Below are 72089 nucleotides of genomic sequence, written 5' to 3'. Positions count from 1 at the left end.
CAGAGACAAATGGCAGGGGAAGGGGGATTAGAGAACTACCAAAGGACTTGTATGCATGCATATTAGCATAAACAATGAACAGAGATACTGGGGCAGTCGGGGCTTGCCCAGGGTGGGAATGGCTGGTAGGGGGGTCAATCATGGAAAAAGGAGCCATATGTAAAGCTTTAGACAATAAATAAAGAAAAGAGTCTTTAGGGCTTCATTCAGTCAAAACATTCAGTGAAAATACAATTTATTTTTCAGATTGGTCTGGAAGAATAAAATATCTCTTTCTCATGTCATTGCCATACTCCCTGCTTTTTCAATCTACTAATTCTGTAAACATTTTCTCATCTCGCCATCCAGATGATTGCAATGAACAAAAAATTTCAAAATGTTGTGTCAACTCTTGCCACACTGGGTGGTCTGAAGAAATATTCACCAGCAAAGATTTGCCATCAAAAGGCTGACATAAAAGCCCCCTGTTGATATGTACTTCCTAGATCAGTGATGGCGAACCTATGACACACATGTCAGAGGTAACACGCGAACTCATTTTTTTGGTTGATTTTTCTTTGTTAAATGGCATTTAAATATATAAAATAAATATCAAAAATATAAGTCTTTGTTTTAGTATGGTTGCAAATATCAAAAAATTTCTGTATGTGACGGCACCAGAATTAAGTTAGGGTTTTTCAAAATGCTGACACGCCGAGCTCAAAAGGTTCACCATCACTGTCCTAGATCTTCCATTTACAGGGGTTGGTAAAAGTAGGTTTACAGTTGATCGTATAAAAATAATGCAATTAATAAATAGTAACACAAGAATAAACTCTGTGTTTTTGTACTCACAATTGAAAACGTATTTTTGCCTACGTCTGAATGTTTTGGGATATGTTCTTATTTGCCTTAACTGATATCACAGACTTGTGCAGCTGTTAGGTTAAATAATTGTCCCTGATTGTTTTCTAGAAATGTTCTGAGTTGAAGGCTTTTCCAGAAGGGTAAGCTCTGAATCAGGTCAAATAACGACAGGCCCTGTGAATAGGTCTTTTCTAGGAACCTTGCAGACAGGTCATATAGTGACAGTTCTCAGGGGTGGGACTTTTTGAGGAGCTACAAAACCCATGTGGCCCTCCAGTGCCTATAAGATTCTAATAGTTATGAGGCTACTACTGTCTTTCCAGGCTATTGTGGAGCTATGGATAGGTGGAAATAAGACAAGTTTAAAAGCCACAGACTTTAAAACAGAAACCAAGATGGCGGCATAGGTAAACACAGGAGTTTGCTGCCTCGAACAACCACTTCAAAAATACAACTAAAAGACAGAACGGACATCGCCCAGAACCATAGGAAGGCTGGCTGAGGGGAAATTCTTCAACTAGAAGGAAAGAGAACAGCATACCGAGACTCAGAGGAGGCACAGTGTGGAAAATACAAAGGTGCGGAGGTGCGCGCAGAGCGGGCTGGCTGCTAAGGGCGCAGTTGTCTGTTTCAATCAGGAGGGAGTCTCAGATTCTGAGCTCCAGTTCGGGGTGAGTCTCTAGGGACCCAGACTCAAACGGGAGAAGCGGGACTGTCTGGCATCGGTCGGGGGCAGCTTTCTCTCCGAGGTTTGCAGCGGTTGCTGGGACTCTGAGAGGCCGAGCCTCTGGGGACGGGACTGAGAGCAGAGATAACTGCTCCCTCCACCAGCCCTGTTGATCCTGTGCGACCTGCCCCGCCCAAGCCCTGCGCAGAGCCATTTGCCAGGTAGCCTCAGGCAAAGGCTAGATTAGCACATCCCCAGAGGACAGAAGTTTTCCCACTGCAGACACAGCTGATTCTCACAGCCAGTTGGCCTGTAGGTCAAATCCCCCTAGTATTAACTACAACAATCAAGGCTTAACTACAACAAGACTGTGCACAAAGACCACTAGGGCATGCACCAAGAAAGCATAAAAAATGTGGAGACAAAGAAACAGGACAAAATTGTCAATGGAGGATATTGAGTTCAGAACCACACTTTTAAGGTCTCTCAAGAACTATCTAGAAGCCGCCGATAAACTTATTGAGATCTACAAGAAATCTAATGAGACCCTCGATGTTGTGATAAAGAACCAATTAGAAATTAAGCATACACTGACTGAAATAAAGAATATTATACAGACTCCCAACAGCAGACCAGAGGAGTGCAGGAATCAAGACAAAGATTTGAAATGCGAAGAAGCAAAAAACACCCAACCAGAAAAGCAAAATGAAAAAAGAATCCGAAAATACAAAGGTAGTGTAAGGAGCCTCTGGGACAGCTTCAAGCGTACCAACATCAGAATTATAGGGGTGCCAGAAGATGAGAGAGACCAAGATATTGAAAACCTATTTGAAGAAATAATGACAGAAAACTTCCCCCACCTGGTGAAAGAAATAGACTTACAGGTCCAGGAAGTGCAGAGAACCCCAAACAAAAGGAATCCAAAGAGGACCACACCAAGATACATCATAATTAAAATGCCAAGAGCAAAAGACAAAGAGAGAATCTTAAAAGCAGCAAAAGAAAGAAACTCAGTTACCTACAAGGGAATACCCATATGACTGTCAGCTGATTTCTCAACAGAAACTTTGCAGGCCAGAAGGGAGTGGCAATAAATATTCAAAGTGATGAATACCAAGAACCTACAACCAAGATTACTTTATCCAGCAAAGCTATCATTCAGAATTGAAGGTCAGATAAAGACCTCACAGATAAGGAAAAGCTAAAGGAGTTCATCACCACCAAACCAGTATTATATGAAATGCTGAAAGGTATCCTTTAAGAAGAGGAAGAAGAAGAAAAAGATAAAGATACAAATTATGAACAACAAATATGCATCTATCAACAAGTGAATCTAATAATCAAGTGAATAAATAATCTGATGAACCGAATGAACTGTTGATTATAATAGAATCAGGGACATAGAAAGGGAATGGACTGACTATTCTTGGGGGGGAAAGGGGTGTGGGAGATGCGGGAAGAGACTGGACAAAAATCGTGCACCTATGCATGAGGACAGTGAGGGGGTAAGGGCAGAGGGTGGGGTGGGAACTGGGTGGAGGGGAGCTATGGGGGGGGGGAAAGAAGAACAAATGTAATAATCTGAACAATAAAGATTTAATAAAATAAAATTTAAAAAGCCACAGACTTTGATGGTCCTACTGAGATTCAGCAGTTTTTCTTGAATAAATACTCCTAAAATTGTTTTAAGCCTTTAATTAATATCCAGGGTTCTAGAAAAGTTGATTTTTTAAATATTTTTGCCACCAGCTTCATTGCTTTTATTAATAAGCAGATTTACAGAGGTCCTTACACTATCATTCTTAGCATCTCTACTTCTACTACATGACTTTAATAAATACCTCTTCTTAGATTAAAGTATTTTCTTGTATTCTTAGTTTGCTAAAAATTTTATCATGAAATTATGTGGAATTTTATCACATGATTTATCTGCATATATTGAAATGGTCATATTGTTTTTCTCCTTTAATTTGTTTATGTAGTGAATTACATTGTTTGGCTTTTTAATGCTAAAGCAATCTTATAATCTTGGGATACAACCTACTTTGTCATGATGATTCATCCTACCTATATTTATACTAGAGGCCCGGTGCATGAAATTCGTGTACAGGGGTTGTCCCTCAGCCCAGCCTGCACCCTCTTCAATCTGGGACCACCCCCCCCATGGGATTGGGCCTAAACGGGCAGTCGGACATCCCTCTCATAATCTAGGACTGCTGGCTCCCAACCAACCGCTCGCCTGACTGCCTGCCTGATTGCCCCTAACCACTTCTTCCTGCCAGCCTGATCACCCCCTAACCACTCTCCTGCCAGCCTGGTCGATGCCTAACTTCTCCCCTGCCAGCCCGATTGCCCCCAACTGCCCTCCCCTGCAGACCTGCCCCCCCCAACTGCCCTCCCCTGCAGGCCTGGTCACCCCTAACTGCCATCTCTTGCAGGCCTCGTCACCCCCAACTGCCCTCCCCTACAGGCCTGGTCACCCCTAAGTGTCCTCCCCTGTTGGCCTGATTGCCCCCAACTGCCTTGCCCTGCTGACCTGTTCACCTCCAACTACTCTCCCCTGCAGACCTGATTGTCCTCAACTTCCCTCCCTTTCAGGCCTGGTCCCTCTCAACTGCCCTCCCCTGCTGGCCATCATGTGGCAACCATCTTGTGTGTTGGAGTGATGGTCAATTTGCATATTACCTCTTTATTAGATAGGATATTGCTGAATTATATTTGCTAATATTTAGTTAGGGTTTTTGCATCTATTATAATGAAAGAATCTTTTGTTTTCCCTTTATCTTATTTTTTTTCCTTTATCTTAATGTATTATAATTACACTGGCCTCATGAAAAATGTCAGGAATGCTCATTCATTTTCTGTTTTCTAGAAGACTTTGTGCAAAATTTGATGTTTTTTTTCTTGCTTGAATATTTAGTAGAAATTGCCAGTGAAACCATCTGGGGCTGGCATTTCCTTTATGGGAATAATACTGTTTAGTGATTGAATTTCTTGGTTTCTAACTATCAAGTGAGTTTGGTATGTTATATTTGCCAGGAATACGTCCATTTTATCTATATTTTCTAATTTGTTGACAAATAATTCATAATAATTTCTTATATTTCTTTAATATATGAGGCATCTTTAGTGACATATTTTTCATTGCTGATGATGGATATTTCACAGGACAGATATAAAAAGACATATGATTTTTTCTCTTTTTGTAAAAAAAGTTATTATGATAACTAATTTATTCTAAATACATCTTACTTTTAAAATTCTTGTTACTGCCCTAACCAGTTTGGCTCAGTGGACAGAGCCAGCCTGCAGACTGAAGGGTCCCAGGTTTGATTCTGGTCAAGGGCATGTACCTTGGTTGTGGGCACATCCCCAGTGCGTGGTTTACAGTAGGCAGCTGATCGATGTTTCTCTCTTATCGATATTTCTAACTCTCTATCCCTCTCCCTTCCTCTCTTTAAAAAATCAATAAAATATTTAAAAAATAATAAAATAAAATTCTTGATACTCCTATTCTAAAAATAAAATTTTTGAAGTTACTGGAATTCAGTGCTTCTTCCCAATGAGATATCAGATGGCAAATTCTAAGTAAATTATCACTAGTAGTATAAGATTTCTTTAAAAAATAATTTTAAATTCATATTTTGTCAATCTTTATTTTTCATGCCATCTTCCCAGTCTTCTTTGTAACCTCCCATTCCTCTCTATAAACCCTATATTCTATCATAGTTCTCTGATCACCATCCCATAAACACATAACACTTCTTTTAACCTCTGATCTTTGCTTTGTCATTCCCTCTACCTGTAAGGCTTTTCCTCAACTACCTCCATCTGTCAGAGTCCTAACCATTCTCACATAGGCAACTACTCCTGAGATGAGAGAATTTCACTGTCCTTCCTACACTCCCTTTATCCTCCCCCAAAGGAATAGCTGATATAGTATTCTCTGACATGACTTTAGCAAGGCAGACCTACACAGGGAGGTAGAATTGGAAAGATCAAAATGAATACAACATGGAGATTTGGGAGATGTCACCAGTCTGTAATGGAACTACAGAAAAATCCCATCTTACTTAGTTTTTGTGTTCTATTGAGGGTATCTCAAAACAACCTCCCTTTTGGATAGCATTATCTCCCTGTGACACTAACTTAAGAATTTGAAGATACCAGTGATTTGTTTTTCACACTACCTGCACATCTTGCTCTTTTTAGAAAGTTTTGATGTACAAGCAATATCAACATCTGTTTCAAGGATCTCTGCTGGAATTGCAGCTTTACGCAGCCAAATTGCCTATGCTTCCATCAAGGAAATGGCTATTTATTTTATGCAGCCATCTGGGCTCTAACTAGGATGTTGTGTCATTTGTGGTCTTGTTTTCTGGCGTTTTCTCTTAAGGATAAAAGTTTGATGACTTCATAAGCAATTTTCTTATCAATATACACACATTCAAACTCATGAGTAAATGTTCCATAAGTTCTTCACAATGTTACTATGGTAATAAATAGTTGGGTCTGACAGCCTTTCTTCCTTTACCTTCCACAAACTGCTGTTATTTGGATCTACAACATTTACACATTGGTTAAAAACAAGTTAATGAACTCCACAGGGCCCATATTCAGTTGCCTGAGATTTTTTGCAGGACTCAACTTCTTTTGAAAAGAGGCAGGCTATTTGGAGACTCAATATGCTACCAAATGCAATTCTTCCCTACTTCCCTACCTCTTGACAGTCTCCCAAGGGAATGGTTTGTCTGATGACTTTAATAAACATTCTTTATCATCTCAAACATTATAAAATTTTCTGCATCTTTTATGATGGCTTCTCAAGAGGCATATCACAAATGAATTGTGATCTAGAGTGCAATTTCAATGACTGCAAGAGTAGGGTATATTGGGGGTTGGGGTTATCTGAGAAAATGTTGTCCTTTAAAATGCCAGTCCCAGGAGAACCAAGATGGCAGTATAGGCAACCGCCTGTACTCACCGCCTCCAACAAGCACATAAAAATTACAATTAAAATACAGAACAAACATCATCCAGAACCACCAGAAAGCTGGCTGAATGAAAGTCCTACAACTAGAGAAATAAAGAAGAAAGCACACTGAGACTGGTAGGAGGTGTGGAATCGCTGAACAGGTTGACCTGGCACTCACATGCACCACTTTTTTTTTTAACCCAGAGGTAGATTGTCTCTGCAGAGGCCACTTGGAGGAGCATGGGTCCCAGCCCTACACCAGATGCTCAGCCCAGGGTCTCAGAGCTGGGAAAAGATGCAGTCCCTATGGGAAGTAAGAACTATGAGCTGTAAAAACCAGTGCAGATTGGGGCTCAGTGACACAGAGGCTGCTGGTGACCCAGCTACTCCTCTTAAAAGGCCAGTGCATACTAGTAAACTTACAAGCTCCCACCTCCTCTGAGCTCCAGTCCTGGGCAAGGCTCTGGGGGACCCAAACATACAAGGAGGAACTGGACTATTTGGCATCCGGGCAGGAACTCGGGGGCAGCTTTCTCCCAGATGGAGGTGCTCACAGCAGTCATTGTTCCCATGCTGAACCTCCCCAGTCACAGGGCTAACTGGCAGCCATTTCTGTTTGCTCCACCCAATGATTCACTGAGACCCTGTCCCATCCAATTTATAACCCCACCCATGCTGTGTGCAGTGGGTTTTGCATATAAATGACCTGTCCTTGCTCAGGGTAAAACCTGTCAAACAAGCTACAGCTGGGTCAGGGAGCCACCTATCAATAAATGGCCCAACACCTGGCACCAGCACCAATCTGCCTTGCTTCACAGCCGGGCATCATCTGGGCACTTCCAAACCTGATACAAAGAGGAGGAATCTGCATACCTCTCTGTAACTCCTGCTGGATGGCCCCTGACAGTGGCCGACTTTGCACCTCCCTGGAGACCCAAGAGCCAGTGTACCCAGTGGTCAGTGTCAGACCATAACAGATTACAACTCTTCACATCCATAAGTGACAGACTCGAGGCAGTCTCAGTGAACACCAAAGCCCCACTGAAGAAAGTCCTGCTCCATAAAGGTGTCTCCTGCACAGCTCCCACTATAGTTGCAGCTGGTCCCCACAACCAATTAGCCTGGAGGTCAATTCCTCCCAGTGACACCAACAGCAATCAAAGTTCAAATATAACAAGACTGTGCACACAGTCCACAAAGGGGTGCACCTAGAGTGTCCACCTCAAGTGACTGGGGAGGCTGAGCCACTGGGCCCCATAGGACACCTACTACACATGTTCACTCTATCAACTCATGGAGACTTAGAAGCTCTACCCAATACACAGAAACAAACACGGGGAAGCAGCCAAAATGTGGAGACAAATATGTTACAAATGATAGAAATGGAGGAAAGCACACTACTGGATATAGAGTTAAAAACCACAGTTATGAGGTTGCTCAAGAATCTTCTAGACACTTCAAAGGGAGTTAGTGAAACTTTTAAGGATCTTAGTGAGAATGCCAAAAAAGAAAAGAAAAGAAAAGAAAAGGACAAGTCAGAAATTAAGCATACACTCATTGAAATAAAGAATAATATACATAGATTCAACAGTAGAGTAGAGGATCCTGAGAATCAAATCAATGCTTTGAAATATGAGGAAGCAAAAAACACCCAACCAGAAGAGCAAAAATAATCCAAAAATATTAAGATAGTGTAAGGAGCCTCTGGTACAACTTTATGAATACCAACATCCAAATTATGGTGGTGCCAGAAGAAGAGAGAGAGCAAGATATTGAAGACCTATTTGAAAAAATAATGACAGAAAACTTCCCCTACCTGGTGAAAGAAATAGACTTACAATTCCAGGAAGCACAGAGAATCCCAAACAAGAGGAATCCAAAGAGGACTACACCAAGACACATCATAATATATACTTTAAATAATAAAAATCAATCAATAAATAAATAAACCAGAAGAGAAATAAGAAAATATTGCAGCCGAAACCGGTTTGGCTCAGTGGATAGAGCATCGGCCTGCGGGCTGAAGGGTCCCAGGTTCGATTCCGGTCAAGGGCATGTACCTGGGTTGTGGGCATATCCCCAGTAGGAGATGTGCAGGAGGCAGCTGATCAATGTTTCTCTCTCATCGATGTTTCTAACTCTCTATCTCTCTCCCTTCCTCTCTGTAAAAAATCAATAAAATATATTTTAAAAAAAGAAAATATTGCAAACTAATTAAAAAGAGAGACCAAACTGTTGCCATAGGTAGTTAGCTATCCTATCTAATAAAAGAGAAACATAGTAATTAGCCGTAACTCCGTTACCCTTCCCATTGGCTAATCAGCAAGATATGCAAATTAACTGCTAACCAAGATGGCGGCCAGCAGCCAGGCAGCTGACACGAACAGGGAGACTTGCTTGCTCCAGTGATAGAGGAAGCCAGGTTCCCCACCTGCCACTGCCAGCCTCTCAGCTGCTCTCTAAGAAACATTGTTACAAATATAAGCTAAACAAAACCCCAGAAACCTGCTTTCAGTCAGCGGGGATCTCAGAGCTGGAGTCGTAACAAAGTTTCAAATACAGAAAGTAAACAAAGCCCAGAAACCTGCTTTCAGCAGCTGAGGTCTCAGAGCTGGAGCTGAGCCTTAGAGCTAAAGACAGCTCTCAGCTCCAGTGACAGCCATAAAAGGTAAATAAATCCCATAATAAAAAAGAAAAAAGAAATAAAAGAGAGGTTGGGAGCTTCAGTCACCCGCCAGCCTGAAAACAGCCCTCAGCCCCTCACCCAGACTGGCCAGGCACCCCAGTGGGGACCCCCACCCTGAAGGGGGTGTGACCAGCTGCAAACAGCCATCATCCCCTCATCCAGGCTGGCCAGGCACCCAAGCGGGACCCCCACCCTGATCCAGGACACCCTTCAGGGCAAACCAGCCGGCCCCCACCTGTGCACCAGGCCTCTATTCTATATAGTAAAAGGGTAATATACCTCCCAGCACCGGGGTCAGCAGAGCAGCGAGGCCTCACTGCCCCTGTGTCAAGCAGAGCCGCAAGGCCTCCCAACACCGGGATCAGCAGAGCCGCAAGGCCTCCCAACACCAGGATCAGCGGAGCAGCGAGGCCCTCCAGCACTGGGATCAGCGGAGCCGCGAGGCCTCCCGGCCTAGGATCAGTGGAGCCACGAGGCCTCCCAGCACCGGGATCAGTGGAGCCACAAGGCCTCCCAAACCCGGGATCAGCTGAGCAGCGAGGCCTCACTGCCCTGGTGTCAAGCAGAGCCACGAGGTCTCCCAGCACTGGGATCAGCGGAGCCACAAGGCCTCCTGGCCCCTGGAGCAGCATGACAGGGGGAAGAGCCCAAACCCCCTGATCGCCCTGCGGCTCTGTGTGTGACAGGGGCGGGGCCACAACCTCCCTATCTGCCCTGCTCTGTTCGTGACAGGGGAAGGCACCCCAACCCCCTGATCGGCCCTGCTCTGTGCCTGATAGGGGGGAGCTCCCTAACCCCCTGATCGACCCTGCTCTGTGTGTGACAGGGTGCGGCGCTCCAACCTCCCCATGGGCCCTGCTCTGTGACGGGATGGAGCCGCAACCTCCCCGTCGGCCCTGCCTTGAGTGTGACAGGAGGGAGTGTCCCAACCCCCCAATCAGCCCTACCCTGAGCGTGACTTAGGGTGGCATTGCAACTTCCTGATCTGCCCTGCTCTGTGGATGGCAGGTGGGATCTTCCCAACCCCCTGATCTGCCCTGCTCTGTGGGTGACAGGGGGGAGCTCCCCAACCCCTTGATTGGCTCTGCTCTGTATGTGACAGGGGTGGTGCCACAACCCCCTGATCTGCCCTGCTCTGTGCATGACAGGGGGTGGCGCCACAACCTCCCCATCAACCTTGCCTTGAGTGTGACAGGGGGCGGCACCCCAACCCCCCAATCGGCCCTACCCTGAGCGTGACTGAGGGTGGCATCGCAACCTCCTGATCCACCCTGCTCTGTGCATGACAGGGGGCGGCGCCCCAACTCCCCAATCGGCCCTGCTCTGTGCCCGACCAGGGGCTATGGGGCAGGCACTTAGGGATTGGGCCTGCCCTCTGCCACCCGGGAGCGGGCCTAAACCAGCAGGTCATTATCTCTTGAGGGGTCCCAGACTGTGAGAGGGCACAAGTGGGGCTGAGGGATAGCCCCCCCCCGGCCAGTGCACAAATTTTTGTGCACCGGGCCTCTAGTTTATTAATAAATTAAGGGAGCAAAGAGAATCAGACATTAAGCCTAATAAACTAGGGAGCTGAATCAGATATTAAGCCTGATTTACTAGGAAGCTATAACATTCATAGCCTCTCAGGGCACCATCTCATTCTTCGCCCTTGGGACTTAATCCCTGAGCAATCCCAGGAAGAATATCCTCAGGGAACAATCTGCCCAGTACCAGGATTATCAGGGAAAGATGAGGGGGGTGGGAAACTCCTCTTCTGGGCACAAGTCCAGTAGAAGCCAAGATGGCCCAAGAATAGATCCTTCCACTATGAGGCATGCTCAGTTGGAGCTAACATGGTGACCATTAAGGAAAAGAATCTAGCTTAGCTTGGGAAAAAGAATCAGCTTGGATAAGGGACACAGAACCCTAGAAGGTGTAGGAAATGGATTGGTTAGGGGGAGGGCACAGCACAAGCCTATGAAGGATTGGGCAAGAGATTGGTTAGTTTAAAAGCCAACAGCTCTTTCCCAAGCCCAATGTAATATAATCAAAGCTTAACCCTCTTGGTAGCACATGCTCGCCCTGTTTATTTGCATGTTCTCAGCCTTGTGGGACTGGCAGCCACAGCATACCCAAGCACAGCTCCCACTGGGGCTCCTATAACAGTCATGAGGGCCCAAGCATAAGCAATGCAGGGCTAGCAGGAGCCCAGCAGGGAATAGAGACTAGGCTAGCTAGACAGGAACATAGACTGAGCTAGACTAGCTTTGGCATACACTGAACTTAACTACACCCTGCCGGTGTTAGGCCAATGGCATAGAATTTCTAGGCCCTGGCCTTTCTTCTGGGCTTGGTGAAGACAAGGCTGGATTTCTTCCATCATAAAATGGAGCTGAGCCATCTGATCATGGATGAAACATCATGCACCTGGGGGCAGTTATTTATTTCTACCCTAATAAATCTTATAAGTATACCTGATCCTCCCCCCAAAAATGCCAAGGGCAAAAGACAAAGAGAGAATGATAAAAGCAACAAGATAAAAGCAGTTAGTTATTTACAAGAGAGTGCCCATACAACTGTCAACTGCTTTCTCAACAGAAACTATACAGGCCAGAAGGGAGTGGCAAGAAATATTCAAAATGATGAATAGCAAGAACCTACAACCAAGATTACTCTACCCAGCAGAACTATCATTTAGAACTGAAGGTCAGATAAAGAGCTTCACAGATAATAAAAAGCTAAAGGAGTTCATCATCATCAAACCAGTATTATATGAAATGCTGAAGGGTATTATTTAAGAAGAGGAAGAAGAAGAAAAATATAAAGATAAAAATACGAACAACAAAGTGGCAACAAATACATATCTATCAACAATTGAATCTAAAAATCAAACAAATAAAAAATCTGATGAACAGAATAAACTGGTGAATAGAATAGAATCAGGGATATGGAAATGGAACAAACTGATGATTCTCAGAGAGGGAGTGTTAGCGGGGCAGGAAGAGATTAGACAAAGACCTTATATGCATGTATGCATTGCCTACGGAAACAGACAATAGGGTGGCGAGGGCCTGGACTGGGGTGGGAACCAGTTGGAGGGGACCTTTGGGGGGTGGGAGAGGTACATCTGTAATAATCTCAACAATCCTATATAATAAAAGGCTAATATGGAAATAGACCGAATGGTGGAACAACCGGAACAACCAAACAACCAAACAACCAGTTGCTATGATGTGCACTGACCACCAGAGGGCATGTGTGGAACATGGCAGGCATTGGCCATGGCAGGATGGTGGAGCAGGTGAGTGGGGGCGCCAGACCAAGGCAGGGCGCTGGTAGCTATCATCCGGGTGAGTCTCTGGTGGTTACTGAAAATTCTTTGCTCCCACTCGCCACTGTCCCACCTGGCGCATGCACCTGCTGCTGGCGCTGGCCCCACTCGCACCCACTGCCAGTACCAGCCCCACTCACACTTGCATCCAGTGCTGGAACTTCCGCTCCTACTCTCTGCTGGCGCCTGGCGCCGGTCCTGATCACTTGGCGCCGTCAGCAGGTGTGAGCATTGGCTGCCAGCCCCAATCGCCCCTCAGAGCTTCTCCACCTCCCCCTGCACCTGAGGGGTGATCGGGCAGCAGCCACCACTCGCACCCAGTGATGGCACCAGCCCCACTCGCACCCGTTGCTGGTGCCAGCCCCAATCACTCTGTGCTGTCAGCTGGTGCGAGTGGGGCTGGCACCGTCAGCGCGTGGGAGCGGTGGCAGCAGTGGGAGCGAGGCTGCCAGCAGGAGGGGCCAGGTGGGGGCGTGGAGGATGGGCCAAGACCCACCCTTATGCCCACCAAAGCCTCGTGGCTCACAGTTCCTTTTAAGGTGCACAAATTTGTGCACTGGGCCCCTAATCAAGATTATAAAATAAAATAAAATGCTAGTCCCACCTTTTTGCAGAAAATTTACTCAGAATTATGACTTTTATAAAGTATTTCAAGTATTCTTACTTGAAAAGAAAAGACAAAATACTCCCACTTACAACAAACACATTATTTCTTATCTTCCTGGCAATTTCACCTTTATTGGACCCATAAAATAGGAAAAACATCTAAAGACTTGTAAGCAGCCCAAATAAATGTTGCCAAGTTCACATTCCAAAGCATATAGACTTTATTCATAGAAGAGTACTTCACACACACTCTATTTACTCTTAACATTACACACAATTATATTTGGTTTTCTAGCCCATTGCAGATTAGAATCAGCCAGTTAGAATGGAAAGGGGAGCCGCTAAGGGAGGGTTAGAAATGCTATCAATAGAAGACACAAAACTGAAAATTCACAGCAGTTCTAGGGCATTTAAAATTTGGCAAAAAACTTTTTACAACTCCATACACATGAGAGCACACTGTATTACAACCCAGTGCAATCATCGATGTTCAGAATGATAACTTGGAGTCATCAAGGGAGACAGAGTGTGTAATATATTTTAGAAACATTTCCATCCAAAATGATTAACATTTTAAAGGGTAAGGTTCAGCAATACAGAATGGTTTACTGAAACCTGGATTACTGAAGTCACCTCCTACCCTAGCTTCTGCGTCCAATCTTCCTACCCAACTCACAACTACCCACCTCCATCAAGTGATTTTTCATATATATATATATATATATATAAAGCCAGTGACTGGAATGCTGTAACGACCAGAATGACCGGTCCCTATGACGCCCACTACGGCCAGCAAACCACCTGATCAGGGGGTGGGGCTGGCCGGCCAACCTCCTGCAGCCCCTCCCCCAACCCGGCCCTGACCCAGATCAGCCCCCCCCCATCAGGGGCAGGGCTGGTTGGCCAACTGCCCACAGCCCCTCCCTCCAGCTGGCTCCACCCCTGATCAGCCCCCGCCACATCGCCACATCAATCGGGGTGGAGATGGCTGGCCAACCACCCATGGACCCTTGCCCCAGCTGCTGGCTCATGATTGGCCCCCCCACCCAATTAGGGTGCAGGGCCAGCCAGCCCACCACCCACAGCCCTTCCCCACCGCCAGCCCCACTCCCGTACAGCCCCCACCCCCACGATCGGCCTACAGTCCCTTCCCCAGCTATTTATGCCCCTGATTGGCACCCCCACTCCAATCAGGGGCAAGGCCAGTGGCTATCACCAGTGGCTCCTCCCACTTGATGGCTCCACCCCCGATCAGCCCCCACCCCCACCAATCAGGGGCGGGGCTGGCTGGCCAACATCCCATGGCCCCTTCCTGGCTGCTGACTCCCAATGGGCCCCACCTACCCTATTAGGGGAGGGGCCCACTGACCAGTTGCCCGCAGCCCCTCCCCAGCAGCCTGTCCCTGATGGGCCCCTATCAGGGTAGGCCCGCTAGCCAACTTCCCTCCATCTCCTCCTCTCAACAAGCCCAGACCCGATCCACCCCAATTGGAGCCAGGCTGGCTGGACCCCAGCCATGCACGAATTCGTGAACTGGGCCCCTACTGTTACTATAAGATTAATTTTCTTAAAGCAATATCTCTGATCAAATTAATTCCACATTCAGGAATCATCAGTGTTTCTCCCACACCAATAAAACAAAATACTCAACTTATTATTTAAAGACTTTCTACACTATAGCCTCAATCTATCTTTCTAACTTTATCTACTACCATTCTTCTGCTATTACCAGCAGTTCTCAAAATGTGGTCTCTAGACCAGCAGCATCAGCATCACCTGGGAACTTCTTCAAAATGCACATTATTGGACCCCACCACAAACTACTAAATCAAAAACTCCAGAAGTGGGGCACAGAAATGTAGGTTATTGCTTTTAAATATTTTATTGATTTTTAAACAGATATGAAGGGAGAGGAAAGGAGAGAAAAAAATCAATGTGAGAGTCAAACATTGATTGTCTGCCTCCTGCATGCTCCCTACTGGGGATCAAGCCTGCAACTTCGGCATGAGATGATGCCAGACCAACTGAGCCACTCCAGCCAGGGCAGAAATCTGGGTTTTAATAAGCCTTACAGGTGGTCCAGATATACCTCAAGTTTGAGAACCACCAATATAGCAATCTGAACTGGCCATTACATAATTATATTTTACCTTTCCTGCATCTGTGGTTTGCTCATGACATTCCCTTTGTCTGAAATTGCTTTTGCTTCTCCTCCCTTATTAAAAAAAATAAAAAGCCTACATATTCTTGAAAAAATACCTCCAATGATATATCCTTTAGGGTGTATCTTATATTCCACCCAATGATGCTGGGGTCCAACCCCAGCGGGTCCAGGGGTCCCCAAAGGTGTGGACGGAGTCGACGAAGAAGGAATGACATGGAGACAGTGTTCAGTTGATCAGCAGCCTAGCCAGGATCTCCAGCCAGGATCTCCAGCCAAGTTCTGGTCTGGATCTCCAGCGAAGTTCTGTGTCCATGTTCTCTTGCTAGGTTCTCCAGGTTCTCCAGCCAGGTTCTGTAGCCATGTTCCCTCACTAGGTTCTCCAGCCAGGTTCTGTCCAGGTTCTCCAGCCAGGTTCAGTCACCAGGTTCTAGTCAGGTTCTCTTGCCAATTTCTGTAGTCAGGTTCAGTCCAGGATCTTTTGCCATGTTCTCTCGCTAGGTTCTGTCTCTAGGTTCTGAGGCCAGTTTCTGTCCAGGATCTTTTGCCATGTTCTCTCCAGCGAAGTTCTTCTGTCTCTAGAGAACGTTCTGTGTAGGTTCTGTGCCTAGGTTCTGTCTCTCTAGTTCTGTCTTCTTAGTTCTGTCTCTTGCTGTCTTCTTACATCTGTATTTATACCAATTGATTCAATCCTATCAATCTCTATTACAAAGGTTAGGGCGTTTCTTATCTCCATTCCAGGGAGTAAAGACTATGTAGCTTAAGCATGATTGTTCATAGTTAAAGTGATTAATTACCCTCCTGGCACTTAGTTAAGAGGTTTTATTCCCTCCCTAACTTCAGGGGAAAATCCCTACCTGGGGAAACAACCTTTCTCAGAGAGGAGACCTTGGTTACAACACATAGTGCCAAGAAGGTGAGCAAACATTTTAAGAACAGTATACCATATATGCCAGGTCCCTTGAAACAGCAAGCATGGACCAGCTCCCGGCACAATCAGATACAAATTCTTTCTCCTTAGAAAACCTCACAAAAATTGACTTGCAATCCATACATTCTTTTTTGTTTTGTTTTGTTTTTGTTTTTGTTAATCCTCACCCAAGGATATTTTTCCATTGATTTTTAGAGAGATTGGAAGAGAAAGGAAGAGACAGAGAGAAACATTGATGTGAGAGAGACACATAGATTGGTTGCCTCTTGCACACACCCCAAAGAGGGCCAGGAACCTATAACCAAGGTAGTTACCCTTGACCAGAATTGAACTGGGACCCTTCAGTCTGTGAGCTGATGCTCTATCCACTGAGCCAAACCCAGCTAGGCTTCATCCATCCATTCATTTTTTTTTCCATTCAACTAGTATTCACTAAAGTTGGCCATGTGTCAGGCACATGGCACTGAGGATTCAGATGGACAAATAGACAGGAAATTATACCACAGTATCCCACGCCGGTAATGCTAGAGCACATAAAAGGAGCATCTCTCCCAGACATACAGATTTGATTAACACTTCTTATGGAAAGTGTCATCTGAGCTGACTATGAGAAAGATGAGTAGAGATAATCAGCAAGGAGAATTTTTAAAAACAATTAGCAACATGTAATCAAGTCCCGTTTTAAGTATAAAACCATTTATGATATTAAAATATCGAATTTAGTTGAGTGGTGCAAATAAATACTTGCCAGAATGTCAAGGTCACTTTAGGGAGCTTTTCTTCCCTCCAACAGCTGTTGTTAATACAAAGATACTAGGAAATTCAATTATCTCCAAAGTGTGTCAGTCATATATGTGGCATCTTGGAGATTCCCTTTCCTGAAATCCCTGAAGATGATCTCATGTTTGGCCTATTTCTAAATACTTCAGCCAGCTTTCCTGCCTCAAGGCATCATAAGCTATTGCTAGAACCACCATATATTACCACTGCTGTTTTAACCACCTAAAATCCCAACTAGATTCTCACCAACCCCTCTACCAAATGTTACCTCATTAAAAATATCAAAGCTACCCAGAAATGAACCCCTATTCTAATATCACCACCACACAATTGACCTTCATTCACAGAGTTCCTTAAACTTAAAAGGACCTCCTCTTGTCAATTATGCAAATTATAGTCTTTGATTCCTTCAAGGTCAGATGAATTCCCAGGCTGTCAAGGGTCTGAGAACCTTGAGAGCTAGTGTTTAAAGTGACTACTAGCAGTAAGAAAGCTATTTCCCAGTTCACTGGAGTCTCCCTTCAGAGTGAGCTGAAAGTCATGAACATGGGATCTCAAACTGACTAGTCTGCTCAGAAATTCTAAATTCATCCTTCTTGAGGTGACTGTAGACTAGGTCCAGCTGACATGATAATCCACAGGCCAGTGTCTGACATCAGATCTAAATGTTATCCTCTAACCAAATACCCTTGTTTAAAAAAGTTGTGGATGTGAAATAACTTTGCTGAAAGAGCAAGGAGATTACATAGTGCTGAGAAAAGAACATTAAAATCAGAATCAGAAAAAAAAATGGGCTATTGCCCCTTTTCTGTCAAGCCATCAGACTTGTGACCTCTCTGAGCCTCCTCCTCCCCAGCCGCAACTTGAGGAAATCAGGTGTAACTATACTAGTACAACAGTGACAGATACTTCTAGGTGTCTAACCCAACATCCATTCTTCCATTCAGACTTAGTTTAGAACCCCAAGAATGAAGTGCTAAACTAGCTGCAATATAAGCACAGCTAACCGACTTGGAGCTATGCCCAATGTTCAGAGAGCAGCCAGTTGCATGAATGCCCCCTGGATCCCATGGTTTCAATAAATAGCAGTGTATATTGATCCAGAACTACCTCTACTTGGACTATTAAGTCCATAAGGCATAGGAGTCAGGGGCTCACACTAATTCACAATACTATATGCTCTCATTATCTGATGTTTCACTCTGGCCTATTTTTTACTTTACAAATTAGATATTTTTTTATTACTATATACCAGTGATGGCAAACCTATGACACGCATGTCAGAGGTGACACACGAACTCATTTTTTGGTTGATTTTTCTTTGTTAAATGGCATTTAAATATAGAAAATAAATATCAAAAATATAAGTCTTTGTTTTACTATGGTTGCAAATATCAAAAAATTTCTATATGTGACATGGCACCAGAGTTAAGTTAGAGTTTTTCAAAATGCTGACACGCCAAGCTCAAAAGGTTCGCCATCACTGCTATATACTATCAGTGTTGCTTTAGATTTACACCCATGCTTACCAACATTTTATTCACATTCCTTATTGTCTGCCAGGCTTTCTCTCTGGGAACATTTTCCTCCTGTCTGAAGTATAGCCTTAAATTTTTCCATTAGTCTCTGTTTTGTGTGTGTGTGTGTGTGTGTGTGTGTGTGTGTGTGTTGTTGTTGTTGTTGTTGTTGTTTTTTACAATAAACGTCAAATTTGTTTTTCTAAAAATATCTTTAATTATGTCATTTTTGAAAATTATTTTTGTTGTGTATACAACCTAGGTTGATGATTACACTGTGGAGGGCAGGGGGCAGCCAGGTGCTCTGCTCACCAATGTTGCCGGATAGACCCCAGACACTGTCTGTTCAGACAGACAACTGGTCCTCTGAATCCCACCATTTAGGCAGACTGGGCCACTATGACTGGTCTGTGTGCCCCAGGGGCTTTGGGTCCCAGCAGTGGGGCCATGAACAACCGTCCTTGGCTTAGGGACCCTGGAACAGGGCCATTCCTGAAGCCTCCTCCCACGGAAGATCCTGTGGTTCCCTCAAAATAGCAATTTCTCTACTCAAGTGGAGACCCAATAGCTTTTCAAATCAGAAAATAAGGTCACCTTATAAAAATCTGCAAACACATGCTAAGAGTTTTCCTCTACTGCCATCTTGTGGATTCCTTGATGAAAAAATAGGAAAAGGCTACAGGGTGTTTTTTTTTTATCTCTAATTTTTCAAAACCCATATACCATCACCTATATTCACCAACTCTTAAAATCTTGTTACATCCACTCCATCTTACAACATACCCACACCCACACTTCACTTTTTCCAAATCATAGAAAATTAGGTTATTTTCATCATAACACTTCAACATGAAATATTTCAGTATGCATTTCCCAAGAAAAGATCCTGCTATTTAACTGCAACAATAGCACACCTGAAAAAAATCACAATAAATTATATATCTAGTATCCAGTCCATACTAAATTTTTTTCAGTTGTCCCTAAACTGTCATTTATAGATTATGTTTTTCCAATCCAGAATCCACTCAATATTCACTCAAAGCATTTGGCTGTTATCTCTTTAGTGTCCTGAAATCCAGAACAATCCCCCTGCCTTTCTCTGTTCTTCATGACATCAAATAATTGAAAGAGTCCTGGTCAGTTGTCTATCACACTCCACATTGTAGAACTGCCTGTTTCCTTGTGATAAAATTCAGGTCAAACATTTCCAGCAAGAACCTCACATAAATGACACTGGGCTTCCACAGTGTAAAGTAAAACCACTATTGGTGCTGCCAAGCTTGACCACTTGGTTAAGGTGATTACCACTGGACTTTTCCATTGTAAGAGTACATTTGTTCTTTTATTAAAAACAATCTGTGAATAGCCAGACTCATTAAAAAATAGGGACCCAAATAAATAAAATCAGAAATGAAAGAGGTGAAGTAACAACTAACACCATAGAAATACAAAGGATGGTAAGAAAATACTATGAACAACTATATGAGAACAAACTGTTCAACCAGGACAGAATGGAAAAATTCCTAGAAAAATACGATCTTCTAAACCTTAATCAGGAAGAATCAGAAAAGCTGAATAGGTGGGTAACAACGAGTGAAATTGAAGCAGTAATCAAAATAATCCCAGCAAACAAAAGTCATGGACTGGATGGCTTCATAGATGAGTTTTACCAAACATTCAAAGAAGAACTAACACCCATCCTCCTCACTCTATTCCAAAATTTTCAAGAGGAAGGAAAACTTCCAAGCTCCTTTTACAAGGCCAGATTTAGCCTATTTCCAAAACCAGATAAAGACACTACAAAGAAAGAAAATTAAAGGCCAATATCCCTGATTAACATAGATGCTAAAATTATCAACAAAATATTAGCAAATAGGATCCATCAATACATTAAAAAGATCATACACAATAACCAAGTGGGATTTATTCTGGGGATGTAAGGCTGGTACAATATTCACAAATCAATAAGTGTGATACATCACATAAACAAAATGAAGGATAAAAAACACATGATCATATCAATAGATATAGAAAAAGCATTCGACAAAATTTAACACCCATTTTTAATAAACACTCTCAGCAAAGCATGAATAGTGGGATCATATAACAACATAATAAAGACCATATATGACAACCCTACAGCCAACATCATACTCAATGGGCAAAAACTAAAAGTATTTCCCTATAGAACAGGAACAAGATGGGGATGTCCACTTTCCCCACTCTTGCTCAGCATAGCTCTAGAACTCCAAGACACAGTGATCAGACAAGAAGACAAAATAAAAGGCATTAAAATTGGAAAGGAGGAAGTAAAATTGTGATTTTTCACAGGTGACATGTGAAGGCTATATTTATGTTTTGTTGTCTAATGCATTATTTGGCAAGGCACACAGGTGTCAGTCAGCCCAAACTTTGTCTCCCAGCCTTGGTGCTCAACTGAGACAAAGTAAACAGAATACTTGGGAGTATTGTTGGCTTTTCCTGGGAGATTCTAGTCTATGTGACCTATTTTTTTTTTGTTTTTGTTCCTCTATTTTTTAAAACTTTTATTTGGAAATAATTATAAATTCAGAGGAAGTTGCAAAGATAGAACAGAGGGGTCCCTATTATTTTTCATCCAGTTTCCTTCAATGGTAATATCTCATATAGTTACAGTACAATATCAAAACCAAGAAATTGACATTGGTACAATGTGTGCATATAGTTCTATATCATTTTATCACATATGCAGGTTCATTATTACCATTATTGGAATCCAGATACAGCATTATTCCTTTACCACAAAGATCTCCCTAGTGCTATTTAATTATAGTTAGACCTACCCCCACCTCTCTGCATAACCTATTTTTAACTATTTAGGGAATATACTGCCTCAGGTAGAATTTAACTGATTCCAAAGACAGACCTCCATAATTTTCATTACCAAGAAATCTCTGACAACTCATCAAAGCTGTTTTGAGCCTGGGCTCACAGCTGTTTGCTTTATTCCCATAAAAAAATCTGAGATATATCAAATCCTTTTCAAGATTATCAAATATAGGCAGAGATCCAAAATAGTGGCCAACGGGACAGCAGGCTGCAAGATAGTGTGTGACTGGGAGAGTGAAAGGAGAGTGCGTGGAAAGTGTCTGTATGTGTGAGTGAGGGACAGTTATATTTCACAGAACTGTTGGGGACTGGCAGACCAGGCTCCCCTGGCTGGGCAGCCTCTACTACCACTGAAAATCTCTTCCAGAGCAGCCGACTCTGCCACAGAGACCACACCATCTTGAAGGGGAAGAGCAGCTGTGATGGGAAGCCCAGACTTACCTTCACCTAGGGAGACCTCAGATACCTCTTGGGACCCTACAGCCACAACTCCCAGGGACTAGCTGCCTCAGCTGCAAACCCACAGACACCAAGACTCCAGCCTCCCAGACTGTGGGTGCTTAAAAAGTTTGTCTTGAGGAAGACAAGGTGGCGGCCGAATGCGCGGACGGGTCCTGCTTTTTCTCGCAGAGCAGATAAAAGGAACAGCTGAATCAAATAACATACACCTGTAATTGGTGAATTAAACACAGCTGGTGAGGCAATCTGTGGATGGAAAGGCCAGAAATTGCCTGGAGATAGGTGGGATCTGGGTTCTGAGCTTGAGGGAGAAACGCGGGAGGCGGGATCTAGAATTTCAGAGGGAGACTGCTCTCCACCAAATCCGCATTTCTTGAGGTCAGTGTAGCCCTGGAATGTGGAAGGGGGACTCTGGATCTAAGCCCTCAGCTGTGAGAGACTGTGCCCAGAAAGGCTGCTTGAAGTTCCGTACGGGCCACACAGTGCCAGGGGAAGAAAGATGTGAGGCGGCGAGGTTGCTTTGTTGTTTTGACTTCTTTTGTTTTGTTTTGTTTTGTTTTGTTTTGTTTTGTTCAATCTTTAATTTCTTTATTGAATAAGGTATTACATATGTGTCCTCATCCCCCCATTAACCTCCATCCCCCCAACTCATGCTCTCTTCCCCCTTTTGTCTGTGTCCATTGGTTGGGCTTATATGCATGCATACAAGTCCTTTGGTTGCTATCTCCCCCTTACCCCCACCCGCCCCTACTTTCCCTCTAAGGTTTGACAGTCTGATCACTGCTTCTTGACTTCTTTGCTGTTGCTTTCAAAACCCAGTACATAGACTCTTCCAATTAAAAAACACTCACCAAGACTACAGGCGGAAGGTGGTTTTTGTGGAAACTGGAGAGGAGAATAGGGAGAGATGAGCAAGAAACCAGCTCTGGGACAGTCCGTCCCTACAACCCAGTATTGAGTGTGGCAGGGAAAGGAAGAGTCTAAAAACAATGGATTGAGGGGCCATTTGGTCCCGTAAACCAATACAGAAACACCACCACTCAGGGGCTGTGTCAGAAATAGATGCTTGTGTAAATACAACTGAAGTCAGGCAGAGAAATAAAGTGAGCAGAGTGATCCCACCTACTTGAAACCAAGGTTGTGGCTTATGACACAGAGGAAGGGTGGATCACAGGGAACTTCAATGCTGTGCTGACTACCTGACAGGAAACAGATGTGCCAGGCAGAACAGTAGAGAGGGGTCTTAAACTAGCCCCTATGGGTCATTTCAGCTCCGCTGAAGTGAATGACCTTCACTACTTCAGTGTTTTACTTTTTATCTTTTACTTAAGAAAATATTTTTTCTCATTTTATTTTACTTTTTTATTATTATATTTTTATATTTAATTATTATTACTATTATTTTACCTTTTTTAAAGTTTTATTTTATTTCATTTTTTCTTTATTTTTTGGATTAGTGTTCTACATACTATTTTTATTTTTATTTTAGCATTATTTTACTTTATCTCAATTTTTCCTTTATGCCAACACTTTCTTCCTCACTCTTCCCATTTTTCATCCTGTTTCTCTTACCCTGTTCCTGCTTTAGTTTATCTCTAGCATTTCTTTTTGCTCACTGTTAACACATTGTTTGCGGGTAGTTTTTATCGCGCGCTAACAGGTGGCGCAGGCCATTTTTGCTAATTTTTTGCGCAAATGGCAACGTTCAGTAAAATTACGATAACTTTAGTTTTACGTATTTATACATTACCTGCATTCTACTGCTAGTCTATAAAAAACGTATTAATACGTGTCCCGCGCTCTACTACCAGTCAACGTGAAATGTATAAGTAAAACGTATAAATACATTTCCCACATACAATGTGTTAAAAACTGATCTTACTCATATATCTAATTTCCTCTCCCCTGTCCAAGTCCATGCACACTTCTCTTTTCTTTTTCTTGACTAGCCAAAATTTTTTCTTCCTTTTCCTTTTTTTTCTTTCTTTCTGTCTTGTTATTTGTTTGATTGTTCATTAGTTTGCTTTATAACTGGTCTTGTTTTTTTCTTTTCTTTTCTTTTTTTGCTTCTGCTTTTCCTCTCCTCACCTGTACTCTTCTTCTACTAATAGCTTAATTAGTTTCAATCACCAACTCAGGCATATCTACTCTCCATTCCCCTTTTCCAAAAATACATGAATACATAAATAAATTAAAGGAAAAAATTTATATACATATATATTCTTTTATATTACTAGAGGCCTGGTGCACGAAATTCATGCACAAGGGGGGGGAGGTCCCTCAGCACAGCCTGCACCCTCTCAGATCCAGGACCCCTTGGGGGATGTCCAACTGCCTCTCACAGTCCGGGACAGCTGGCTCCTTACCACTCTCCTGCCTGCCTGATCGCCCCTAACCACCTCTTCCTGCCTGATGGCCCTAACTGCTCCCCTGCTGCCTGATCACCCCTACCTGCCTCTGCCTCACTCTGCATCCAAGACCCAGGATTCCCTCCTCCAACTGTTGCAGGCATCAAGGACCCGAGCTTCCCTTCCTGTGGCTAGCCACAGGCACCCAAGACCTGGGCCAGCTATGCCCAGGCTGGTTGTAGCTGCAGGGGACCATGGGCAGGCTGCAGCCACAGATGCCCGGGACCGCGGGGTGGGCACTTGTCCTCCTGGGCCACAGCCACAGGCACTGGCATCTGGCACTGCAGGGTGGGTGGCTTCTCCCTCTCCCAGGCTGCAGGCGCAGGTGCTGGTGCCCAGGACCATGCGATGGGTGGCTTGTCTCTCTGGTGCAGGCAAAGCCACTGGCACCTGGGACCGTGGGGTGGATGGCTTGTCTTTCTGCCAGGCTGCAGCCCCAGCAACTGGCACCCAGGACCACGGGATGGGAGGCTTGTCTCTCTCCCAGGCCTCAGGCACAGGTGCAGCCACTGGCATCCAGGACCGCAGGGCAGTCAGCTTGTCCCTCTCCTGGCCCACAGCCTGGCTGATCCCCATTCTTCTCTCATGAGCTCATTTGCGTCTGTCTGGTCCCCATTCCTCTCTCGTGAGCTCATTTGTGCCTGGCTGGTTCCCATTACTCTCTCCCCAGTGTTGACTTTCTGAGCAGTTCCAGTGTGAGGGTGCAAGGGTGTGAGGGCATGACAACCATTTGCATATTAGCTCTTTATTATATAGCATATATCTATTTAGTATTTTGTTTTTTACTTTTCTTCTTATACACTCATTCTCTTTTTACCTCCTCTATATTGAATCATGGCCATTTCCCCATTCATTGAATTCCGTGACCTTACCTTCTGGAAATAAGCTCTGCCTCTTCAAATTCAGCTTCCCTCCTTCTCTTCTGGATGTTTTCTGTTTGCATTTTTTTGGATTAGTTGTTGGTTTTGTGGAGGTTTCTCCTCATATACATATATTTTACCCCTACTTTTATAGTCTTTTTCTTTTCCCTCCTACATTTTTCCTTTTTTCAATATCATTTTTGCAATCTTTTCTCTCCTCTAATTCTCTTTTCTCTGGTGGTCACCTCTATTTGGGATTATTGGTATCATGAATGCATTTGTGTTTGGTGCCCTGTGTGTTGTGTCTAGTTGTGTTGTATTTTGTGCCTTTAAGTCGATGCAGGAGAGAGAGAGAGAGCTACATAACCAAACATCCTGAGAGGATCAGACATGGGGAGACAAAGAAACAGCCCCCATACAAAAGAAAAAGAGGAATCACTGGAAAAGGAAGTAAACAAAATGGAGGCAAGCAATTTGTCAGAGAAAGAATTCAGAGCAATGGTCATAAGGACACAGAAAGGATGGAAGACAAATTCAACAACATGTGTAACAACCAAGAGGAAATGAAGAAGAACCAAGAAGAAATGAAGAATGACATCTCTGTAATAAAGAACACAATAGAAAGCATTAGCAGTAGACTAGAAGAAGCAGAGGACCACATCAGTGAGCTAGAACACAAGGTAGGAAAAACACCCAAGCAGAGCAACTGGAAAAAAAACTTAAAAAACAAGAGGAGAACATAAAGGAAATTTTGGACAACATGAAACAAAACAACATCTGCATAATAGGGTGCCAAACCAGCCCTTCTCCTCAAGTATCCCATCTTAGTCAATAGCACCACTATTTTTACATTTGAGCCATCATTTAGAAGCCGGAAAGTCATACTCCCTTTTAAACCCCATCAATTTCCCACACACACACCATATTAATACAACAGCCTCACAACTGGTTCCTTTGACACTAGTGTTGCTCGCTTCCAATTCTCCAAACAACACACAGAGTAATCTCTAATGATATAGATTTTAGAATATCATTCCTTTGCTTAAAACCCTTCATTGGGTCCCTTCTGTCCAGAGGATAAAACCCAACTTATTAATGTGCATTATATTCTGATCTAACATTTAAGTCGAGCTGCTGCCATCCTGAACAACTTGCAGTGCTATAAATACTCCATGCACTTGGGCCTTTGTACCTGAGACACTCCTCCTATGACACAGTGAGACACAGTGGTTACATGGCAAACACCTGTTGATTCTCCTTTTAATTTTATGTCTCTTCTTGAAGTCTGGGCTATGTGCTCCTGCTATGTGTTCTCATGGAACTTGGTACTCCTATTATAGCCCTGTCATTACTTCTTTACTAGCTTCCTCCACAGCTGGACTGTAGAGCTTCACGAAGGAAAGGCCTAGTGACTAGGCCTTTCTATGTACTAGAGATATAGTCATAGGTAAGATAGACTACTCTACCTTGCCTATAACTACATCTCTAGCACATAGAAAGTTCATAGCCCATAGCAGGAGCTCAATTCATGTTCACTGAATGAATGAACCATAAGCCCAGGTAAACTTGAGCCCCAAACATTTCAAAAGGGGAAAGTGAATCATAAAATAAGATATAAATTTTTAAAATATCAATTTATATATGTCACAAAATACAACTGTTTTCTTTAAAATGTAAAGAAAACATACCATAACAACAATGTTCATCTCTGTGTAGTGGGAATTTTTTTCTTTCTTCTACACAATCACATAATCTTATTTACTAAATTTTCTATGAGTATGCCTTACTTTTATGTTGAAAAAAATGTTATGTTATAAAATAAAAAGAACCCTACTACAAAATATTTTTACATATTTTCCTTAAAATAAACAGAGTATCATATACGGTGAAATATGATCACTGGTTGTTTTTTTTTTTAACCCACTTTACTAGAAGGTGAATAACAATATGAAATCTCTGCCATTACTATCTAGGACCTCAAATGCCAGGAGTGCTTTTCGTATGTTTTTTTAAAATTCCGTTGAAATTATTTTTAATGAAAAGAACTCAGATTCTGGTTTGATGCACAGAAACAGAACTATCAACTTTATTTTAAGAAGTAAACATGACAAAATTGAGGACTAATTTTTATCCTTCTAAAATGCTCCATCAGGTTAAGTCTTCTCTGAATGGTTTGCATTCTTCTCATGCTACAGGAGAAAAGTAAACCAGAGTTAAACAACTTGAAAGGACTACCATATACACATCATACTTTGTTATAAAAGGAAATGACTGCAACAAATTTCTCAGTCTCTATATATTGAAATTTATGATTAGCATGCATTTTCAGTTTACCAGTATATCATCTTATATTACTGTGAGACATACAGACAAAATCTGCTATCTCACAATGAAGATTTTGTAATAAAAAAGTTAACTTCTATGCCCCAGTAAATAGCCACAGAGTTTGTATTGTTAATCTAGCTACGATGTAATATATGTGTGCATATGTCTATATACATATATGCAGCTTCTTCTAATACTGCATTGGATAAGTTTGGAGAGCAGACAGCCGATTCAATCCCAGATCTGTCAGACTCCTGAGGCTATATGCTCTGTCCTCTAGATATGTGGTGTGATCTATGGGAGAGTATGGCCATTATTATTTTGCAAGAGTGTCTATGTGTCTGTCATGGAGTCTCAGAGTCAGAGAAGCCAGATTCCATTTCTTTGTTCCCATGAAGGGTTGAGCAACATATACCAATAATGTGGCACACAAATAACTTTGTACATTTCTTGTCCACCTTCCTACCATCTAAATATCCCTAGCGATATTATCACTTCAGAAGTTGATACTCCTATGGTCCTAACATCTGTGGTAAAAAGTAAACATTAAATGAACCAAGATGATGGTAACAAGAATAAAATATGAAGTGCTTCAACTTTATATTCTATTGTCATTACGTTCATCCTCTTGTTCCTTGTCCTCATTTAATCCTTCCTCATTTTCGATTGCTGCCCTTAACATTTCAGCATCCCTCTTTAGTTTGTTTCTTTGTTTCTTCAACTTCTTGAAAATCCTTTTGGCTTTCCTTCGTAAAGGATAGATCCATTTGCTGTAATATTAAAAGTTCAAAGTGAAACCTTGTTTCTCAACAGTGATAGAACAATAACTACTGGCATGTTATAAGGAAAGGGCCATTTGCCCACATAACTCTCTACACATTCCAACCTGACTGTTTAACTCACTGAATTTAAATATCTAACAGAAAATATTGCACTTGGCCCACTCATATTTTTCATTATTACCATTATTATTAATCTATGAGGTGTCTTTTTGATCATTTCATCCTTTTCAACTGTAATGCTGTCCTATTTCCTTCTGCTGACAACATCACCCACATTTCAAGGCTCAGCTTATATATTATTTCTCTAAGAGGTCTTCCCTTTTCACTCCTAACCTACAAGGATTCCTTCCTTCTATGAACTTCAATACTAAATAGTAATAGTTCACATTATATTATCATCTATAATTTTATAATTTTTCACTTTCACTAACTATTGCTATCTCTGGTATTCAGTCCTATACTTCTTTGCATTTGTGTGGACAGTAGGTGGAAGGGGGCCCTTGAGATTCTATGATAGGCCAAGAACTTGGCCAGATGCTTTATATAATTTATCTCATTTAATCCTCACAACAACCCTAGAAGGTGAATATTGTGTTTCCTATTTTGCAAGTGATTAAACTGGGGCTTAAAGAGGTTAGGAGTGGTAAATGGAGATGCTAGGTCTGCCTGACTCTAAAGTACAGACTCTTCCATTAAATCACACTGCAGCATTAGTGAATAATGACTAGTAATGAGAAATGTGTGCCAAGGCTTGTGTATAAGTACTATATGTGCACGATCTTATTTAATCTTCATTAAGACTTAATAAGGCAAGTATTTCTTTCATAATTTACATTTTCAGATGAGGAAACTGAGGCACCAAGAAGGAAAGTAACTTGACTGAGGTTACCAGATTACCCAGTGGTGTAGCCAGTATTCAAATCCAGACCTGCCTAGATCTAAAGCACAATCTCTCACCTATTATGCTAACCTGTCTCTTTTTCCCCTTGGAGCTTGGAAATAATTTCAGGCTAAAGCCGTACCTTGTAACTTTAAATAATCTACAGAGCCTGGAAACCAAAGAGGGTTCAGAAACTATGTTGATTTACATGTTTATAGAGTTTTCACTCTCTAACCACAAGTGAAGGGGGAAAAAAGGAATGCTCAAAGCAGAGATAAGGATGGAAACCCATAAGAGAAATAAAGGAAGAAAGATTTGCAAGTAATATTATTAAGAGTTAATAACAAATGCATTCCTATCCTCAGCTCAATGCATGAAATAGGAGCAATCAGGTTCTGAGCATACAGGGCCCAGAGATAGATAAGCCTGCCTTTGAAATGATGACTTTGAAGGTAATGCTCACTTTTCTCCACTAAAACTTCATTACTGGGTGTCACTGAGCTTCACTAGGTAAGACAGATATGGAGCAAATACATATCTTTTTCTCAATTAATCATAAAAATAGTCTCCAGGCATAAATGAAGTACTGGGTGAAGGCCAAATTTATATTTATATGATTTATCTGTGGCCTCTTTATATTGTAGTGTTGTTAACTACAGTCTCAAAAAATAATAACTGAAGTAACTATATATGTGTTTCAGAATGCAGAATATTTTGAATTTTTTTATTTTTCAATTACAGCTGACATTCAATATTAAATTAGTTTCAGGTTTACAACACAGTGGTTAGACATTTACATAACTTATGAAGTGTTCTCCCTAATAGTCTAGTACTGACCTGACAGAATATTTTGAATTTTAAAAAAGCAATATGACATAACATACTGAATATACATGACATTCCCATGCAGTCTTGGGATCATGATTAAACACAGTAATATTTCTACAACAAAATATATGAATATTTACTCTAAGCGTGAAATGGCAACTAGAAAGTATATTAGGTCAGGTCACATCAAGGTTTGGTGCCAAATGATTAGGAAAAAAGCTTTAGATTTGCAGAACTATTTGAATTTCAGAATTTTAGATAAAAATTGAGGGCTTATACTTTTTCTTAATGCCATGTCTAAATGGCTCTATGTTTTCTTTATCCATAAATTTTATTTTAAATTTAGTGGTTTGCATTTCACCTTAATTAACAACTAAAACAGTAACACAGCTTTATTGTTTCAAAACTCATTGCACTGGTCTAGGTGCAGAGGACTTGGTTTTAGATTCAGCCTTCTAACATGTATTACTGAGATCCAAAGTTAGATATTCTAGCCAATATGTAATGAGAATGCCCCAGGTGGAAAGTAGGGGTGAAAATATTTGTTCAGTGTCCTAGAAAAGAATTTCTTTTTTTTTTTCATTAAAATGTCATATATTGTGGCCAATATACTCATACTTTAAATGTACAGATCAACTTATCCCATATCCATTCATTCACTGACACATTTGCTCATTTATGAAATAAGCACTATTCTAAATACTACAGAAATAAAGATGAATAAGGCATGGGACCTGCCCTCAAGGAGCATAAAATTTAGAAGGGAAGACAGATATATAGGCTGATAAATATATCACACTGAGATAATCCAAAAGAAGTAAGCAAAGACTGGTAGGAGTTAAACAGGAAGAAGCCTGGCCCAGTCTGGGCAGGAGGTTTGGTGTATGCTTTCTAGGGCAGGTGACATCTAAGCTGAGGCCTACATTCTGAGTGGAGTTAACCAAATAAAGGAGAGGAAGAAGGGGAGATATATAAGAACATTTCAATCAGTGGGCAAATGCACTGTGTAAAAAGCTCAGATGGTGAGGCAGCATGTTGTTTGTTAACATCAAGCGGATTGGTGTGCCTAGAAACACTAAATTGGCCCACTGTGAATTTCTAGTGATACAGATCTATATAATTGTGAGAATTCCTTTCTCTAGGAATTCCTAGGAGCCTAGATCTAGGACCAGAGAAGTGGTATGAGGATTCAGTTGCAATGAAATAAATGGGGTGGAAAGAATGGATTAAAGCATCAGGCAATAGGATCTAGGCTAGTTAAAGAAATCAGATTATGTTAAAAATATAGAAGACTAGGGGAATACAGAGAATTAAAGAACCTGGAGGTCTCAATGAGTACAGGTATAGCAGGGATAAAGACAGGAAATACCTAGAGGACAAGGCACCTTTGTTAAAGAGTAGGATTTTGAAGTTTAAGATTTCAGAGACTCAGCAGTTTAATTTTTTATAAATGTTAAGGTTCTGGATGTGGGCATGAAAAATGGTGGCCAATGCAGAATACAGGAGAGATTCCTCAGAAATGAGTACATTAGGGAACTCTGAAATATGGGGTTAGATGGCTCATAACATGGACAGTGGGGCTGCCCAAGAGCTGATCAATGGAGAATACAACATCATGCAAGTGCCTAGACCAAATTAGAATCTTAAATATTTGCAGAAAGAAATTATGAATAAATTATTGAACTGCGGAGTCTAGAATAGTTCCAAATGGCCTGCATACTAGATTGAGGTGGAATGCTTTAAAGATGTCAGAACCAAACCACAGACTTCTTAAATCAGAATTTCTTGGGTAAAGCCTGGGAATCTGTATTATTAAATATTCCCAAGGTTACTTCCATAGAAGCCATCTAAATATCAGAATTTGAGAAACACTAGTCTAGAAGGTTGATTTCTCCATGTTTCTTAACAAACTCTAATTCATTACATAAATATATATTTTTAAAGCAGTTAAAAACATAACATCAATTTTATAGATAGGAAACTTTATAAGTTTAAGTTACCACTTGCAACATCACAAAGATAGCAAATCCAGGGAATGAATAACTAGATTATTCCAGTCATTATTTACTGAGTTGCCTACCACATGGTCTAGAGGCCAGTGGTTCTTTAATCTGGATGTACATGAGACTCACTTACTGGACTTGTTTAAAACATAAATTTCTGGATTTAAGCCCAGAATTTCTGATTCTGTAGATCTGTGGTGTGACCTGAGAACATGTATATATTACATGTTCTCAGAGGAGGAAGTGGGTAATACTAGTACAGGGACCCCATTTTGGAAACCACAGCTCTAAACTCAAAGGAGTACAGAAGCTTGGTTCCTTATCCTCACAGGAATTCCAATTTAGCCAGAGAAAGAAAACTAATAACAAAAAGGATAATTATGTTAAACTAGAGGCCCAGTACACAAAATTCGTGCATGGGTGGGGTCCCTCCACCTGGCCAGCGATCAGAGCCAATCAGGGCCATCTCACCCAGTCTAATTGGGGCCGATTGGGGTCAGTGGCCAGGGAGAGACTGCAGGAGGGACCACAGGAGGGCTCCAGGGCATATCAGGCCCCGTCTCACCCAATCCTGATCAGCCAGACCCCAGCAGCAAGCTAACCTACTGGTCGGAGCATCTTCCTCCTGGTGGTCAGTGCACATCATAGCAACTGGTCAGTCAACTGGCTGGTCAGACACTTAGCATATTAGGCTTTTATATATATAGATTGTAATTCAGGGTGCAGAATGCTTGGCATGCACTTTCCCTCCAACCCCTGGTCTCAGAGACCTCATGTCCTTCCAAGGTTCTGCTCACCCTCTTCAGCTGCCACACGAAGTAAATTGCATCATGTGCATGGAAACTCTTTGCAGGCTCGATGGGTGTGCCTTTACTTCCCTGCAGTTCCGATTACCCCAACATAAGGAGAGACACCTTCATTATCAGGTAACAGCATTGTGGTAAGACCCCTGCTCAGCCTACTGCAGAGGTTTTAAATAGGCCATGGGTAGCCCTAGATGGTTTGCCTCCGCAGATAGAGCCACTGTGGACTGAAGGGTCCTGGGTTTGATTCCAGTCAAGGGCACATCCCTGGGTTGTGGGCTCAATTCCCAGTAGGGGGCGTGCGGGAGGCAGCAGAGTGATTCTCTCTCATCATTGATGTTTATACCTCTCTCTCCCTCTGCCTTCCTCTCTGAAATCAATAAAAATATATTAACAAAAATAAAAATAAATAGGTCATGAATCAAACGTCACTGCTCTCCATCCATCCAGTCCCCTCATACCCTCTTTTGTCTCCATCCCCCCGCCACACACACATCTGCTGAGGTCTGTAAAATAGTGTCAGGATTTCTATTTCAACCAAGGGTGATACTTCCGCACAGCCCTCCTTCCCCGCCATCTCTGTCCCCAGTCCTGTGGGGTCTCTCCCTCCCTCCTCTCCATCTAACTTGGTGGGCCCTGCTCTGCTCCCTCCTCCTGCGACCTCCTGTCTGCAGCCTCCCTCTTTCTCCTCTGGGTGCAGAGCTCCTCAAAGGCTGTGCAGGGTGGGACTTGTGGGGATGTGCGGGGCAGGTGAAGTGGTGCCAGTGAGGCAGTGCAGACGGGGCTGTGCAGGCCATGCGGTGGTGTGGACTTGTGCAGGGGTGAGCCCAGGCAGGGCCTCGGAGGAGAGCTGGAGTAGTTAGTGAAACTTAACAAATAAAAAAAGAAGCAGCTCTGAAGATTACAAATTGTGCACTGAGAACGCCACAGGCTGCGGAGGGCTGAGCAGTCCATGGCTCTGGGATCGCTAGTAGCAGCCTTCCGTGCCACCTGGTCCCTCCTGGCTCCCGCCCCTGCCCACCTCCACCTGGGGCTTGGGCCAAACCCTGGGAGCTTCCTGAGGGCTCTCACCTCACACCTCACTTTCCAGTTCAGCCCACCAGCACCAGCAGCAAGCTAAACTATCAGTTGGAGCATCTGCCCCCTGATGGTCAGTGGGCGTCATGCACAGGTAAGGTCCCTAGGCCTGGCCGGCAATCAGTGCTGATGGGGCCTTCTGGCTGCTGGCTGGGGCCTCCCTTCCCCGGCTGCCAGCTGCTGGCTGGGGCCTTCCTTTGTTCCTTGCTGCCCCCTGGTGGTCAGTGCACATCATAGCAAGCAATTGAACTCCTGGTCTCCTGGTCGAACTGCCGAGGGGACACTTTGCATATTAGATAGATAGATAGATAGATAGATAGATAGATAGATAGATAGATAGATAGGCTAAGAATACAAGTGCAGAAAAAAAGGTTCCAAGAAAAGAGAAAACACTGGGACCTGGAGCAGTTGTAGAACACCTCATGGGAGAATTGAAGCAGATGCAATTTGAAGGTCAGAAAGAAGTAAAGCAGATAGAGAACAATCCCAGGATTGGGGAGCAACATGGGCAAAGTAAAGAGCAGAGGAAAGAATAAAGGCTGGTGTATGCCAAGGCACATAAAGATAGTTCCCTGGTTGGAGCAAATGGTACATGGAATGTTCTAAGATTATTGGAATTAAAGGATGAGTCCAATATAGATAACTTTGAAAGCTAAAGCCCTTTGAGTAAATCCGAAGCAAGAAGATGACATTGTGTTATTTTATTTACATTTTTATTCTTGCTATTTCCTATAGTAGAAAAAGTAACAGACTCAGAAGATAGATTGGAAACCTTATTTTTTCGCTATGTAATCTTGAGCAAGAGGACAAATCTCCCTGCACCTCTGTGGGGTTTTTTTTAATTTTTTAAATTTTATTTTATTGATTCCAGAGAGGAAGGAAGAGGGAAAGGGAGAGAGGGAGAGAAAGACACTTAGGTGAGAAAGATACATTGCTCGGTTGCTCATATGTGCCCTGACCGAGGACCAAACCCACAACCCAGGTATGTTCCCTGAACAGGAATCAAACCTACTTTCCAATGCATGGGATGACACTCCAGCCAACTGAGCCACACAAGCCAGAGCCCTGCACCTCTGTTTTGAAGGTCACATAAGACAATGTGTATGAAAAGTTAACATAAACTGGAAAAAGCCAAACATGCTAATTGTTTTTAGCGATACCTTTTTATATGGTGTGAGACTTTCTACCTTATAAACTTGTATATATCCTTTATTAGACTATGTGTCACTTGAGACCACAGAACATGATCTGATTAAGCATTTTATCCTTCATAGCATCTGGTACAAAGCCTGGAATCCAGAAGTTCCTGAATGATATATAGAAATGAAATAATACTATTTTATTTTTAATATATTTTTATTGGTTTCAGAGAGGAAGAGAGAGGGAGAGAGAGAAACATCAATAATGAGAGACAATCATTGATTGGCTGTCTCCTGCATGCCCCACACTGGGATTGAGCCAGCAACCTGGGCACGTGACTTTGGCCAGAATCGAACCCTGGACCCTTCAGTCCACAGGCCGACGCTCTATCCACTGAGATAAACTAGCTAGGGTGAAATAATACTATTGTAGAAAGATATTCTGGCAGAACCTTACATGTTGGAATAGAAGGAAATTAGATTAGGAGTTCAAGTATATGTCCCAAATGAGTTGACAAGCATCCGTACGCTTTACCTCCTTCCTAATATCACAGCTGTAATACATTCCTATTGAAGTTCCAGGAAACTTCTCTGAGACTCAACTCCTAGCCATCTTACAAACACCATTTTCAGCCCCATCCCAGTTATTGTCACTCTTATATTAACTCTTTGGATTAAACATCTCATTCTGATGTCTTCCTCAGTCCCCTATCCTGACTTTGATCTTATATGCTAACTAGCCTTGTGTTTTGAACTGATTGGTTGTATCCCTAAAATTCATATTTGAAACCCTAACTCCAAGTTTGGTTGTGTTTGCATATGGGGCCTCAAAAAAAAATTGATTAAGGTTAAATAAGTTCATAAGGGTGGAGCCGCAATTGATAAAATTAGTGTCATTATAAAAACTAAAATTTTAGGAATTTTTTTGTTGCTAAAAAACAGAGAGCTTGTTCTTTCTCTCTTTCCCCACTCTTGCATGGATCAAGGAAGGGCCATGTGGAAATACAGCAAGAAGGTGGCCACCTGCAAGCCAGGAAGAGAGTCCTCACCAGAAACCAAATCAGTTGGCAACTTTATCATGGACTTCTAGCCTGAAGAACAGTGAGAAAATAAATGTCTATTGTTGAAACCATCCAGTCTGTGGTAATTTGTTATAGCAGCCCTAGAAGATGAACACACCTTGGTACCCTTTTGCCCCTCTTCTGAAATCACTTACCCAGGATAGCAGTTGAAAGCATGACAAGGCCTGGACTCAGCTGTGACAATAAAATGGGATAAGAGGCAAATTTCAGATTCATTCCAAAGAAAACAACAACAAAAATGACAGGGAGACTAAGAGAACAGATTACATATTAAGGATGAAATAAAGTAAATAGTCACAGATGACTCCAAGACTTCTAGTCTGGGAGACTAAAGAAATCACTGACAGAAATTCAGAACTGTCAAGGGGAGATGATTTGGAAGAAAAAGAAGATAATTTCAGTTTTGCACATGTTGCATATAAAGTGCTAACAGAATATCTAATTCATGAGGGCAGGTAGAAATATGGAAAAGGTAGAGTTGAAAATTTCAGGATTCAGATTTAAGAGTCATTCATCCACAAAAGCACAGAATATCTCTGGCCAGTGTAGGTCAGTGGTTGAGCATCAACCCAGGAATCAAGAGGTTGCCGGTTCAATTCCTGTTAAGGGAGCATGCCCAGGTTGTGGGCTTGATCCCCTGTGGGAGGTATGTAGTAGGCCGCCAATCAATGATGTTTCTCTCTCTCATTGATGTTTCTATCTCTCTAGCCCTCTCCCCGCTAAAGGACCCCTGCCATGCTTTCTTTTGTCCCTATCCACCCGATCTTTTCCTTCCCTAATATGTACATAAATCTTAAGCCTAGCAGTGACACTTAAACCTAATGAGGCTTCTGGTCCTTATTAATGAGAACAAAAATAGAACTTAAGTAACCTTGAAGATGTAACAAATTTCAAAACATATCTTATAGGGGAGTTTAATAAGGTTATTAGTAGCAAATCTTAGAAAGCTTTTTTTTTTTAATGCTCCCTGCTCCCATTTTTATAATGTACACCTAGTTTAAGCTTGCTTGAGTTCTCTGTGTACCTGGTTCATATCACACCTAAACTCAAGTCAAATGGAAGAAAACTAGAGATTCAGTTATACATTATTCCAGGGACAAAATTAAGCCACCTCTGCTTAGAAATGAGAAGTAGTTAACGGGAATGTCAAAACATAATTTACTTTGGCTTACCACTGAGGGTCAAGAGAGGAGAGCTACAACAGCTTATTCCTGAAGGAATGCATATTTGACTTATAGGACAGGATACAGCCGGAGGAGTTTAAGAGTATCTTCCAATTTCTCAAGAGTTCTTCCAGCAAAGAGGCCCAGATCATGTTACTGCAGATCTGGATTTGGCTTTTAGCCCTTCTGATTTAGACAAACTGTGATTGGTTTCTTTCTTTTTCTTTTTTAAACCACTACATATTTCTTTTCCTGGTGCATCTATTTTCTTTTTATGCAAACATTTGTTTTACCTTCTGAAATATTTTATCTATCTCTTTATTCTTTGAAATGAAGAAGAGGAAGTTAAGGGGAGAGAGTTGGCAGGCTTTGAACTCTATTTTAGCTCCTTGTTTGGTATCAAGAACAGGGTCTTTGTTCTAACACAACTATTTCCCTTGCTACTAAAATCAGCTTGCTAGGAAAAGCTGCCAGTGGCCCATCTACCCTCAACCATCCACTCTTCCTGGGAATTCAGCTAAGCAGAAAGATGAAACTGACACCTGCTCTGGGGTTCAACAAGCAGCTCAGAATGACTGAAGGAACATACATACCACTCTTATACAAAACAGTAAAATAAGTTAATTAATTAATCATAATGAACTGAAATGTATGGTGTTCAATATGTATATACTTTTCACATTGTTCCAGTCTCTTAAGCAGTTCTTATTGTGTAAAAAGAAGAAAATATATTCTTATCAGGAATAATGCTTTGCAATTTATTTTAGAGAAAAATCGAAACATACCCATAAAACTCTCTGGCAGAGGCACAATAAAGATGCCATACTGAAATTATTATATCAGTCCTATCATATAAGAGACTAAATAGTACAGCATAATCCTAGCCACCAGTTTCTAGAAAATATAACTTCATTTTTATATATGGGTTATATTTTATATGAAATCAAGATTTGGGCGGAAGAAGGGAAGACTCAGAAAGTCCATTCCTATTCCCTGAAACAAGAAAGAAAATGAGAGCAGCCAAGGAATAGATTACCCACTCAGTATAGGCAACTAAGTAAAAACTGAGAAAATAATATACTGTCGTATGAAAATTGAAGAGCTGAAAGGCTGTGACCCAATAGTATCTTCACAGTGTTCTGTGTAAGTGATGTGAGCAATGAGAAAGTTTAAATTACTATAGGACTGCCTTCCAGGCTAGCCAACTCCATGCCCTGTATTTCTTTATTTTTTGAACCATTCATTTATTCAATAAAATATATTAAGCTTCCACTAATATGAGGTTGCTATGAACTATAAATACAATGACACCTTCATCAGACTTAAGTAAAAGGTAAGAAGAGAAAAGAAAGAAAAAAAAAGAAAAGAAGAGAAGAGAAAAAGAAAGATGAGAAAAGGAAAGAAAATAAAAGACATAATGAACTTTACAGAAAATAAGGTAACATGTGTATGTCTAAATCTTCCAGTAAAATCTAATCAATTTTTGTAACCCAAATACCACTTTCTTATTAAAGTGAATAAAAATATCAAAGATGTTTAATCTTCAACAGGCACCTTTTCTTTACCAGAAGATATAAGGAGGTATTACTCTCAGAGTCATATTAGAGCCAACTCTGCATTTGCACAAACTTCACAGTGAGTGCCTTCTTAGATTTTGTGCTCCAAGTGCCTCACTCACCTCTCCCTAGTCCTGAACCTGCTTTCTCCCTCCACATCCACTCTGTCCCCAGTAGCTGGAGAGTTATCTATCCTATATAATAAAAGGCTAATATGCAAATAGACCGAATGCAGAACAACCAAACTGGTCACTATGAAGTGTGCTGACCACCAGGGGGCAGGCACAGAACATGGCGGATATCAGCAGCAGGCAGCAGAGTGTGGAATATGGCAGGTGTTGGCCTTGGAGGGGTGGTGGAGCAGGTGAGAGGGGTTGCCAGACCAAGGCGGGGCACTGGTCGCAGTCATCGGGGCTAGCCTCTGGTGGTTACTGAAAATTCTTTGCTTCCGCATGCCATGGTCCTGCCCAGCGCTCCCACCTGCTACTGGCACTGGCCCCGCTCGCACCCAGTGTCAGCACCTGAGCCGCCGTTCACACCTGCTGCTGGCCCCAATCACTCAGTGCCATCAACAGGTACAAGTGGCGGCTGCCGGCCCTGATCACCCCTCAGGTCTTCTCCACCTACCCCTGCTCCTGAGTGGCAATTGGGCCAGCAACTGCCTCTCGCACCCACTGCCAGCACCGGTCCTGATCACTCGGTGCCATTAGCGAGTATGAGCGGCTGCAGGCCCCAATAGCCCCTGAGGGCTTCTCCACTTGCCCCTGCTCCTGAGGGGCGATTGGGGCAGCAGCCACAGCTTGCACCCTCTGACAGTGCCAGCACCGCTCCCACCCACTGCTGGTGCTGATCCCAATCACTCTGCGCCATCAGCAGGTGCGAGTAGAGCTGGACCTGTCAATACATGGGAGCAGTGGTGGTGGGAACAGGGCTGAGAGCAGAGGGGAGACCAGGGGCCAGGCAGGAGGGGCCAGGCAGGGGTGCAGAGGATTTGAGGAGACCCGCCCCTGTGCCCACTGCAGCCTCATGGCCCACAGTTCCTTTCAAGGTGCACAAATTCATGCACTGGGCCCCTAGTATATATAGAAAAGCCTAAGTGACCGTTCGACCGTTCAACCATCTGACCAGAAGCTATGATATGCAATGACCACCAGGGGGCAGACGCTCAATGCAGGAGCTGCCAAGCTGCGGTGACTTAGCAGCTGCAGTTCTCAGGTGACACACTTGGAACCAGAGAGAAGGGAGCCCAATTCTGGGGTGCGCCACCTGAGAACTGCCCTCTCACAATCTGGGACCCCTCAAGGGATGTCAGAGAGCTGGTTTCAGCCCAATCCCTGCAGGCCAGGCCAAGGAACCCAACCCACGCATGAATCCATGCACTGGACCTCTAGCTAAAAAATAAACTAAAAGCATTATTCCAATAATGCACTGGAAGTTTGTATGAGATGCTAAGAGGAAATCTGATAAAAATCAGCTTGAAGACAGACCAAGGCTTTAAGGCACAATGATAGATGACCATCTATTTAGACTAACACTTGCTGGAATCCTTCTGTTTTGCAGTTAAAAACTATTTCCACTCAAAAACCCCCAGTCAGCTCACTGATTTAAGTTTTCTTCCAGTTGGTATTTTGTTTAATGATACAATGTGCAGACTATGTAAGAAGATATTTTAAATTTATGGAAAAATAAAATAACATGTATTTTTAAATGTTATGGCAATTTTACTTTTAGATTTTTACTGAGCTCCCTTTTTTAAAACAAAAGGGACCCAAACTTAATCCCCGTGTTTCTAGAATGTATGAATAAATGTGTCTAAACAGAAATATCCAAGTATACTCAGTAGTCAACAAATGTAAGTTTATGTTTGCCTACCTTCTACAGTGAAGAGAAAAGCAATAAATGGGCAGACATCCCAGGATGATCATGCTAATCGCACAAAATCCAAACATCCGGAATATCTGCAAAGGCTCTGTTGATTTAATTATATCTTGTTATTTTTATGAATTAAGAGAAGCAAATATGAGCTCTTTCATAAAGTCTTTATAAAAAGCATCAGTAAAGTAAAATAAGGAGGTATTCATATATGATAGGTAAATATACTTGCTCTTTTATAAGTGCAGGAGTTTATGAAATGTTCTTGAAACAAAACTAAAGTCGACACTTTAAATACGTGCCTCCCAATGGAAATCTTAACAAAATGATCCTACTGTTTCTCTTAACATATTATTATGATTCATAATTCTTCCTATGGCCTCAATATGTTTTTCTTTGGCCAAATGTTATACATCTTAGAGCACTCAAAGAGTAAATTAATCTATGAATAGTTAACTTGATAAAGGAATGGCTTCTTAAATGTTTACTTCCAAATTATAAACTTTAATTAAATAAATATCAAGAATTTACAGATGAATAAGTATATTTTGTTTAGAAATACATTCTAATATGATTGGGGAATTGTAAGTCACGGTTCAAATTTTTCCTCTACAAAAACCAAATGTCTCTTCTCACATAATATAAGGACTAAATGATGAATAAATTATAAACACTGCGTGACAGTGTTAAAATTGTAATTCTATATTCATGATCAGATTTCATCTCCCATTATTAATACTAGATGTTCAACAAAGAGCTGTAAATTGAATAGGAGCTATATTAACCTAAGACATTGCTTTGCATGCATCCTTTTTGTGGTATCTGTTAGTGTTTAATCATATCAAATATATTCATCATGGGACTTACTGGTAATATGTCCCTACTATCCAAATGAAGGAGCAAAAAGAGATTGTCTAGTTCTCAAAATGTTGAAAAGAAAAAAATCTTAATAGAAGAACCTAATTCAAAAATAATAAAACCAAGATAAATGAATACACAGGCCTTAATAAAAAATACTTAAGTCTACTGTCACATAATGAGGTGCAGAAGATAAGATAAATGGGAAGAAGTCTATTCAGGATAAGTAAATGGGGAGAAAAAAGTAAGCTAAGGAATGTCTCATTGGTACATTCCACCAGGCAATGAGAGTTACCTCTCATAGAGTCTGAAATCTTTGTAACAAGATAGTGACTAAAGCAAAAGAAGAGACTCATTTCAAACTTCCATAGTCACATCTATTGGCTAAACAGAAACTGCTCATGAATGAGGTGGCCTGGCCACCTCAGGACATTATACAGATAGTATTTCTCTAGAGATGGAAGCCCCATTTACTAAATGTGAAGTTGGGAAAGCCAAATTTAAATGTATGGCATTGTGACCTGCTTATTCAATTTTTAAAAATAGACATACAATAAATGTAAAAGGATGAACTTACTATTGCTTAATGGGGCAAAACAGCTGAAGTTCTTGGTCCCAAATGATGAATAACAGCATCTGTATTCCAAACATGCACTCTTGTTAAGATTTGGCAGATTATTGCAAGCCTCCACTTCCTGATTCTCCTTTACAATGCATGCTTTTAGAAACAAAATCCAAGAAAAAAAATTCAATGTGATTAATAATTATTTTCCTGAATTAAAATAATTAGTGAGAGAGAAAAAAACAAACATTTAAGCTGGTACATTTAATGAAAAGTTTGAATGACATACAAATAGCAATGAATGCTGAAAAAATAAGAGTTAAACTAAAAATTACCACAAGATTATTTAACATCACACTTTCTATTCTAAATGAAATGCAGAAAATGAACAAGAATAAATGAACAAGAATAGGCCAAAAATGTCCTTAAAATAACATCTTTTTTAATGCAACAGATATCCTCTCACACATTTATTTTATTTTAAACTACAGGCCTGGTGCACGGATTCGTGCACTGGTGGGATCCCTTGGCCTGGCCTGCGGGGATCCGGTCGAAACTGATCTCTGGGTCTAGGGTGCGGGTGAAGCAGATTCTGGGCCAACAGTGCCCCAGCAGTAACCTAACCCACAGCCGATTCTGCAAGGAATTGGGCTCCCTCTGCTACTGGTCGGAGTATTTGCCCCCTGGTGGTCATTGAACATCATAGCTAAGAGGCGAATGGTAGAGTGGTCTGACGGTCACTTAGGCATATATATATATATATATATATATATATATATATATATATATATTAGTTTATTTTTATTTTTGACATTACAATTGTCTCCCATTTCCCCCTTTGCCTTCCTCCACCCAGACCCTGGCCTCCCCTCTTTCATTCTTTTTTATTAAGCTACAGAAACTCATTGAATGCATCAGTAAGAATGAACATAAGTAAAATTCACACAGTTTATTTCTAGAGAGTAAGGTGATACTATTGGGACTAACCTACTTTCTGTGGACACTTGTCATATTGGCACTACCATATATTTTAAGATTCTTCCTTTTGAACTTAAGTTATGACTATAATTTTGTATATTCAATGATTTATGGCATGAATGCCAAGATTCATGCAACTGCAATAAAGTCATACAGGTTTGAAACTATACTAGTAAGACTCATGAGTTCAAATGCCGATTTTTTTAACAACCTGCTTTAGAAGAGAAGCAAATGACGACTACGGTAAAAAGGAAGATAACAGATTGTTACTCCAAAAGAAAATCTCCACAGTATTGCTTAAGGCCAGCTTAGATTACATTCAATCTCCAATGTCATCAACAACTACAGATTGATGTTTTATGATGACTTTAAAGATACTCAACATAAGCAAATAACAACATAGTGGTTAAAAGCATACTTTTACTTCATGGTTTATTTTATTATGTTCTTTAAAGACTGGCAATTTCTGAAGCTAAAGTAAAAATAATACCTACCATTCAGAGTACTGTACATGCCTGTGTTATTTTTTTTTCTAAAGCTGAGATGGCAGCCCAGTACCTCTTCTCTGAAGACAGTAGGTTTGCTATTAATCACGTGGCATCTATGAGCTGCACATCAGTAATGCTTATTTATCTATGGCCTGTTATTACATTGAAGGCCCAGGAGAACCTCGTTTTGCCACATTGTTTGAAAATTAAGCTGAGGTGAAGAGGGAACATGGAAAGCAATTCCTAAGGTATCTAAGAGGATGTGAGAGTAAAATCTGCCTTCCAGTGATTAAGCAGCCTGAGATAGATAACTGGAAAACTGGCATACAAGCTCTAGAGTCTGTTCTGGAGTTAGAGAACCAGTTAACCAAGCTCTTGCTAGACCTGAAGACCATAGCTTCTGCCAACAATGAATATGATGTCTTATGCTTCATGGGAATGTACCTGGATGAACAAAAGAAGAACAGAAACTACCTGGAACACCAGCTTGTATGTCATTGGGAAGTGGAAAAGCAGGCCCCAGGGAAAGGAAGACGCATTTAAAAAGCCTGTAAATAGACCTAACATCTGAAAACAATAAAGCAAGTCTTCCCATTGTAGTAGGTCCCAAAATCAGCTACTTAAGAATTTTAATCTTCTCCATTTGACAGAAGGCTACTTTTCTTCATTGGTATGTATACAAATAAATCTGTTTGGGCAGTATAAAAAAACTAGAGGCCCAGTGCATGCCATTTGTACACTGGGTGGGGAGGGAGGGGGGCTCAGCCCGGCCTGCACCCTCTTGCAGTCTGGGACCCCTTGTGGGATGTCAGAGAGCCAGTTTCGGCCCGGTCCTGCAGGCCAGGCCAAGGGACCCCACTGATGCACGAATTTGTGCACTGGGCCTCTAGTATAGGATAATAGCTACCATTCACTAGGCCACATATTTGGGCCAGTTACCTTGCTTTACAAACATCATTTCTAATCTTCACAAAAAACTCTCAAAATGAGTTTTACAACCTGCATCTAAAAAAATAAACACATAGCCTTCGCCAGGTGGCTCAGTTGGTTGGAGCATCATCCCATACACCACAAGACTGCAGATTCTATTCCCAATCAGGGCACATACCTAGGTTGCAGATTCGATCCCTGGTTGGGTCATGTACAGGAAGCAATTGATCCATGTTTCTCTCTTATATCATTCCCTCTCTCTCTTTCTCTCTCTCTCTCTCTCTCTCTCTCTCTCTCTCTCTCTCTCTCTCTCCCCACCCCCTTCCTCTCTAAAATCAATAAAAACATATCCTATCCTCGGGTGAGGATTAAAATTAAGTAATTAATTAATAACATCAAGGGTCACAATAACTTGTGCAAAGTCACAAATTTAATGCATTACCAATTGGCCTGGATATTGATATTGATTTCCCAAGCATTTTAGACATTTAAGAGTTTGCCTACTTTGTTGTTGTATACTCTAAGCTATTATTTCTTCAGTTCTTCCAGAGCCAGAGTGACTACTCCCCAAGTTGGACAGCATGTGAAATATCATGTTCAGGCTGGGCATTACACACCCAGAAAAGAGTGGCAATAGTCAGCACCTGGTCAGAGATGGGACGGACTTCCTATGTGCTGAGTTCCTCACTATTGGCATTGTTCAAAGATCACTTTCAAGGAGTAGAAATCATAGAAGAGATTTTAAATCATAGACGAGAACAGACTAGATGATCCCTAAGGTCCCTGCTGATGCTGATTTTCTGTTATTTTATACTTAAACTAGAGGAATGGTGCACAAAATCGTGCATGGGGGCAGGGGTCCCTCAGCCCAGCCTGCACCCTCTCGCAATCCGGGACCCCTTGGGGGATGTCCGACTGCTAGTTTAGGCCTGATCCTTGCATTGGGCCTAATCTGGCATTCAGACATTCCTCTCGCGATCCTGGACTGCTGGTTCCTAAACACTCGTCTGCCTGCCTGCCTCATCGCCTCTAACCACATTGCCTGCCTGCCTCATCACCCCTAACCACCTCTGCCTGCCTGCCTTATTGCCCCTAACCACTCGCCTACCTGCCTGATCACCCCTAACTGCTCGCCTGCTCGCCCCTAACCACCTCTGCCTCAGCCCCCACCACAGCAGCTTCATCCAGAAGGATGTCTGGAATGATGTTTGGAAGGTCATTCGGCTGTCCAGTCTAATTAGCATATTATGAAATTCATGCAGTGGGAGGGGGTGTTCCTCAGCCCAGCCTGAACGCTCTCCAATCTGGGACCCCTCAGGGGATGTCCAACTGCCGGTTTAGGCCTGATCCCACAGAAATCCTTGGGGGTTGGGCCTAAACTGGCAGTCAGATATCCCTCTCACAATCCAGAACTGCTGGGTCCTAACCGCTCATCTGCCTGCCTGCCTGCCTGCCTGATCACACCTAACCATATCTGCCTGCCAGCCTGCTTGCCCCCTAACCACTCCCCTGCCAGCCTGATCTATGCCTAACTGCTCCCCTGCTGGCCCAATCGCCCTCAACTGCCCTCCCCTGCCAGCCTTGTCTCCCCCAACTGCCCTCCACTGCAGGCCTGGTCCCCCAAATTTCCCTCCCCTGCAGGCCTGGTCACCCCCAACAGCTCTCCCCTGCTGGCCTGGTTGCCCACAACTGCCCTCCCTTGCAGGCCTGATCACCCACAACTGCCCTCCCCTGCCAGCCTGGTCATCCCTAACTGCCCTCCCCTGCTGGCCCAATCGCCCTCAACTGCCCTCCCCTGATGGCATGATTGCCCACAACTGCCCTCCCCAGCCGGCCATCTTGTGGTGGCCACCTGTGACCACATGGGGGCGGCCATCTTGTGACCACATGAGGGCGGTTCTCTTGTGACCACATGGGCATGGCCATCTTGTGACCACATGGGGCGGCCATCTTGTGAGAGAACATGATGGTCAATTTGCATATTACCTCTTTATTATATAGGACTAGGGGCCTGGTGCACGAAATTCGTGCACCGGGTGTGTGTGTGGGGATGTCCCTCAGCCCAGCCTGCCCCCTCTCACATACTGGGAGCCCTCAGGGGTTGACCCCCATCACCCTCCAATCACAGGATCAGCTCCTTGCCCAGGCCTGACGCCTCTGACAGAGGCGTCAGGCCTGGGCAGGGGACCCTCATTTCCCCCCATCACTGGTTCTGCCCCCAGCCCAGGCCTAATGCCTCTGGCCCAGGCGTCAGGACTGGGCAGGGGACCCCCAGACCCCTCCGATTGCTGGCTATGCCCCTTGCCCAGGCCTGATGCCTCGGCCAGAGGCGTAGACCCCCATCACCCTCCGATCGCCTAATCGGCCCCTTGCCCAGGCCTGACGCCTCCGCCAGAGGTGTCAGACTTGGACAGGGGACCCCCATCTCCCCCCAATCACTGGCTCTGGCCCCCGCCCAGGCCTGAGGCCTCTGGCCCAGGAATCATGCCTGGGCAGGGGACCCCCATCTCCCTCTGATCTCTTGCTCCACCCCCCGCCCAAGCCTGATACCTCTGACCCAGGCTTCAGGCCTGGGCAAGGGGACCCTCATATCCCCCCAATCCCCGGCTCCGCCCCCCGCCCAGGCCTGATGCCTCAGCCAGAGGAGTTGACCCTCATCACCCTCCCATCACCAATCACCGGATCGGCCCCTTGACCAGGCCTGAGGCCTCTGGCAGAGGTGTCAGGCCTGGGCAGGGGACCCCCAGCTCCCCGCGGTTGCAGGCTCTGCCCCTGCCCAGGGCTAATGCCTCTGGCCTAGGCGTCCGGCCCGGGCAGCGGGGACCTGCAGTGGCAGCGGGGGGCGCGAGATCATGCGGGCTCTTCCCCTGCCCCTGCAGGATGCCTCTGGCTGAGGCGTCCGGCCCGGGCAGTGGGGACCTGCAGCTGCAGCGGCCCCGCGATCATGGGCTTCACTTTAGGCCCAGGCAAGGGACCCCCTAGCTCCCAGGACTGCCAGCTTCGACTGTGCCCAGCTCCCATCGCTGGCTCCACCCCTACTTCCTGCTATCACTGGCCAGGGCGGAAAAGGCACCTGATTCTCCGATCATGGCTGGGGGGCAGGGCAAAGGCGCTCCCAGGGCCGGCTTTGCCCTGCCCCCCAGCTCTTAGCTCCCCCCTGGGTTTCCGATCACTGTCAGTGGCTTCTTCCTGCTTTCCCTTTCGCCTCCCTGCATTGTGCCCTTAGTTGGCAGTTAATTTGCATATAGCCCTGATTAGCCAATGAAAAGGGTATCGTCGTACGCCAATTATCATTTTTCTCTTTTATTAGTGTAGATAATTATAGATGGTATCTGATGAACTTTATTCCAGATACTAAATTTAACTTTCAGACTCAAATTACTAAGAGACACTTGCAATTTTAAAGAATAAAAATTATAGAACAACTTTTATCAGGTTTAAGTATATAATTTTCTCCAAAAAGGGAAGAATCACGTGACCTCTCAAGCTTCCATGCCAGTCTGTCTCAAGGTAATCATCTACACTAATAAAAAATAAATAAGCAAATTAACCATCACTCCGCCACTCTGCTACATCCACAAGCCATTCCCACCAGCCAATCAGGAGAGAGTATGCAAATTAACCCAACTAAGATGGCGGTGGCTACAGAGCTGGAGTGAGCAGGAGGCTTGGGTTGCCCCCGGCAATGGAGGAAGCCAAGCTTCCCGCCTTTCCTGGCCGGCCCTGGGCTCTGCTCAAGGCTACAAATTTTCAATTATAGAAGATAAATAAATCCCAGATACCTGCTTCCAGACTGCCCTGGCCTCTGCTTAAGGAGGTGCTGAAAAAATAAAAGAAAGAAAGGAGAGGCTGGGAGCTTGGGTCGCCTGAGGGCACGGCCAGCCTGAAAACGGCCATCAGCCCCTTACCCAGGCTGCCAGGCACCCCAGCGGGACTCCCACACCCTGAAGGGGCTGTGGGTAGCCTGAAAACAGTCCTCAGCCCCTCAACCAGGCTGGCCAAATCCCCATGGGGTGAGGGTGTCCACTGGGGGTTTGGCCAGACTGCAAACAGCCATCAGCCCCTCACCCAGGCTGGCCAGGCACCCCAGTGGGGACCCCCACCCTGAAGGGGGTGTGGCCAGCCTGAAAACAGCCCTCAGCCCCTCACCGAGGCTGGCCAGGCACCCCAGTGGGACCCCCACCCTGATCAGGGACACCTTTCAGGGCAAACCAGCTGGCCCCCACCCATGCACCAGGCATCTATCCTATATAATAAAAGGGTAATATGCAAATTGACCCTAACAGCAGAACGACTGGGAATGACTGGTCACCATGACACACACTGACCACCAGGGGGCAGACGCTCAATGCAGGAGCTTCCCCCTGGTGGTCAGTGCACTCCCACAGGGAAAGCTCTGTTCAGCCACAAGCCAAGCTGATGGCTGCCAGCACAGCGGTGGTGGCGGGAGCCTCTCCTGCCTCCTCAGCAGTGCTAAGGATGTCCAACTGCAGCTTAGGCCTGCTCCCCACTGGCAAGTGGACATCCCCCAAGGGCTCCCGGGCTGCCAGAGGGATGTCTAACTGCCAGCTTAGGCCCGTTCCCCTGGGGAGCGGGCCTAAGCCAGCCAGTGGATATCCCCTGAGGGGTCCCAGACTGCGAGAGGGCACAGGCCAGCTGACGGACCCCCCTGAGGGCACAAATTTTTGTGCACTGGTCCTCTAGTTTTAATCTGTAAGAGATGAATCTTTTACAAACAACAGCTGAATGACAAAACAACAGACTTTCGTTTTAGTGCTTATGTAGTAAGAGTGTTCATATTCAATTATACAAAGGAGGAAATAAATTTGTTAAAATTATTTCACATTTTATGAACTTGTAATTATTCTTTTCAAAGAGGGCAGATATATATATGTTTTGAAATATTTGAATTAACCTAAGTCATATCTTTCCCTTATAATAGAACAGTTTGGTTTTGTTGGGGAAAATATCTCATACAGTTGGTTTTGACTCGTTACTGCCAGGCTGGGGGAATATTTTGGAAATATAGATAGGTATCTTATTTAGATTTTTTAAAGGTGGTTTCAGTATTTTTATAATATAGTTATAGGTAACTATGGGAAACAAATGATCATTTGTTGTTGTTTATGATCAACTTTAGCACTCACTGAATCATTCTTTTAGCTTTACAACATACCACCTTCTCAGATTGCTCTTTCTCCCCTCAACTTGACCATGGCAGTATTTTTAATTTATTTAAGGAGCTTGTTTATTTTGCTATTCTCATTGGTGGTAGGTATTATAATGTCTGTTTTGTATTTCATGAAACCAGTATAGAGATATTTATGCAAGGTCACAGAAGAATTCAGTGCCAGAGTCTGGAATTAAACATTGAAAATTATTTTTTTCTTATATATGTACATCAAATATTATTAGAATAAATTCTGCATGATTTATAATGAAAGCTTCATCTTTGTAATTCATATATGTCAATTTATTTTAAGCTTCTCCTTGAAAGGGCACCACATGCTGTACAAAATGAAACATTGTTATTTGTGGTTAATAATTCTCAGGGGTCATCATGTGCTTGATAAACTCATTATATACAGAATCACAGAAAGGCGATGTGACTTGAAACCTGAACTTTTTATCATTAAAACAGATGGGAAAACATCTGGTATATTCCGTACATTAGAGCTACACAGCACCCTGATTAATGCCACAAAAGATATTGATTTCACAAAACTGGGTCAGGGACTAAATTTCAGGCAATGCCATTAAGGCAAATTGTAAAAGGTTTAGATAATTGTGAAGGAAAACTATTTTGTAAAGAGTAACAAACATATGGAGTTCCTGTAAAATATGGTCTCAGTTCTTCCTTGCAATTCTTTGTGGTAAATATTTTCATTTTAAAGTTGAGGACACTGAAGTTCAAAGAGGTAATCTTGCCAAAGACAACAGGCAGAGTCAGAATGAAAACTCAGGTCTATCCCACTCCAATGCCAATACACCATACTGCCTCCTAAACATTTAACTACTATTTTCAAAACAAGGACCCTGGTGGTGGGTGGGGGTAATCAACCAAGAACTTACTTGTGGGAAAGAAGAAACTTATCAGACCTCTCCGTACATAAGGTTTTTCCAGAGATTGTCCATTAGGATTTTCACTGCTCCACAGAATATATTCACTTTCAGTCACAGAATTTGAGAAATCTTAATTTAAAAAAAAAAAGGTGAAATTATTAATCCCAGCATATAAAGCATCTATAACTCTCTTTGGCCCCCAAAGTTAATAATGGAAAACATAAGAGCTAACAGATATTGTACTTACACCTCATAACATACCTTAACCATACCTCCACTATGCTTCCCATTGGCTAATCAGCAGGATATGCAAATTAACTGCCAAAAAAGATGGCGGCCGACAGCCACGCAGCTGAAGCGAACATGAGGCTTGCTTGCTCCAGTGATGGAGGAAACCAAGGTTCCCCGCCTGTTGCAGCCCAGCTCTGAGCTCCGGAAGCAACAATGTTTCAATTATAGAAGCTAAACAAACCCCAGATGCCTACTTTCAGCCACCACGGCCTCAGAGCTTAGAGCGCCAGTGATGGCAACAGAGTTTCAATTATAGAAGCCAAACAAACCCCAGATACCTGCTTTCAGCCAGCCACGGCCTCAGAGCTGGAGCCGGGCCTCAGAGCTGGAGCCGGCTCTCAGCTCCAGTGACAGCTATAGAAGGTAAATAAATCCCAGAATAAAAAAAAGAAAAAAAAAGAGGCTGGGAGCTTCAGTCGCCTGACAGCATGAAAATGGCCTTCAGCCCCTCACCCAGCCTAGCCAGGCACCCCAGTGGGGACCCCCACCCTGAAGGGGGTATGACTAGCTGCAAACAGCCATAAGCCCCTCATCCAGGTTGGCCAGGCACCCCAGTGGGGACCCCCACCCTAAAGTGGGTGTGACCAGCTGCAAACAGCCATCATCCCCTCACCCAGACTGGCCAGGCACCCCAGTGGGGACTCCCACCCTAAAGGGGGTCTGACCAGCTGCAAACAGCCATCAGCTCATCATCCATGCTGTCCAGGCACCCAAGCGGGACCCCCACCCTGATCCGGATCACCCTTCAGGGCAAACCAGCCAGCCCCCATCCGTGCACCAGGCCTCTATCCTATATAGTAAAAGGGTAATATGCAAATTGACCCTAACAGCAGAAAGACTGGGACTGACTGGTCACTATGACACACACTGACCACCAGGGGACAGACACTCAATGCAGGAGCTACCCTCTAGTGCTCAGTGCGCTCTCACAGGGGGGAGCTCTGCTCAGCCACAAGCCAGGCTGATGGCTGCCAGTACAGCAGTGGTGGTGGGAACCTCTCCTGCCTCATCAGCAGCGCTAAGGATGTCTGACTGCAGCTTAGGTTTGCCCCCCGCTGGCAAATGGACATCCCCTGAGGGCTGCCAGGCTGCCAGAGGGATGTCTGATTGCCATCTTAGGCCCAATTCCCTGGGGAGCAGGCCTAAGCCAGCAAGTGGTCACCCCCCAGGGGTCCCAGACCGTGTGGCTGAGGGACCCCCTACCCCCGAGTGAACAAATTTTTGTGCACCAGGCATCTAGTCCTATCTAATAAAAGAGAAACATGGTAATTAGCCGTACATCCGCTACCCTTACCATTGGCTAATCAGGGCGATATGCAAATTAACTGCCAGCCAAGATGGTGGCCGGCAGCCAGGCAGCTTGAAGCGAACATGAGGCTTGCTTGCTTCAGTGATGGAGGAAACCAACGTTCCTCGCCTGCCACTGCCGGCCTCTGAGCTTGCAGTTTGAAACATTGTTACAAATATAGAAGCTAAACAAAACCCCAGAAACCTGCTTTCAGCCAGCCGGGATCTCAGAGCTGGGGTTGATACAGTGTTTCCATTATAGAACCCAAACAAACCAGATACCTGCTTTCAGCAGCAGAGGCCTCAGAGCTGGAGCCAGAGCTAAAGCTGGCCGAGAATAAAAAAAAAGAAAAAGAGGAGCAGTTGGGAGCTTCAGTCACCCGCCAGCCTGAAAACAGCCCTCAGCTCCTCACCCAGACTGGCCAGGCACCCCAGTGGGGACCCCCACCCTGAAGGGTGTGTGACCAGATGCAAACAGCCATCATCCCCTCACCCAGGCTGGCCAGGCACCCCAGTGGGGACCCCCACCCTGATCCGGGACACTCTTCAGGGCAAACCAGCTGGCCCCCACCCATGCACCACGCCTCTATCCTATATAGTAAAAGGGTAATATGCCTCCCAGCACCGGGATCAGCGGAGCCGCGAGGCCTCCTGGCACCAGGATCAGCATGACAGGGGACAGCGCCCAAACCCCCTGATCGCCCTGCAGCTCTGTGTGTGACAGGGGGTGGGGCCACAACCTCCCTATCCACCCTGCTCTGTTCGTGACAGGGGAAGGCGCCCCAACCCCCTGATCAGCCCTGCTCTGTGCCTGATGGGGGGAAGCTCCCTAACCCCCTGATCGCCCTGGTGCTCTGTGTGTGACAGGGTGCGGTGCCCCAACTCCCCAATCGGCCCTGCTCTGAGCCCGACCCGGGGCTGCACCTAGGGATTGGGCCTGCCCTCTGCCACCCGGGAACAGGCCTAAGCCAGCAGGTCGTTATCTCCCGAGGGGTTCCAGACTGTGAGAGGGCACAGGCCAGGCTGAGGGACCCCCCCCCCCAAGTGCACAAATTGTTGTGCACTGGGCCTCTAGTTATTCATAATAGTCAACAACTGGAAACCCAAATGTCCATTAGGTTATAAATGGATAAACAAAATGCAGTAGAGCCATACAATGGAATATTTTTCACTCATAAGGATGAAGTACTGCCCTAGCTGGTTTGGCTCAGTGGATAAGGATGAAGTACTGATACAAACTGCAACATGGATAAGTCTCAAAACCATTATGCTATTTAAACAAGCCAGACACAAAAGGACAAATATGTTACCATTGCTATGAAATGTCCACAGACTAGCTCAATCCATAGAGACAGAGTGGAGTTTGGGGGTGACCAGGGGTTAGAAAATGGGGAGTAACCACATTATTAATGGGTGTGGATTTTCATTTGGAATTATGAAAATATTTTGGAACCAAAGAGAGGTGGTAGCCACCAAATTGTCCACTGTAAAAGGGTAAAATTTATATTCCATAAATTTCACCTCAATTTTTCTAAAAAGGCGAGGCAGTAAGGAAGTTCAGTGTTTGGTGAGGTAAAGTTGAGGACAGAAGGGCTTTCTGTGGGGCGTGAGGATGGTTATGAAGGGAGATTGGGTGAGAGAGGCCTGTAGGGGGGAGGGAGGAGGGGGGAGGGCAGGTTCGTGGGTGGCTGCCATGGGGCGCCTGCGCACCCCTTCCCTGGTGGCCTCCCCAGAGTGGATACTCACTGAAATCCAAATGGTAGCACAGCAGCGTCATGACAAGGATGGTGAGCAGGAACAGGACCAAGCGATTTTTGGCCCACATGTTCATCCGAGACCTGCGCCTCTCAGCTCCCAGGCCGCGAAGGGAAGCCTGCCAGCCGGGCTGAGGTGTGGCAGCCATGATGGGATGGCGCCCAAGATCGATGCGGTCGCTGAGATGCGACCTCACCACCGGGTTTTCGGCAGCATAGGAATCGTCACATCTGACCAGCCTTATGCGCGCCCCTTTCAGAGCCTTGTTCCTCGGCCTGGTCTTGCCTCTCGAGCACCTCCCTTCCGACGGCATGGCTCCGCTGCTGACAAGCTCAAATGATGCCTCCCTGCCAACAGCCCTTCACCCAACAGGCGCTTGGGCGTTGACGCATGCGTGGTACCCCCTGCGCAGCACACGCCAGCCGTTAGGCCCCGCCCCTTTTTAACGGTCATTTGGATATCTAGTGCTCCCTCTCCCATTCAAGGCCTGGTCTTTCTAGTGTTCGTTAATTGTTGAATAAATGAATAGGGCCTGATGATTGTGCCACGATCATGGCAGTTTCTCATAGATCAACAAAATGGATAAATGGAATTTAGATTCCAGCCTTGACTGTTAATTCCTACTCAGATTCAGTCCTATGAAAGGCACTGTAGCATTTATGGTCACTACAGTTGTTCATTACAGTATCCACTAGCCAAATGTGTCTGCTTAAATGTACATTTTAATTAATTAAAAAGTACATGGAAAGCCCTAGGCAGTTTGGCTCAGTGGATAGAGCGTCGGCCTGCGAACTGAAAGGTCCCAGGTTCAATTCTGGTCAAGGGCACATGCCCGGGTTGTGGACTCAATCCCCAGTGGTGGACTTGCAGGAGGCAGCTGATACATGATTCTCTCTCATCATGGATATTTCTATCTCTCCCTCTTCCTTCCTCTCTGAAAGCAATAAAAGTTTTTTTTTAAGTACATGAAATTAAGAAATCAGTTCCTTAGTCACAGTAGCCATATATCCAGTGCTATATATATATATATATATATATATATATATATATACTAATAAATATAAAGACAGACATAGACATAGACATAGATATATAGATAGATGATAGATAGATAGATATAGACAGATGTATAGATATAGATAGATATATGGTTATATATAGATTTAGATATAGATATAGATATATAGATATCTATCTCATGGTGCCCATGTTTGACAGTGCAAATATGAAGTATTTTCATCACAGCAGAAATTTGTGAGGGGCAGTGCTGGATGTGCACAGTGACTATAGTGAATAGGGTAGATATTCAATAGGTTGTTACACTGTAGTAGGAGCTTTTAAGTGGAACAAATAATATTTGCCTTCAGAGAAATTAAGGTTGAGTTACAAACTCTTTACATAGGAAACATGAAAACAAAGAGTGTGTGAGGAACATTAATGAGTAATGTAGAACACTTAGATGTATTCCCATCATTTGCCACTAATGAATTGGATGATCCTAAGTGCCTTCCTCTTGCTGGGCCTCAGTATTGCATGTGTAAAATGAGAGAGTTAGCATTGTCTCTAAGACCCCTTCTTGCTCTAAAATCTGACCCATAAGCAAAATCCCATTAAATAGTTTGGTTTGACCCAGCTGGTTGAGCGTTGACCTTTAAACCAGGAGGTCACAGTTCAATTCCCAGTCAGGAAATATGCCCGGGTTGTGAGCTTGATCCCCAGTGGAAGACGTGCAGGAGGCAGCAGATCATTGATTTTTCTCTCATCATTGATGTTTCTATATCTCACTCCTTCTCCCTTCCTCCGGGAAATAAATAAAAATATATTTTTTAAAAAGAAAAAATTGCTTGGTTTGGGCATGCCTGCAAAGGGATGCTGTAGGTGGTGCTAGCATATTTGCTAACCTATTTTATTCTAATTTTCAAGGGATGTGAAAACTACCCCCGTCAACTGCATTTCCAGCCTTGTTCTTATTACATTTTACTCTGGCTTTCAAAGTGGCTTGCTACTAATTTTTATTCTATTGTTCTTTCCAATGTTAATAGGTATTCTACAGGGCGGGGGAGAGAAAGAGGTTTCCTATGAAAATAATTCTTAAAATTTAGCACATTCCACCCCACCCCATGCTCACATACAGGAGCAATTAATAATGCTCTTTAGTTTTTTAAAGGATGTGACCAAAAAGAAACTGCTTTTATATTTTTATTTTTTTTATATTTTAAGTGTGTGGGGGGTTTTGTGTGTGTGTGTTTTTTTAATATATTTTATTGATTTTTTTACAGAGAGGAAGGGAGAGAGATAGAGAGAAACATCGATGAGAGAGAAACATCAATCAGCTGCCTCCTGCACACCTCCTACTGGGGAGGTATGTGCTCGCAACCAAGGTACATGCCCTTGACCGGAATCAAACCTGGGACCCTTCAGTCCGCAGGCCAACGCTCTATCCACTGAGCCAAACCAGTTAGGGCAGGATTTGTGTTTTTGTTGTTGTTGTTGTTTTTGCTTGTTTTGCCTCAGCTTTTCTTTAATTTGACCAGAAGATGCCTGTCCCACAAAATACTATTAACTGCTTCTTGAAACCACTGCTTGGAACTTGTGAAGTGTCTGAGGTTTTACTCTGTGGGTTACAAGGTAGCCTGACACAGTTTCACAGATTCTAGCAGAGTATGCAAGACTATTGGGTCAGAGACAAATAACAAAAGCTCTCCTGAGACATGCAGAAACTCGAGAAACTTATGAACAATTGCCACCCAATAGCAACCTTCTTCATGTCAGAGCACATGTGGAAAATAATCATATTGCTGGGCACCATGTAGATGCCCTGAGAGAACAGGGGATTACACGAGAGAACACAGGCTGGAATATCAGTTCTCGACCACCTCATGGGTTGCATTCTCTGAGCCTTTGTTTCCCCTTCTGAAAATTACAGGCTGTGGACAGCCTGATTGTGAAGATTCCTTCCGGATCTGGCTTGCTATGTCTAGTAATTAACTGTAGCATTTGTGTTTTCTGTAAAGGCTAGGCATGGCAGTTCTACAACAGTGCAATATTCCTGAGGAATCCATATCATACCACTAGAAACCAAAATTTTAACAAGAACTCAGGTGGACAAAATTCCTCAGATCATGACTAGGCACTCTCTGGTTTATAGAACAGTAAATGGCTGAATTTGAGCTTCTTATTGATTAACCCTCCCTGGGGTTCCTCACTGCCCCGGAAACTCTCCTTTCACTTCCAGGTGAAGAAAAGGGGTCAATAAACTCTTTAAATGCTTTGTTACCCCAAATCATGTTTTTAATGCTTGTGTTAAACCTCCTCTCTTTTGAAGCTTACATTATCTGATTATAGCAACTGCTTCATTTTCAGCATTTCAAGGGCCTACTAAATTCCAGAAAGTTCTATGCTCTTCTTTCATATTTTACTATCTGAATCTCTGACTTCCCTTCCATCACAACTCTTGGTCATTATCTTTGGGATGAAACTGGCTTCATGGCTCCTTCACTTTCCAATTTTCAAATTCCAAGACCACTGAAGTATTTATCCTCCTCAAAATCTTTACAACATTTGAAACTATTAACCTTCCTCTTTCCCTAAGCAAAACTATGTATCCCTATTGGACTGTAAGCTCTATGAAAGGGGTCCCAGGCTGTCTTCACACGGAAATCATTACAAAGCCTCTCTTTCCCATACTCCCTCTTCACTCTTTCTCCCTTTCACCAAGTAGAGAAGTAGAGTTTTTTATCCCTCCTGTTGGTATGGCTTCAAAACCCTCTGCCTTATCTCCTAAAAGAGAGAGAAAGAGAGAGAGAGAGAGAGAGAGAGAGAGAGAGAGAGAGAACAGATTGGTTTGGCTTAGTGGATAGAGCTTTGGCCTGCGGATTGAAGGGCCTCAGGTTCGATGAGGTTACAAATATATCTAGTACCCATGTGACACCATGCATAGTTATTACAATGTTTTTGATTATATTCCTTATGCTGTACTTCAGATCCCCATGACTGTTCTGTAACCACCACTTTGTACTTCTTAACGACTTCCCCTTTTTCATCCATTTCCCTGAACCACCTCCCATCTGGCAAAATGATCTCTATATCTGAGTCTGTTTCTGCTCTGCTTGTTTATTATTTTGTTTTTCTTATTCCATATATAAGTGAAATCATATGGCATTTGTCTTTGTCTGACTTATTTCACTCACCACAATATCCTCTAAGTCCATTGGTGTTTTTGCAGATGGCAAGATTTCACTCTTCTTTATGGCCAAGTAACATTTCATTGTATATGTGCACCACTTCTTCTTTATCTATTTGTCTATTGATGGGCATTTAGGTTGGTTCCATATATTGGCTATTGTAAATTTACTGCAGTGAACATATAGATGCATATGTCTTTTCGATTTAGTGATTTGGGTTTCTTTGGATAACTACCCAGAAGTAGAATTGCTGGGTCCTTCTTTGTCTCCTGTTATACCTGTTGTTTTAAATTGATTTCGTCTGATATAAGTATTGCTACCCAAGCTTTTGTTTGTTTCCATTTTCATGAAATACTTTTTTTTCCCCCTTTACTTTCAGTCTGTGTGTTTAGATCTGAAGTGAGTCTCTTGTAAATAGTATATGTAAGGATCTTGTTTTGTTATCCATTCAATCACCATGTCTTTTGCTTGAGGATTTAATCCATTTGCATAATTGTTGAAAGGGGGTGGGAGAGGTATAAGGGTATGGGGAATAAATGGTAATGGAAGAGACTTGACTTTGGGGTGGTGAACACACAATGCAATATACACATGATATATTATAGATTTGGACATCAGAATCCTATATAATTTTATTAAGCAATGTCACCACAATAAATTCAATAAAAAAGAAAATAATTGTTGATAGATACTCATTTACTGCCATTCTATCATTCATAGTTTTTATTATTTTTCTTCTTAAAGAAGATCCTTTAACATTTCATGTAATACTAGTTTGGTGGTGATGAATACCTTTAGCTTTTTGTTGTCTGGGAAGTTCTGTCCTTTGATTCCAAATGAGAGCTTAACTGGGTTGCAGGTCCTTGCTTTTCATCACTTTGAATATTTTGTGCCAGTCCCTGCTGGCCAGCAAAGTTTCTGTTGAGAAATAAGCTGATGGTCTTAGGGGACTTCCTTTATAAGTAACTAACTGCTTTTTGTTACTGTTTTTTTAAAGCAATTAGTCATATTATTATTATTATTATTATTATTATTATTATTACTAGTGGCCTGGTGCACAAAATTCATGCACATTAAAGGGGGATTAATTAGAGGAAATATTTTAATATTGCTATTTTCCCTTTATAATAGAAGTGTCAGAGATGAAAGAAAATTAGTAAAATGTATATGAAAATCTTTCTCCTGTCAGAGTCTGGGGCACACCATGGCACCCAGAATCAAGTCTCTGCCCACCCATGTGTGCCTCAAAATCGCACGAGACCCAGACCCCGCCATGCCCCCCTCCTCCACTCATTGGGCTGGATCCAGACCCAGCCGGTCCCACCCTCATCAAGCCCTGCCAGGTGGGGGGTGCAGCCTGAGGTCCCCCATCAAGCCCTGCTGGGCAGGGGGCATAGCCTCAGGTCCCCCCTCAAGCCCCACCGGGAGAGGGGTGCAGCCTCAGGTCCCACATCAAGCCCCGCTGGGCAGGGGGTGCAGCCTGATGCCCCCCAGTCTGGCGCTGGGGCAGGGGGCACAGCCTGAGGTACCCCATCAAGCCCTGTTGGGTGGGGTCACAGCCTGAGGTCCCCTGGCCTGGTGCCAAGGTGGGGGTGCGTGGCCTGATGTCCCCCAGCCTGGTGGGGGGAGCAGCCTGAGGCCTGCCAGCTCAGCACTAGAGCGGGGTACACACCTTGATGTCCCCCATCAAGTCCTACTGGGTGGGGGGCGCAGCCTGAGGTTCCCCGGCCTGGTGCCAGGGTGGGGTGTGCAGCCTCAGGTTCCTGTTGCTTGTTATGGGGTGCAGTCATCTTTTGTTACAGAAACCCTGCTTCTGCTGTGGGTGACACCATTTTTGTGGTGGTGTGATGGTGGTGTGGTGGTGCATATTCCCTCTCTATTATATATTATTATTATTATTATTATTATTATTTTATTTTTAAAAATATTACATATGTCTCCTTTTTCCTCTACTGACCCCCGGCCACTCCCACCCCTGAGGGCAAGCCTCCACCGCCCCAGTGTCAGTGTCCATTGGTTATGCTAATATGCATGCACACAAGTCCTTTGGTTGATCTCTAACTACCAGCCTCCCCTGCCTTCTCTCTAAGGTTCGACAGTCTGTTCAGTGAAACTTTGTCTCTGGATTTTATTGCTGTTCATCAGTTTATGTTGATCACTATATCCCACATATGAGTGAGATCATGTGATATTTATCTTTCTCTGATCAGCTTTTTCGCTTAGCATAATGCTCTCCAGTACCATCCATGCAGTTGCAAATGGTAAAAGTTCCTTCTTTTTTATAGCAGCGTACTCTTCCATTGTGTAGATGTACCACAGTTTTTTAATCCACTCAGCTGATGGGTACTTAGGCTGTTTCCAAATCTTAGCTATGGTAAATTGTGCTGCTATGAACATAGGGGTATATATGTCTTTTCTGATTGGTGTTTCTGGTTTTTGGGATATATTCTTAGAAGAGGAATTACTGGGTCAAATGGCAGTTCCAGGTTTAACTTTTTGAGGAAACTCCGTACTGTTTTCCACAGTGGCTGCACCAGTCTACATTCCCATCAGCAGTGCACAAGGGTTCCTTTTTCTCCACATCCTCACCAGCACTCGTCGTTTGTTGATTTGTTGATAATAGTCATTCTGACAGGAGTGAGATGATACCTCATTGCTGTTTTGATTTGCATCTCTCAGATGATTAGTGACTTTGAACATGTTTTCATATGTCTCTTGGCCTTCTGTATGTCCTTTTCTAAAAAGTATCTATTTAGGTCCTTTGTCCATTTTTTTTATTGGATTGTTTATCTTCCTTTGGTTAAGCTGTATGAGTTCTCTGTAAATTTTGGAGATTAAATCCTTATCTGAAATAGCATTGGCAAATATGTTCTCCCATGCAGTGGGCTTTCTTGTTGTTTTGTTGATAGTTTTTTTTTGCTGTGCAAAAGCTTTTTACTTGGATGTAGTCCCATTTGTTTACTCTCTCCATAGTTTCCATTGCCTCAGGAGCTGTATCAGTCAAGATATTGAAATGACACATGTCTGATATTCTGCTGCATATGGAGTTTTCTAAGATTTTTATGGTTTTCCATCTTACATTTAAGACATTTAACAATTTAGAGTTTGTTTTTGTATATGGTGTAAGTTGGTTATCTAGTTTCATTTTTTTGCATGTATCTGTCCAATTTTCCCAACACCATTTATTGAAGAGACTGTCTTGACTCCATTGTATGCTCTTGCCTCCTTTGTCAAATATTAATTGAGCATAATGGCTTGGGTCGATTTCTGGGTTCTCTGTTCTAGTCCATTGGTCTGTATGTCTGTTCCTGTGCCAGTACCAGGCAGTTTTGATAAGTTTGGCTTTATAATATAGCTTGATATCTGGAATTGTGATCCCTCCAACTTTGTTCTTCTTTCTCAAGGATTGCTGTGGCTATTCGGGGGTCTTTTTATATTCCAGATAAATTTTTGGAGCGTTTGTTCTAGGTCTCTGAAATATGCAGTCTCTGAAATATTGGAATTTAATGGGGATTACATTGAATCTAATCTATAAATTCCTTTGGGTAGTATGGACATTTTAATGATGTTAATTCTACCAATACATGAACACAGTATGTTTTTCCACTTGTTTATGTCTTCCTCTACCTCCTTTTTCAATGTCCTGTAGCTTTCTGAGTACAGATCTTTTACCTCCTAAGTTAAGTTTATTCCTAGTTATCTCAATTTTTTGGTGCAATGGTGAATGCTATTTTGTTTTTTTAGTTCCTCTATCTGTGAGTTCATTCTTGGTGTATAAAAAAGCCATAGATTTATGGGTGTTAATTTTGTATCCTACTACATTGTCAAATTCATTTAGTAAGTCTAGTAGTTTTTTTATGGAGTCCTTGGGGTTTTCTATGTACAGTGTCATGTCATCTGCAAATGAGGACAGTTTTACTTCTTCTTTTCCAATTTGTATGCCTTCTATTTTTTCTTCTGGTCTGATTGCTATGGCTAGCACTTCCAGTACTATGTTGAACAGGAGTGGTGAAAGTGGGCATCCCTGTCTTGTTCCTTTTCTTAGGGGAAAAGGATTTTGTTTTTTTCCCATTGAGTATGATGTTGGCTGTAGGTTTGTCATAAAAGGCTTTTATTATGTTGAGGTATGACCCCTCTATTCCCACTTTTCTGAGAGTTTTTATCAAGAAAGGGTGTTGGATTTTGTCAAATGCTTTTTCTGCATCTGTTGATATGATTATGTAATTTTTGTCTCTCAATTTCTTTCTTTATGTGATGTATCACATTTATTGATTTGTGGATATTGTAACATCCTTGCATCCCTGGAATAAATCCCACTTAGTCATGTGTTATGATCTTTCTAATGTAACGCTGAATCTGATTTGCTAGAATTTTGTTGAGAATTTTAGTATCTATGTTCATTAAGGATATTGGCCTATCATTCTCTTTCTTTGTGATGTCTTTCTCTGATTTTGGAATTAGGGTAATGCTGGCTTCATGGAAAGAGCTTAGAAGTATGCCTTCCTCTTAAATTTTTTTAGAATAGTCTGAGTAGGATAGGTTTCAGTTCTTCTGTAAATGCTTGATAGAACTCCCCTGGAAAGCTGTCTGGACCAGGGCTTTTGTTTGCTGGAAGATTTTTGATTACTGCTATAATTTCTTCAGTAGATATTGGCCTATTCAGGTTTCTTTTTTCTTCTTGGTTGAGTTTCTGGAGCTTGTATTTTTCTAAGAATATGTCCATTTCATCTAGGTTGTCCATTTTGTTGGAATAGAGTTGCTCATAGCATTTTTTTTCATAATCCTTTATATTTCTGTGAGGTCAGTTGTTACTTTACTTCTTTCATTTCTGATTTTGTTTATTTGGGTCCTCGCTCTTTGCTTCTTGGTGAGCCTGGCTAGAGGTTCATCAATCTTGTTTATCCTTTCAAAGTACCAGCTCTTGGTTTTATTTATCTTTTGTATTTTTTTTCTCTATGTCAGTTATCTCCACTCTGATCTTTATTATTTCCTTCTTCCTGCTCACTCTGGGCTGTTCTTGTTGCTCTCTTTCTAATTCTGTGAGTTGTAGGGTTAGATAATTTATTACCATTTTTTCTTGTTTTTTTAAGGTAGGCCTGTAGAGCTATAAACTTCCCTCTCAGGACTGTTTTTGTTGTGTCCCATAGATTTTGGATTGTTGTATTTTCATTGTCATTTCTTAACAGGATTGTTTTTATTTCTTCTTTGATCTCTGTGGTAACCCAGTCATTGTTTAATTGCATGCTATTTAGCCTCCAAGTGTTTGATTTTTTATTCAGTTTTTATTGTATTTGATTTCTAATTTTATGCCATTATGATCTGAGAAATGTTTGATATGATTTCTATCTTCTTGAATTTGAAGAGACTTTGCCTGTGTCCCAATATGTGATCTATCTTTGAAAATGTCCCATGTGCACATGAAAAGAATGTATATTCTGTAGCTTTTGGGTGAAATGTCCTGAAGATGTCAATTTATTCCATCTGATCTAGTGATTCATTTAGGATTGTTGTTTCTTTGCTGATTTTTTGTTTACAGGATTTATCCAGTGGTGTCAGTGGGGTATTAAGGTTCCTTGCTATGACTGTATTGCTGTGGATCTCTCCCTTGTTATCTTCCAGAAGTTTTTGTTTGTTTGTTTGTTTTTTATGTATTTGGGTGCTCCTGTATTGGGTGCATACTAGTATATGTTTACCAGAGTTATGTCCTCTTGTGGAATTGCTCCCTTTACTATTATGAAGTGGCCTTCCTTATCTCTTGTTATGGCCTTCACTTTGAGCTCTATTTTGGCATATATAAGTATTGCTACCCCAGCTTCTTTTTCATTTCTATTTGCCTGAAAAAGTTTTTTTTTTCCATCCTTCACTATCAGTCTGAGTAAGTCCTTTGTTCTGAGGTGGGTCTCTGTTAGACAGCAAATACATGGATCATTTTATCTTATCCATTCAGCTACCCTATGTCTTTTGACTGGATCATTTAATCCATTTATGTTCAAGGTTATTACTGTTAGGTACTTGTTTGTCACCATTTTTATTCTTTATGCCTGTGTTCCTTCTTCCCTTCCCATTTATTCTTTTTACAGCAGACCCTTTAGCATTTCTTGCATTGCTGGCTTGGTGGTATTAAACTCCCTTAGCCCTTTTTTGTCTGTGAAGCTCCTTATTTCACCTTTAATTTTGAATGGTAGCCTTGCTGGATATAGTATTCTTGGATTCAGTCCCTTGCTTTGCATCACTTTGTATATTTCATTCCATTCCCTTCTGCCCTGATGTATTTCTGTTGAGAAATCAGTTGATAGTCTAATGGGAGATCCCTTATAGGTAACTTTCTGTCTCTCTCTGTCAGCCTTTATAATTTTTACTTTGTTGTGTTTGCCAATTTAATTATGATGTGTCTTGGTGTCGGTCCTTTGGGGTTCAAATTGTTTTGAGACTCTGTGAGCTTCTTGGAATTGTGTTTTTTCTTCCCAATATCAGGGATGTTTTTGAAGGGACAGAACGGAACTTGAAAGAACTAAGCAGAACTAAGTAGAAATACACCCTCCTCCCTCTTCAAGGACGAAGCAGGGACATACTCTTCTCCCTCTCCTCTATCTTGTCTTGCAAGGCTGGGCCCTCAGCCCAAGCCGCCCCCCCCCGCCCCCCCGAGAGTGACCACAAGAATGCTGGTATTGTCCTAACTCTCCCAAACCACCCACCTGAGTAGACCAATGAAGCTCCAGAAATGTAGCTAAGGTCCTAATAAGGCTATAGTGGAGGACGGCTCCAACCTTCAGAATGTGATGGTCACTTCCTGACCCTTATGCTGTAAAACCCTGACCAATCTCTGTAACTCACGCCACCCCTAAAGCCCACCCCAAATAGCTAGCCCTATATAACCTTTGTTCTCCTGGGACATGTTCTCTCGCCTCACCGCTGTGCCGGATAGAGGCTGGGAGCCAATTCTAGAATTGATCAATAAAGACTCGTTGCTTTTGCATTGGAGGAGGCTCCCTGGTGGTGGATTATTGGGGACCCCGAGCTCTGGGCATAACATTTTCTGTCATTATTTCTTCAAACAGGTTTTCTATTCCTTATTCAGTTTCCTCTCCTTCTGGCACTCCTATTATGAGGGTGTTGTTTTGTTTCATGTTGTCCCGAAGCTCCCTTAGGCTCTACTACTCTTTTTGAAGTTTTTTCTTTTTTACAGTTGCTACTCTGCTTGGATATTTTTTCCTTCCTTGTCTTCTAGCTCACTGATGCGGTCCTCGGCTTATTCTAGTCTACTATTGATGCTTTCCACTGTGTTCTTTATTGCAGTTATTTCATTCTTCATTTCTTCTTGGTTCTTCTTCATTTCTTCTTGATTCTTACACATGTTGTTGAATTAGTCTTCCATCCTTTTCTGTGTACTTATGACCATTGCTCTGAATTCTTTCTCTGACAAATTGCTTGCCTCCATTTTGTTTACTTGTTTTCCTGGTGATTCCTCCTTTTCTTTTGTATGGGGCTGTTTCTTTTTCTCTCCACCTTTGCTCCCTTCAGGGTGTCTGTTTATGTGGCTTACTCTTTACCACATTGAACAAAAGGTACAAAATACAACCTGACTAGACTGATGACTCAGAGGGAACAAAACATGAATGTATTTATGAAACCGATAACCTCAATAAAGGTGACCACCAGATAAAAGAGAATTAGGGAAGAAAAAAAGAGCACAAAAATGATATTGAGAAAAGGAAAAATGGTAACAGAGAAAAGAAAAAAGAAGGGGAGAAACTATATGTATATGGGGAGATAACTCCACAAAACCAACAACTAAACCAAAAAATGCAAACAACAAACACCCAGAAAAAAAGGAAGGGAGTTGAATCTGAAGATTCAGAGCTTATTTCCAGGAGTTAAGGTAAAGAAATTGAATGAATGGGGGAATGGCCACAATGCAGTATAAAGGAGGTAGAAAGATAATGAGTATATAAGAAAAGTAAAAAAAAACAAAATTCAATAATAAATAAATAAATATAAAATAATAAATAATAATTAAACATAATAATATATAAATATATACATAAATTATATATATACATAAATTATATATATATATACATATATATATATCCCCTTTCTTTAATCTATCTATGTATATATTTATCTATTTTTGGGAAAGGAGAATAGAGAGCAGATAGGCCTGAGTTTGGTGAGTGAAACTAATTAAGCTATTAATAGAAGAAGAAAACAATCGAGGGGAGGAAAAACAAAAGCATAAAATAAAAAAACAAAAAAACAAAATTAACAAAACAAACAACAACAGCAAGAAAAAAATTGTCTAGCAAAGAAAAAGAAAAGGGTGCATGGACTTGGAGCAGAGGAGAGGAAATTAGATATATGAGTAAGCCAACAGAGACTACTATATTAGTAATGCATCAATAAAGCATATAAAGAAGATCAATTTTAACAAGGAGTAAAAAGAGAGAGAAAAAGTAAAGCAGGTACAGGAGAAGAGAAGATGAAAAAGGGGAAAGTGAGAAAGAAAGGGTTGGCATAAAGGAAAAGAGATAGAGTAAAATAATGATTAAAAATGAAAATAAAAATACATTGTAGAACACTAATCCAATAAATAAATAAATTAATTAATTAAAAATGAAAGGTTAATAATAATAATAAATAAAGAGAAAAATTTAGTTTCTTAAGTAAAAGATAAAAAAATAAAAATATGAAGTAGTGAAGTTCATTCACTTCAGCTGAGTTTTAGTGTCCCATGGGGGCTCGTTTAAGACCCCTCTCTACTGTTCTGTCTGTTATGTCTCAGTTTCCTGTTAGGTAGTCAGCACCGTGTTGAAGTTCCCAGCAATCTACTGCTACTCTGTGTCAGATTCCACAGCCTTGGTTTCAGGCAGGCAAGATCAATCTGCCTCCTTTGTTTTTCTGCCTCCTTTCAGCCGTATTTACACAAGGGTGCATTTCTGACATGAGCTCTAGGTGGGGGTGTTGCTGTATTAGTTTCTGGGACCAAATGGCCCCTCAACCCAGTCCCTGAGGGCTCCCTAGGAGTATTCAGAATCCTTGTTTCCCTGCAGAGCTCAAGGCTGGGTGCGGCTGTGCTGCTAGGAGGGGCCTGGTCTTCAGGAGAAAAATGGCTGTTTAGGTTGGAGGAACTAGACTGTCCCAGAACTGGCTTCCTGGTCGCCTCTCCCTACTTTGCTCCCCAGCTTCCACAAAGCCACTTTCCCAAGCACTGCAGCTTCAGTGAGTGTTTGTAATTGAAAGATCCTATGCATTGGGTTTAGTGAGTAAAAGCAAGGAAATTATAAAGACAGAGCAACCGTGCCACTGTGCGTCTCTCTCCCTCCAGCACTGTGTGACCAGTGCAGAACTTCAGGCTGCCTTTCTGGGTGTAGCCTCTCATGGCTGTGGGCTTAGATCTAGAGTCCCCCCGATGCCAGCAGCCCTGTGGACCCCCTTCCATAGTCAAGCACTATATTGTCTCCAAGGGACACGGAGTTGGTGCAGTGTAGACTCCTTCTGACCCTATTCCCGGCTGCGCATGTTTCTCCCTCAAGCTCAGATCCCCAATCCCACCATTCTCCAGGCGACCTCTGACCTTTCGAGCCATGGATTGTCCCACCAGCTGTGTTTAATTTGCCAATTCCAGGTGGATGTTATTTGATTCAGCTGTTTCTTCTATCTGCTCCATGAGAAGGCGCAGGACACATCTGCCTATTTGGCTGCCATTCTGTCTCCCCCTGGACAAACTTTTTAGGAGCTCGCAGCTGGGGAGGCTGGAGTCTTGGTGTTCATGAGTTCGCAACCAAGGCAGCAGGTCCCTGGCCTCTGTGGCTGTAGGGTCCCGGGTGGTGTCCAAGGTTTCCCCAGGTGGAGGTGAGGCTGGGCTCCTAGTCACAGCCACTCTTCCCTTCAAGATGGCATGGCCTCTGCAGCAGAACCTGCCACCCCAGGAGAGATTGCAGTGGTAGTAGAGGCTGCCCGGTTAGGGGAGCCTGGTCCTCCAGCCCCCAACAGTCCTGCAGAATATAACTGTCCCTCACTCACACATGCACACACACGCCCCACATGTCCACGCACTCCCCTTTCACTCCCTCACTCACATTCTTTCCCTCACTGCCCTCCTGTCGGCTGCCATCTTGGATCCAACAGTTTTTTTCTTGCTGCATTTAAGAGACTCCCTTTGAATTCCAAGATGGCTGCAGAGTAGGTGTAAGTTACACTCACCTGCTCCCAGTTCCAAACTGGATTTATAGTTAAATTAAAATCAATCTGAATAACCAACCGAGGGCTAGTTTTTCATGGTGGTTTTGTTACTGTGGTGGGTCTGGACATGGATCTAGGACAGTGATGGCAAACCTATGGCACGCGTGTCAGAGGTGACACGAGAACTCATTTTTTTTTGGTTGATTTTTCTTTGTTAAATGGCATTTAAATATATAAAATAAATATCAAAAATATAAGTCTTTGTTTTACTATGGTTGCAAATATCAAAAAAATTCTATATGTGACACGGCACCAGAGTTAAGTTAGGGTTTTTCAAAATGCTGACACGCCGAGCTCAAAAGGTTCGCCATCACTGGTCTAGGAGGTCACCATGGATATGATGGCTCACAGGATTGACTTTTCCATTGCAGATACCTTGCTTTTCTCAGCATGTGGTCCTTTCAGGAGATACATATGTGACTTATTGACCTTGAGGGTGACATATGTTTCCATAGGATATGACTTTAACAGTCTCATCCTGGGTGGTCTAATGGCCTGACTAAAGAGTGAGGCCATTAGCAGCAGTCCGTGAGTCTAGGTAAAGGTTTATTTCCTTCATCAAGGAGCAGAATGAATTATTATCAAAAGCAACACTTGAAGTTACACCTATAGGTACTGCAGAGCAGCCATTGCCACTGGTTGTACCAGTATTATAACAAATGGCTTCGTATTCCACTGAACTTGCTTACCCATTAGTGAAACAGGCTTCCTTGTATGGTACCTAGTCTCAAAATTGCGATCCCCATCTAGCCAGTAGTTCAAGCAAAGCAGGCAATGGGGCCATCTCAGTACCTACTGGGTGGGCAGCTATCTATTCTTGCAGTTGGCTTGACCCCCAATTGGATGTACCATTCCCATTTCACAGGTTTTGGGCTTGTTGCACATTGTCAATAATTAAGATAGCGTCCCTCAGTTCCACATCATCCTTCTTTCTATACTCTGCTTTGTGAGGTTGGTCTGGGACTCTAAACACCACATTTCTCCTTTGTCAGTGCTGCCTATTAAGTTCTGCTGATAAGAGGCTCTAAAGCAGTGGTTCTCAACCTTGGCTGCACATTAGAATCACCTGGGAATCTTTTTAAAATCCTGATTTCTGGGCCAAATCCTCCGGAAATTCTGATTCTTTGTTATGGGGTGGGGCCACAACATTAGTAACAAAGAAACAGAATTTCTGGAGGATGAGGCCCAGAAATCAGGATTTTAAAAAGATTCCCAGGCGATTCTAATGTGCAGCCAAGGTTGAGAACCACTGCTCTAAAGGGAGATAGGAAGACCATGGTTCTCCACTCTGGCAGAAATGGTTCAGTAGTAGTAGCTGAATCCAATTTCCAGATCCCCCCCCCCCCCCCCACACACACACACACACTTCTTTCAGGACCAGTATCATGTCTCCTCAGAGACACCAGTATCAGCCAGTTGTTCGCACCCTCTCCTTTGCGGTCTAAATCCCAGCACTATAAAGGACTGCCTGGGAGTTACCAAGTTACCAGAACCGACTGCAAGTGCCCCTTTCCTAGAGGTCTGAAATTCTGAGGGGCCTGTATTGCTTCTGTGGCTTTTTACTGCAGCACTCCCCAATCAAATTTGGTTGACTTAGAACAGACTCTTAAATAAAGATAAATTTTAGAACTGGAGAGCATTATGCTAAGTGAAATAAGCCAGAGAAAGATACATATTACCTCACTCATTTATGCAATATAATGAACATAAACTGATGAACAAAAACAGATCCAGAGACAGAAGCATCGATCAGATGCTCAGACGTCAGAGGGAAGGTAGGGGAGGGTGGGGGTAAGGGGGAGAGATCAACCAAAGGACTTGTATGCATGCATATAAGCCTAACCAATGGACACAGACAACAGGGGGGTGAGGGCATGAGTGGGGGGGCAATGAGGGGATAAGAACACATGTGTAATACCTTAATCAATAAAGAAATTTTAAAAAAGATAAATTTTTAAAATGTCATCACTATAATGGAATGGGCTTGCCCAAATTATCACTGATATATTGCAGTTATTGTTTCTGGGGAAGTCCAAAATGCCTGAAACAGGACAGTCAAGGTGAACTTCATACTCTATCAACTAAAAATAAAATGTTTTCCCCCTTTCTACCCTTCTACCCAGAAAAACCTAGAGAACACATGTAATATAATTTTTTAAAATATATTTTTATTTATTTCAGAGATGAAGGGAGAGAGATATAGAAACATGAATGACGAGAGCTAATCGTGAATCAGCTGCCCCCTGAACGTCCCACACCGGGCATATGCCCTGACCAGGAATCATGACCTCCTGGTTCATAGGTCAATGCTCAACCACCAAGCCACGTGGGCCAGGCTCAGTCTTTTTTTTTCTTCTTCTTCTTCCTATTCTCCCTGAAACCTCCTTGGAGTGACTTAAGTTGCTTATCAGCCCACCAGCTCCTCTGCTTTGCCCATCTCTTTACCTAGCAATCCCTTTGCTCAAGACCGAGAGCCCATAGCGTGCTGCCTGAGGGAGCCTCAGAATGAAGTTTGGAGTGGTGCTCTTCTAATTTCTGCTGAGACCTGGAAAACCTTACAGGGCCCATTATATCATGTGTCACTTTAGGGTGGGACCTAAATCAACCCTAAAGTATTATCCCACCCCTTACTCCCTGGCAGAGTCAAGTAAGAGATATCCTCATGTAAGATTGCATCAACTTTTCCAGCATTCTCTGAATTAAGTTCATTTGGTCATGAGTTATCCCTGATGCCTAGGATTTTCACACAACCATTATATAATGCCAGAGTGCCTCAAAGAAGCTGTGACCTCAGTAGGCATGTTCCAGTTTTCATTCAGCACCTTGGGAAAGTCTCCTCTTTGTGGCTATGTGAATCCAATTTTCAGGAGCATCTAATTCAAGCACAGGGCAGGCACATTTGCTCTCTCCCCAAAGGTTGGACTAGCCAATTCATTCAGCAAAAGGGAATCTGGTGGTAACCCCCAAATTTTTCCCATTCAGTGTCACTTATCTCATGGGTGTAGCTCAAGCATTTCAAGCCTGTGACCATTGCTGGGAGTCAAATTCTGTTAGCATTACTGAAGCCCCTCAGGCTGTACCTCAACCACCACCCCTCAAGCCCCTGGATGCTACACTACACAATGACAGATTTCAAATCTAAAAGGTTAGGTTGCATCTACTGTTTCAGTGCACTTGGGACCAAGGGCTATTTTCTCCTCTTCTACCATAGGCTCACATGGCTGGCTGGCTTGTAAGGGAGTGTCAAGGAATCAAACTTTCTCAATCTGCCTTACATGGAGAATTTTCCAGGGCCTTTGTGGTACATGGCATGGCCATACATATACACTACAATAATCGCTTTGCTGGGATTATTATGTTCACCAGTGATTTCAGCTCAGCTAGGTTCCCCACCACCAGCCCTAGGAGGGATCTGGTGCATTCCTTGGTATGGCTTATTTGATCCCTTTTGCCATTTTCAAAAGGCCAGGTGGAACAAGTGGAGTTTGCCTATTGGGCACCATCTATAAAGTAGTGGATGAAGGCAAACAGCATACCACTATGCAAAAGGAAAAGGTTTTAATGAGGGAAAAATATTAGCAAGGTGAATCAGAAAGAAGAGGCATATGGACACCCATTCGCTCATGCAGACATGCAAAGGCTAGGGTACTGTTGGCTGCACCTTATGGCTCTAAAAAACCTGAGTCTACCCTTCCACAGAGCAACCCTGACAACAGCCTTGCATGCAGATCAAATCAGGACTTAAATACCATCTGTCAGGCAGCTGTGTGGGAACACAGACTGCTAACAGCTGTGACCTTGTGGGAAGCTGGATTTGGACTGTGGGGCAGAGGATTTGGGCCTAGTACCTCCTGCTAGCTGGTAACC

General features: G+C 42.9%; 1 protein-coding gene across 1 annotated transcript; it reads right to left on the bottom strand.

Moving 5' to 3' along the window:
• Window positions 1-27997: 27997 nt before the first annotated feature.
• FMR1NB (FMR1 neighbor) lies at window positions 27998-54109 on the bottom strand (the record flags this gene model as incomplete). The annotated part of the gene is made up of 5 exons (XM_081081019.1): window positions 27998-28169; window positions 40585-40681; window positions 42020-42160; window positions 50473-50592; window positions 53788-54109. 5 exons carry the CDS (start codon window positions 54107-54109, stop codon window positions 27998-28000), a joined length of 852 nt encoding a protein of 283 aa, XP_080937145.1.
• Window positions 54110-72089: the final 17980 nt, after the last annotated feature.

This window comes from Myotis nattereri (assembly GCF_964212035.1).
Source record: "Myotis nattereri genome assembly, chromosome: X".
NCBI lineage: Eukaryota > Metazoa > Chordata > Mammalia > Chiroptera > Vespertilionidae > Myotis > Myotis nattereri.
The sequence above is the reverse complement of the archived record's forward strand: the minus strand, read 5'-3'. Positions and strand labels throughout refer to the sequence as shown.